Genomic DNA, 72089 nt, shown 5'->3' with positions numbered 1-72089 from the left:
CAGAACTTATTCCAAAACAGACACGAAAACAATCAATGTAACAAACAGATAGTTGCATAAAATCATGTGCTTGTCCAAGCACAGGTACATCTTCTTAGTAATATTAAATTACTCCAAACAGACCTAAAATCAAAGGTCTTTCTCTTCACACAGAGACTCCATTAGCCTGCATTCCAGCCCGAGGCTGTTTTCTCCAACAGAAACTCATTTGCACACCTTTCTTCTATGGTGTCTGAGAACAAAGACAACTCCCTCAGAATGAAGATTTGGAACTGAAAACCCCTCCCACTTGATCTAAGTTAAACACCACCTGAGAGAGCAGACTAGCGAAACATCCTAAATTAATTAGTAACCCATTAGGTACTCAGAAAGTTCTTCTTCTGGAATTTCCCCTATGTTTCTTTACCAATAGAGTCATTTTCCATCTCAATGTACAATTAAAAACTTATACTTAATAGCAGCTCCCATCAGCCCTAGCCAGCATTACAAATGATCAGGGATAATGGGACTTGTAATCCAGTAACATTCTGGGCAGGATGAACAAGTGGTCTGATATGGAAGAAGGCCATTTCTTACGTTCCTAACTGTATTATTATGAGGGTATGCTAAGAAATGGAGAGGCCATTGCTCTGCTCCCTATGTTTCTGACCATTTATATTAGGGATTGCAATTACCCAACGAGCCGCTCCTTATGTAACTTAAAAATTGAACTGTTGCATAACTCCTTGAGTAGCAATGCAATATAGCACTTTATTATTCCCAGCTTTCCCCTCCACGGGAAAGCAGATAAACTAATAGCAAATAATAGCCCCAATTTCATGACTGCTTGTGTCTGCCAGCTCTTTTTGACAGTTAAATTCAAGCACACAGTGCTTGACACACACAAAAAATCCAGTCAAAACAGTAAATGAAATTGACCAAATACCCTTGTCAGATTAAAAGTATTCATGGGAGCTTTGGTCTCAATAGCAGTGTTGAAGGCAGGGTCAATTTTCATCAGAATCTCAGTCAGGAAAAAGGGCTAAGCCACCCTCCATGCTAACTACTGTAACGATCTTGGTTACAGGGGCATGAGGCAGCCATTTCATTTAAAAGCATGAATGTTAATTGCAGAAACACATTTATTGTCATGTCTAGTTTGGTGCATAGTGGTGACGTAACGATTTTGCATAAAAACTTGGCAATGATTTAGCAATGGCCCTAAAGTTTTAAAAGACCTGGAAGAAGGACATACAAATACTGAGAATGTTTCCAGAATTACAGACTTCCGGGGACTCCATTACCTAAGTTATGTTTTCCTCCCACACTTGGTATTATTGCCTTTAATGGAACAGACACACATTCTTTTTGCAAACCATAGATTTGTTTTCTGAACTCTGCAGAATTAATGGGTCTTAATGCAGATTCCATTTATCTTTGGATCAGGATATGAAAGAGTCCTACAAAAACATTTCCCAACAGTTAAATGCTAGAAGAAAAGAGAAGATTGACACAGGGGTGGAGGAAGGGGTGTGTGATAGATGCGGACCGCCCCAGATGTCACCACTGAGGGGGGTGACAAAATGCCAGGCAGCACTCACCGCCGGGCCTGCAGCACGCCCAAGCCACGCGTCTTTCCTGGGAGAGACACGTTGGCTTGGGTGTGCACAGACTCAGCGCTGCCCAAATGGTCCACCCCCTGCCTCCTCCCCCCAGCTGTAGGGTGGCTGAGTGGGAGGAGGCAGGCAGACTCCGGAGGCCCCACCCTCACCCCACCCCTATGGGCAGCTCGTCCTGCCCCTGGGCGCGCCGCCCCAGGTGCCCGAGTAGCTTCCTCCACCACTGGATGGACCACATTTAATCTGGAAAGTGAATTGCCAGTCCCATGGCTAGAGGAATATACAACTGGAATCTGAGAGTCAGATTCAACTGCATGGTTCCATTAGCAGAAACCAGTGCATGGACTCCTGCTAGTGCAACAGGACATCCTCACCTCTCCAGAGTTCCCTCGGAAGAGGGATTGATGGTTAACCTACTCTAAGAATTGTAGCTGTGGGATGCAAGAGGGATCTTCTAACCTGTATGGGGGAAAGGCAGGGTATAAATGAATAAACAACAACAACAACAACACTCAGTACCCTTAACAAACTACAACTCCCATAATTATCTGGGGGAAGCCATGACTGTTTAAAGTGGTACCATAGCACTTTAAATGTATGGTGTGAATATACCCTAAGAGGAATGTCTCGAGGATTGCAGTGGAGGATAAAGAGAGATGGAGGTTCCTAGCATATGCACAGCACTTCATACTTTAGCTGTCACTTACTCTAGTTGCTGGCTTCACTGTGTGAGCCTGGCTAGAATACGAAGTATAGTAAGACTGTCCCTGGTGGGGAAAACATCCTACTAGAAAGCATTTCAGTGTTGTTCAGCAATATATTTTTTCACCTCATTTAGCCCCATCTTCTCCAAATAATAGCTGGCGACTTGGAGCTCTTCTGCTGCTCTTACACCCAGACGGCACACTGCGTCCAGCCATTGTTTCCAGTCATCAGGACTGTTTCATACACACCCTGACAGCTGCAGAAGTTTTCAGCAAAAACAATAATTTGACTTTTCCTTTCCATCCACTTGCAAATGGTTTAAGCCTGATCTATCAAAGGAGATAGCCAGCGGTTTTGCAGAAAGGAGACGGGGAACAGCGTGGGGATTCCTGCTGTGGTAAAATTTTAGCACCACTGGTTTCCTATTTTTAAAAATGGGACACTTGTGGCTCTTTCAGGAGGGTTTGTGTCATTGTGGAACATAGTGAAGCCACATAGCACTTCATTGCCTGCATTTTCCTTTAAGAGTTCTTCATGCTGTCCTTTCAACCAGAGGAAGAATCATCAGAAGTGCCTGAATTTGGCATTGCTGGAATCTTTAGGATTGTGACCGTGAAGCCACTTGCCCAGTGGCATAGAGTGGGTTGTCAGCAAGGCAAGTACTTTGCACCCCCTAACCCGTGGATTTGCGCCCCCTAACCCGTGGATTTGTGCCCCCTAACCCTAACCCCCAGATGTTGCGCCCGGTGCGGCCGGCCCCCCCTGCACCCCTCACGCTACGCCACTGCACTTGCCATATAATTCTCCTTTGCTCACAGTCACTGAAATACAGTGTAGGGTGAAAAAAAGGAACTACAAAGAGGCTTAATGTGAGGGTTGTATTGTACCTGCCTGAACTACTTGACTGAGATATAAAAGTCCAATTAAACAGACTGCATTTTGCAACACTGCCATCTTGCATACATTGCTAAACAAGTTTGACAATGAAACCACAAGGCCATAGATTATGAAAAATTACCATTGTGTTGGACATACCCAGAGAACGACAACCCAATCATGGGGGCATAAGCCATGAGGCAGGTAATTAAATAAACTTGGTGGGGTGTGTAGGATGTTTTGATTTAGTTTTTTTAAAAAAAACAGAATGGTCTTTTAGATTATTTTTCTTAATGCTGGTTTTAATGTAAGTTTTTGTTATTTATAATAATTGTTGCCATGGGGTACCATAGTGAAAAAGTGACCCAAAAAATATAATAATAAAAAACTTAAAGAAGGGTTAGCTCTAAGTTTGAGGGAGCTCTCATCAAGGTGACCCAACATCTGCTGTTCTGCTGGAGTCATGGGCTTACCTGGAAGCATGTATGGGTGTGGGAAGCTACTTGTCATGCTAAATTTCTCACAATTCCCCACAGTATCCAAGTAGCAACATAGGGAATGTGCAAATATGCTCTTTCTCCTTTGTCGGAGGCTGTATGCTTTTGAATTCCAGTTGCTGGAAACTGCAGTAGTCCTTCTCGTTTCCTCCAGGCATCTGGTTGGCCACTGTGAGAACAAGATGCTGGGCCACTGACCTGATACAGCAGGTTCTTCTTTTGTTCCTGCATAGGCAAGAGGACCAGGCACATTAGCATTGATGGGCAGCTACCAAAAACTGCCAGGTGCATTGCTTGCCCAGGTAGATGTTCCACACATATCCTGTTCTATGCAAATGTTCTTATCTTGTGGGTCGGTTGACTTGAATGTGATACATGGAGACAGCCTTCCCCAAATTGGTTGCCTCCATGGGACTACAGCTCCCATGATCTCTGACCACTGGCCACACTGCCTGGACTGATGGGAGTTGTAGTCTAAAGCATCTGAAGAAGCCTGACATGAGGAATTAGCAAGCCAGTGACTGGTGCACCACCAGAAGACTGTGCATGGGACAGCTTATGTGATAAGTGCATTTATATGCAATGGAACACCACATGAGAGTATTACATGAGCATGTTCCATGTTTCTTGGCTGCTGTCAATGTGTTTTGGCTCCAACTCTGGCTCCTGAGAGAGCACAGCTGTGATGAACCCCTGCATCTGCTCTGTTGCTCTAATTCTTCTCTGAGGAAACCAGGCACAGGCTGATTAGGCTCTGATGTATAGGAGCTAGTAGGACAATTACTATTATTATTACTATTACTATTATTATTATTATTATTATTATTATTATTATTATTATTAGTCAACTCAATTTCTCTTCTGATCAATTGTCACAATACATTCAATCAGTGCATTGAGTACAAGAGATGTGAAAATAGGAATCATTCAATTTTAGAACTACTCGTTTAAAGAATTACAAGACTAAGGAAAGTTGTTGTGTATGCAGGAATTCATGCATGTGACAGAACTATCATGCATGTAAGAAAGTCAGACTGGGCTGCTGAGAGGTGGCACTTTGGCTTCTGTAGAAGGTCGGCTCTCTTACACTTTACAAGCTTCTCCTGTGCTTCCAAAATGGAGAATTGCTCCAGAAATAAAAAGGTCTCTCTGTTACATATGGGGATTTGCATCATTTAACCTGTTTTGAGAAGGCAGGTTCTGTTTTACAAGCATGCTCCATCCTGCTTCCAGGGCAAAGCTGCTGTGCCATCATCTGTCAAGCTAAGTGTCTGCCTGTTTTGCAGGGAAACCAGTGGAGAATTACGCAAGCCCTTCTCTTGTCGACTGAGAGAACATCCCACAGCTGTTAGCCTTGTTTTGCATGTTTTGCATATTTACATACCCCAAATATTTCCAAACATCCCATCCCAGTGTTTATTTTAAAATCCATCACTAGCATGTCTGGCAATACAGGCCTTTGTGGATTACGTATTCCCAAGGTGAGATTTTCTGGAAATTGCTTTCTTTCTTTAAAAGAAAAGTAGTAGATTCAGCTTTGCTTCCAGTAAAGTCAAAGTCAAAACTAATGCTGGCATTATAAGGCAGTTTTACTCAGAAGAAACATGTTTGTACCAAAGAGGCTTTCCAAACCAGCCTCAGCAAAAGTGAAGATGCAATTATCTGTTCCAGTGATCAGGCTCCGTTCAGCTTCTATTCCTTATCGACTTCATTATCCCCTCTGATGGTACAAGTTGTAGCCTGCACATTCAAAGGGAAGGAAGGCAAAGAAACCACCCAACCAAGCCTTTCCTTTTTCTTCACTGTTGCCACCAAGTAGATACCTTTCTTTTTCTTTGGCTGTCTCCACTAAACAGCCCAACTCAGGCCTTCTGGACTTTCAGTAGCCCACCCTACTCCCAATAAGAGCCGAGTGGTATGGCACTTAAACATGGGGCGAGTGCAAGTTTCTGTAATTTATCCCAACACAAATTACACTATTTAGTAAGTACTTAGTAAGGCCAAATAATAAGCAGTTTTCCAGTAATTATTACATATTTGGGTAACTACTTTTTTCTAAAATAGTAACCCAAATAAAAATAAACAGATTTCAAGACATCCAGCTTTACTGATTCTAACCAAATCTATACTTACCCATTTGCATTCATCACTTCAGCTTCTGGGTCCTTTTGTGGTCCTCTTCTGGTTCCATCAGCTTCAGTTTCTGACTTCTCAACCTTCTAACTTCCCCACCACTATCCTATATAAGTCTAGCTTGACTTATATACAAATATTTTCCTGAGCAAAACATTTTATTGTATTTTTAACCTTCCTGTAAATGTTTGACCCACTTAGGCAAGACAGCCTTTGAAGCAAAAGCAACCAGTTGACAAGCCAAATTTGACAATGGAAAATTCAACACCCACACGCCCGGCAATGTTCAAAGTCATGACTCTTCTGAGGATTGCTTCTTCTTTTTTTAATGAACAGAGACATAAGAGGCAGAAATCAGCAGGCAAAGTTTTCCCTGCCATAGAGGTGCCATGATGAAGAAGTTCATTTCCTGGTTCCTGCCTGTTATGTAGTCACTGTTAGGCACAGAAGTGATATCCCTATCCTCATCTCAGCATGAGGAGATAAGAGGGCTATTCAAAGAGGCTTTGGTGGGTGGGAGTTGCTTAGACTTGGTGACTAAATTGATACAGTATTTCAAAATCCATATTGAGACAGTACTTTTCTTAGGCCTACCAAAATATCACAAAACAGTGTGCATGATCTCAAGGCCTGCTAGAAACAAGAAGCATGGGATCAGCCATCGCTTTGCTTCTTGTTCCCAGCACATCTAAACAGCCTTATTTGAAGGTCTGCTAGCTCCTCCTTCATTCCACCAGAAGACTGCAACCAGATGCAGGTTTCTGTTGGCTGTTTGGAGTATGGTAACGCTGCAGAGAGCTTGCTGGGGAGACCATGCATCAAAAAGAAAGGACTCAAAAATAACTTAAACAAGGTTTTAATAAGAAAAACAAAAACTCCTTTTACACTAAATACATTAACAACCAAACCAGACCCAACCACCAACCCATCCCCCAGGGTAATGGGAGAGCCAGGTGCTGCTCCTTATATACTACACCCAAATGCTGACACACCTTAATCAAATACAACTCAGCAGCACCTGCTACGTTTCACAGCTGTAAAGCTGGGTCTCGTTATCTTACTCTGGCCCTTGCTCTGGCCCCTTAAAGACATACACATCGGGTGCAACAATGATGAACCTTTACATTTAAATAAACCATTCAACATTTCCCCTGCGGTTCATCATTGTGGAACAAAAACATAAAGCATATTTTGTACATGTCTTTCATGTGTAACCTTTGGAAGTGCTTTAGTAAAAATGTCCGCAATTTGATTGTCACCTGGAACATATTCAAATACAATCATTTCGTCAGCAATTAGTTTCTTTACAAACTGTAAACGTAACCTTAAGACTCTAGTGCGCTGCGTATTAGTCTCTGAACACAGGATAGCAAGTCCGCTCTGGGAATCAAAGTAAACTTTTACTGGTAGTGTTACTTGCATCTGTAGGTCTGCAAATACTTGCAGATACCATTCTACATCACGAGTGGCCTGAGCGCATGCACATAATTCACTCTCTGTTGTGGAGAGACAAATAATGGTTTGTGTCTGGGACTTCCATTCAAATGGACAACCGTTATAACAAAACACCATACCAGACACACCCCTGCAATTATTTTGTTCCACTGCATGAGATGCATCACAGAAAATTTCAAAACCTTGGTCAATACATGTTGTAAACTGCAACCTATAATGTTTGGTGTGTTTAAGGTAATTTCTGAACATCATTGTAGCTTTTTGGCTCAAAAACTGCCTTATTGACATACACAGTATTAAAATGTTCATCTGCAAAACGTTGTGGCTTCTGTCTCTTTCTATCTGAACGTCTCAGTCCGGAAGGAGAGTCAGACTCCTCAGACTTAATGGGACCAAGTGAACCACTAGTTTCAGGTTGTAAATCATTGTCAGATTGAAGAGATGCCTGTAGGCTAAGCTCACGGTCAGAAAACTCAAGAGAATCTAACCTCCCCTCGGGTGCCTTTGACTTTAAATCATCAAACAAATCAGATTCAACAGACTTTTTGTCTTTTTCCATTAATTCAGAAGCACCATTTCCTGCTGCTGCTGCTTCTTCCTCTTCTTCCTCAGTATTATCTGTACCATCAGTATCTTGGAAGACAGCAACTCCATTCCAATTTACAGTTTGTATCATGCTTCTGGTAATATGAAATTTGCCAGTTGCTGGTATGTAAATTCTGTACGCCCCCTGCTGGTAGCCCATTAATTTTCCCTGGACACTACGTTCACCCAATTTCTGCTTAGCGGGATAATGCATAATTACATCTGAACCCCAAATGCGTAGGTATTTCAGATTAGGGCGTTTTTTAAACAGCTTCTCATAGGGGGTGACATCTAAACCAGAATGATAACTGCGATTTCTAACATAACAAAACGCATTAAGCGCTTCAGCCCAAAAGTCTTTGGGCAGATTAGCATCGTGCAGATACGTTTTAACCCCTGCCTGTAGGTCACGCTGCACAACTTCAACAAGCCCATTTTGCCAGGGACTTCGGGGGCAAGATAACTCATGAGTAGTCCCCTGCACTTCCAGGAATTTCTCAAAATCCTCAGAAACAAATTCCCCACCCCGGTCAGAAAACAGGTTCTTAATTGGTTTGTTAAAGTGCGTTTTTACCCAGTTGCAAAAAACTTTGTACTTCTCAAATGCTTGGGACTTCTCAGCTATTGCATAAGTCCAACAATATCTACTATACTGGTCTATCAGAGTAAGCCAGTACCTAGAACCTCCTAATGATGGTGGGAGTGGCCCAACTAAATCACAATGTACACACTCAAATGGCTCAGTTACTTTCCTATCTGAGCACCTACCCTTGCGTGCAACCTTAATCTTATTCTTGCAACAGGATAGACATTGCATAAAGAATTTACATGGTTTTAAGTTGAGGCCATTAACAATATTCTTTGTCTTAATTACGTCAGCAAAATTCAGGTGTCCCAGAATTCTGTGTGCCTCATGGACACACCCGGAATGTGGCCTTACATTCCTCAACCCCTGGCTTGACTGTGCTGCTCTGCAATTTATAGGCGATTGGGAGTAGGTGCGAAAATACAGTCTATATAAACCATCAGATTCCCGGGCATATAACAGACGTTTGTTCCCATCGAAAAACTCACACATTGACTTTAAGAAACGCACAGTTATGCCTTGACGAGCAAAGCACCTTACTGATAATAAATTGTCCACTGACGGGCAGTAAATGCAGTTCGCTATCGTAATGTTTAAAGAGTCAAGTTTAACAGTACCCCTGCCAAGCGACTGCAAGACTTGTGAATTGGCTAAATGTACATTACCAATTTCCTCTTCGAAAGAAATAAACAAGCTTCGATCGTTGCAAATATGCTGAGATGCTCCTGAGTCCACAACAAAAGACTTCCACTTGGCACGTTTAATTCTTTTACGATCTGTTGTCCTAGCATGGAAAACACGCGGCTCATTTCTGTCTCTACTATACGATGTCGGCTGCTGGGCTGACGACCGTGACTGACGAACAGAAACAGGCTTGGGAGTACTTTGCTTTCTTTTGGATCTGCAGTCCTTTGCAAAATGTCCTTGCTTATTGCAGAACCAACAACGCTTTGCAGCTTTAAATGCAGTTGTATCACCACAGGTTTGCATATGGCGTTCCTCATTCTTTCTGGAAATAGGAGTGCTTATGGCACAAGCCTCCCTTCTATCCAACTCGCCCATTAATCTTGCCGTTACCCCTTCCACAGTTAATTGTGCTGGTGGAACGGCAGATATCTGGCTAGCTATGCCATCAAAGTCCTCATTAAGGGAACAAAGAATGATAAAAACATACTGAATATCAGGTATCTCCATGTCCCTTCGAATTAATTCGCCGCGTATTGCCTCCAGACGTCTCAAGTGTGCTGCCAAATCACCACCAGGCTGCAACTTCGTCTGGTACAACTGCTTGAAAAACGTCAATGCAGATGCTGACTCTTTTCTAACATGCGCTGCTGCAAGACTGTCCCACATTTCTTTGGCAGTTTTCTTATTTCTTATATAGACTACTTGCTGGTCGCTGACTGCCAAATTAATTATCGCCCTGGCTTTTGCATCTCCTTTCGACCAAGCATTAGTTACAGGGTCAGGAGGGTCATCAGTTACATAGGTCCATACTTCTCTAGAGGTCAAAAGCGCCTCCACCCGAAAAGACCATAAACTATAGTTCTCATCTGTTAGCTGTGGGAAGACCAGAGCCTTCTCAGCTTCAGGAACCCGGTCAACCATTCTGGAACTCTTCCAGACCCACAGAACTACGCTAACAGGAGAAGGAGTTTTCAAACCTTTCTCAGAGTCCAAAAATATGCAGTCATCCACTCAGCAGCTGGGCCCATAACCAAAGATGTTGGCTGTTTGGAGTATGGTAACGCTGCAGAGAGCTTGCTGGGGAGACCATGCATCAAAAAGAAAGGACTCAAAAATAACTTAAACAAGGTTTTAATAAGAAAAACAAAAACTCCTTTTACACTAAATACATTAACAACCAAACCAGACCCAACCACCAACCCATCCCCCAGGGTAATGGGAGAGCCAGGTGCTGCTCCTTATATACTACACCCAAATGCTGACACACCTTAATCAAATACAACTCAGCAGCACCTGCTACGTTTCACAGCTGTAAAGCTGGGTCTCGTTATCTTACTCTGGCCCTTGCTCTGGCCCCTTAAAGACATACACATCGGGTGCAACAATGATGAACCTTTACATTTAAATAAACCATTCAACAGTTTCATGGTTTAAACATTACCCAATGTTTTTTCTCCCCCTGCCTCCATTGCTCTATTTATCATTTAGCGTGATGAAGAATACTGGAGATCTCAAAAGCTGGCATGCTATTTTGTGACATTTTGGTTGGCGTAGTGAAATTATTGCCCTAATATTGACTTGATTTTTTTTTTCTTATTCGCCAACATGGCTACTTTTACATTTTAGATAAACAATGTGTTTTACCTTGGGCCCAAATCTCCAGAGTCTCAGACATCTTTCTCCTGACTGCAGGGGGGAAGGGAGGAATCAACAAATGTCTTTAACTTTTTAATTGGGGGGGGCAGACTTGGAAAAAGAAATTACATACCCTCCAATATTTCTCCGATGAAAATAGGGCCATCCCGTTCCATAATGATAATTTTACTATTTATACCCCACACATCTTACTGGGTTGCCCCAGCTACTCTGCCACAGTTACAACATATATAAAAACATAACAAAACTTTAAACTTTTTTTTTTAAAAAAAACCCTTTCCTATACAGGAATGCCTTCAGATGGCTCAGGGGTCAGATGACTTCATACCCTCCAACATTTCTCCAATGAAAATAGGGACATCCTAAGGAAAAGTGGGACATTCTGGGATCAAATCAGAAACCAGGATAGCTTCTCTTAATCAGGGATGTCCCTGGAAAATAGGGACACTTGGAGGGTCTGAAATTGCCCATTACAGTTTTCAAACACATAAATGAAAAGGTTCTTATACTACATGCCTTTAAAGTTTAAGAATTTTTATCTATGTTTGATGCAAATCCTTGTGGTTTTATGAGACATTTGCATAAATATGATGTATAGCATAGATGTGCTCCAAGATAAATTTCAGAAGAATAGGCTCAGGGGTCAAGGAGCTGTAAATATTTTGTTAAGTACATTAGCTTTTTTAAAGTAATTATTTTATTTTCTGGTCAATCTGCACCTACGTAGCAAGAAGTGCAAAGTTGACTATGTTCTTTCAGGGAATGCCTGAGCCTAACCACAGAGAAGAATCCCAAACAAACACAGTTCAGATGTTGGTGAGATGTGAAGGAGAGCATCTCAAAAATAAACATGTTTGAGAAATAGAGCACAAGAAAAGAAAAGAAAAGAAAAGAAAAGAGAGGGAAGCACTTCAAATGAACAAAATGAAAAGGGGGACAGACTCCATGACTCAGTGATGCAAAATACAGTGGTACCTCTAGTTACGAACTTAATTCATTCTGGAGGTCTGTTCTTAACCTGAAACTGTTCTTAACTAGAGGCATGCTTTCGCTAATGGGGGCCTCTTGCTGCCGCTGCGCCGCCGGCACACAATTTCCATTCTCATCCTGGGGCAAAGTTCTCAAGGTAACTCTTCCAGGTTAGCGGAATTTGTAACCTGAAGCGTTTGTAACCTGAGGCGTTTGTAACTCAAGGTACCACTGTACTACAGTTGCATCAGTGAGCAACTGAGCCTGCTCTCCATTTTGTTTTGCTTGATTCAGTTTTTCCCTGCTAGCACAAAATAACAAAACCAGTTTCAGATGTACAGATATTGGGTACAATCCAGCATACATTTGAGCATATGCAGGTCCTGTTGAAATCCATGGATTCAAAGTGCACGCCCATTATCAAGGGCAGAAGCTTTCTATCACAGATCCTATGTAAACAACTGATTATTTGAATCTCATGCCGTCTTTGAAAATTCAGAACATACAGGATGGCTATATATTCCAAAGCAACAAATCAAAATATTCCCCAAAGAAAACACAATTGGACTGGGACGAATTCTTACCAGATGTCTTGGTCTCAATTTAGCATACTGTTTTAGCAAGTTAAAGGCAAAATGGTGTTTAAATTATGGACTATAACCCTAAAAAGAATAATTCATATCTTAGGCCATTAAAGAACCTTTTAATGAGGGTGAAAGAGGAGAGCGCAAAATATGGTCTGAAGCTCAACATCAAAAAAACTAAAATCATGGCCACTGGGCCCATCACCTCCTGGCAAATAGAAGGGGAAGAAATGGAGGCAGTGAGAGATTTTACTTTCTTGGGCTCCATGATCACTGCAGATGGTGACAGCAGCCATGAAATTAAAAGACGCCTGCTTCTTGGGAGAAAAGCAATGACAAACCTAGACAGCGTCTTAAAAAGCAGAGACATCACCTTGCCAACAAAGGTCCATATAGTTAAAGCCATGGTTTTCCCAGTAGTGATGTATGGAAGTGAGAGCTGGACCATAAAGAAGGCTGATCGCCAAAGAATTGAAGCTTTTGAATTATGGTGCTGGAGGAGACACTTGAGAGTCCCATGGACTGCAAGAAGATCAAACCTATCCATTCTTAAGGAAATCAGCCCTGAGTGCTCACTGGAAGGACAGATCGTGAAGCTGAGGCTCCAATACTTTGGCCACCTCATGAGGAGAGAAGACTCCCTAGAAAAGACCCTGATGTTGGGAAACATTGAGGGCACAAGGAGAAGGGGACAACAGAGGATGAGATGGTTGGACAGTGTTCTCGAAGCTACCAGCATGAGTTTGACCAAACTGTGGGAGGCAGTGGAAGACAGGAGTGCCTGGCGTGCTCTGGTCCATGGGGTCACGAAGAGTCGGACACGACTAAACAACAACAACAAAAGGCCATTGGGATCACAGGGAGAAGAGATGTCTCTGATGTCTCTGATGTCTCTGAGAGCCTAACAGCTTCTGAAGCTTCAAGATAAAACTGCATAATTGGGAAATTTAACCCTTTTTGGGGGGGGAACATAGTTTCCGAGCTGGCATAGCCCAGTCCCCAGTTTGGGAGTATGCCAGGATAGTAGGAAGGTGTTAGATCTTTTGGATCTAAGCCTTTTCTGGTCTGCATTGGCACATCCCAATAAGGTCCGTGCCACTGGAATTCCCTGCAATCTCATCCACTCATATTATGCATCTCTTTATGTCTGAGATGGTGATGGGACATGAATGAGTTGAAATTCAATTAATTCCACAATGGCATCTCTGGGTAGTAATTGTATTTTAGTCTGTTCCTAGAAATAAATGATGAGCATTAAGGAGACACCTTCATGTACATGGTGCAGAACATGTCACACATATAAAGAGCAGCAGCAGCAGCAGCAGCAGCAGCAGCAACAGCATAAGGTGGGATTCAGATAATTAGTTCCACTATCAGAAGCCCACACAAGGACTTCTGCTTTCCCCTTTATCCAAGCAGGGAGGCATGTTACTTGTGAGGACATTGGGGGCAAACTGCTACCCACACTTTGGCCAGTTACGTGTTCAGTCAAACACCTGATGTCACTGTAGCAGTATTATCTGCTAAAGAGACAAGTGGCTTCGAAAACAACAGATATTTGTGTCGTTGGCAGTGGGAGCTTCTGTGGCAAAGATCTCCAGCATGATATGTGCATGAGATTCTATGGCATTTGATTGTTGCGGTTTTCAGACAGCCCTATTTCCATTAATAGAAATGTCAAGTGGGCTTTGAAACAGATCTACCAATGCTGCTAATGGCACATCAAGCTATGCTAAATTAGAGACCTAATTTTTATGTGGAAATAAAATCAGTACTTTTTCTCCCTCCACTTGTGAGTCATGGAACAACATGGATTAACGTGTGTAGTGTTTATCACAACCTTTATACCAGGAGGTTAGAACATCAGTCAAAAAGGATTACTGGCTCTTTGCATCTTGATTTCTAGGGCTGATCTGAATATGACATGTCAAAACCATGAACATTTGTCAATAATATGGCAACAACTACTGTCAGAAATTCGCAGGCTTACTGTTTCCACTAACCACTCAGTGTTTCCTTTTGCAATATTCTGAATTTTACATGTATCAAAAGCTTCACAAGGCCAACAGAAGAGCATTTGTTAGTGAATTTATTTGCAAATATCCTTATTTCACAAATTAATGTATTTGGAATGAATGAATTCACAATTAATGAATTGTGTCCACTACAGTGATGATACGGATGATCACAAATGCAAGCCTGCATTGTTAATGTGAACTTTGGATTAATATTTGTATCAGCTCTAGTCATCTTTTTATGCTGGTGCCTTAAATGTTTCAAGAGAACATTCTGCTCTCTAAATAATGAATACCAATCCCACATCTGTGTTTAATTAGTACTTTTGCACCATTCATTTTGAGATACTAACAGAAGTATAAGCACACAACTAATTATTGCCCTTTTGAGTTTTCATGATTTAAATCAGGGATGTTGAGGAATCTGTGGTCCTCATCATGATATTGGACTACAATTCCTATCATCATTAATCCATTGCCCATTATCTCTGGAGCAGATAAGAGTTAGATTTGAACATCTGGAGGCTCACAGGTTCTCCATCCTTGATTTTAAAAACTGGAGGAAGCTATTAGTGCAGCTTTGATTTATTTTTCCAGCTCCATTATTAGGAAAAGGATCAGTGCAAGTGCTGTTTAAGAATCTGATCCTATGTATGTTTACTCAAGACTTATGATCCACTGAGCCCTAAAGGTCTTATGCCTTGGTAAGTGTTCATAGTGTTGTAGCCTAAATCGCGTTTAACAGGAAGATATCTCCATTTCACTTTCATTTTGTAGGCCCTTTAATGTTTATAGTCAGCAGTAAGTTTACATTGGGAGTGTGTCATACTGACATAGTAGAATCTGCTGTTTACCTAGCAGAAAAACATGTCAAGTGTGCCACACTTTAAGTGGGACATAGACTAATTGGAATCAGTTCAAAGGATGGCAAAGGAAATGGTCCGGAGTATGAGGTTTATGAGAAAAGGTTGAAGGGACAGGTATGCTTATCTTGGAGAACCTGAGTTAGGGACATGATTGCACATCAAAAACTTGAAGGACCGTCACACAGATGAAGACAAGGATTTGTTCTTTGCTGTCCCAGAGAGCAGGGCTAGATATAATGATTTAAAGTTGAAAAAGTGTAGATTTGTGTTGAACATTACTTATTAACACTAAGAGCAGTTCAGTTGCCTAGGATGGTTCTCTCACTGGGATGCTTTGGATTTGAAGTTCCTGCTTCCTGCATCCATCAGAACCATGTCCTACACCCCTGTAACTATGATTTGGTGAACCCCTGATAAAGGCAGAGGAGGAGATGATTATATATCCTCTGGCTGTGTCTGTTTACTAACAATCCAGAAATGGAGTTCTGTGACTCTGCATGCAGAGTGCCTTCCCTTCATCGCTTGACTAATCCTGCAACCTTTTCTTCACAGTTGGGGAAATGGTAGGGTACTTATTTATGCTTGTGTTTATTCATTTTCACAACCCTGAAGCAGGGGTCCCACTTGCATAGACAGCCCCACAGACATGCACTGATGCATGTATGGAGCTGAAGTAAAAATGCATAAGTTCCTATACGCACACAAAACTCACTACTCCTGTGAGGAATCGTGACAAAAGCAGAAGCGGTGCTTATCATGTACTGAATCGCTGTCTGCCATTCCACTGTTGACTGACTGCAAGTAGTTATCCATACTTGGCTCCAGAATGAGGTTTGTACCTCCATCAAAGCATGTGGAACCCCCATGACTCTGTATATTATGTATGATGTATAGCAATGTCTTAAATTGCTGATGTCTCGTACTGAAGTTTACAAGCCACCTATATCACCTATTACATGTCCTCCACTGGGACATCTATTTCCTCCCCCCTCCCCCCACCAGCCAATGCAAAACATTTTAGTATTTTGAAAGCCAGATGTAAGACAGTTAAAGTGTGCTGGTTTATGTAGGGGAGGAGATGCTTTTTAGGCTGTTGAAAAATGTATTGTCTAATATTAATCATTCCAAACCTCTTTGTCAGGGTATATCAGTAGAATTTTTGGAATGGGTATTTGGTTTGCTTTCACCACAATGCTACAGATGAATTGTTCCCTTAATGCAAAACAGCCTGCTTGAGAAAGTACTTCAGTACTGTACTGCAAGGGATTCCAGTGCATTGAGATTGATGCAATCCAGATCGGCTTTGGAGGTGATCCTACTCGCGGGTGATTCAGAGCTCCAATCTCCTCAGAGATCTGACACAGGCTCCTTTGTGACCTTTATGTACCACTGGAAAAACAGTGACTTGGCAGATATTTCCAGATGCATAGCGATAAAAGCTGAAGTGAACAAAGCTCTAAAATAAACTTTTCTAAAATAATAACAATAGATTAGTACTCTGGTAGTCATTTTCCTTGTGATATTTCAGTGATTCTCTTCCTAGGCCCAGTCAGATTCTATACTTTTGACATTTGCAGAAAATCAAAACCAGAAACTTCATTTGTTCTCTTGACAGTATGCAATGTTTCTTGAACACTGCTCAGAGGCTTCTATTAAAAAATGAACCCCTGCCTATCCCAGCCACAACCCCATACACACCCATGCTGCAGTTGGCACCAATGTAAGCTTTTTCCTTGAGACTAATTGCTGCATGGAGAAATATTTGTTGGGCTCAGTCCTGGGGTGGAAAGGATTAAACCTCTCTTTCCAGGGGCCCCTAAACCTGTAATCAAAGAAAGGGGAAACCAACCAAAGTAGTACCTAGTTTTGCACTAACTTCAGCAAGTCGGCAGCATCAATTTTGCAATTTTGAGTATCAGCACTGGGGCAGCAGAGATTTTTACTGCTAGTGTAGGCACAAAGGGACACCACCTATCATGTGTCTGAGCTACAAACCACCATTATGATAACAGCAAGTTTAATCTTGACAGGGATTTTTATCAATGCCTTTGGAGGTTCACTGAAACAGACCTGACCTTCTTTCTTGGTATAGGCACAACTGTGTGATGCAAGTAGAGAGGTTTGCAGGTGTTTGCAGAAGCAAGTGGGATAGATTGTGTAACTCCACTGTGCCTGGACAAAATAGGGTACTGTTTCATAAGTTATGGTATAAACTTTTGTTAATGATATCCCAGTTCAATGGTGTGATATGTCTGAATTACCTGGCAGAAAATTGCAAACAAGAAGCAACTGGTGAGTAGTGGAGATTCACATTTAAGATGTACTAACTAGGAGTTGCCAACGTGGTGCCTTTGGGCACAGTACTGTAGTGCCTTTGAAATATTTTCCTGGTGCTAATGAAGCCTTTAAGCTCACTGTCCTTGATTAGGAAATGGCAATGGCGGTTAACCTTTTATCCCTTTAAAAGATGAAGGTAGAAGTTGGAAGCACGATGATCTGTTGGATTTCCTTTCAGCCCTGTGTGTTTTTCAAGGTTCAGGTTAATTATATTGGACCAAACTTTTATCAGCTTCTTGAAAAAGCAAATTGTGTGTGCCTACACTGTCTGTCCCTGTGATGTGGGGAGACACTGATCTGGAAGAGGAGGAGGAGGAGAAGTGGTCAGGAGGTGCACACCCCATAATACTCACTCAGAAATCCTAATGCACCCATAGGCACAAATCCTGTTAAAATAAAAAAGGCTGGCAACTCCTGCAGTACACATACTTGAAATGAGCAGAATGTAATTTTATTTTTTGTAATAACCATCATCCCAAGGAAATTGAAGAAAAAGACTGCACACAACAAGGAGCTTTTGTTTTATTTTTTCCAATCAGGAGGAACATTCCCTGCATTGGAATTTCCTTCAAGTTGAAGCAGCAGTTTGTAGCACTTAGGGCTCATCCAGAATTCCTTTTGTGCTGTGCTTTCCAGATACAGTTATGTGCTTTAAAGCTCTGTGTCCAGTGGGTGTGTCCCCCCCCCCGCTCTTTCTCTGAGAAAACCCACATTTTACTGCCGAATTGGAGTAAATGGTAATCTGTGGAAAACCCAATTGCTGTTGGCTCTGATTCAGCGGTATAATGTGGGTTTTCACGGGGAAAGCACCAGGTCAAAAAACAATGAAACAAAACCAATGTTCAGACACAGAAATTTAAAGGCTGGAGCCGGGCCTAGAAATGTGGCACAAGTCTAGACGAGCCCTAATGTCATGTTTGCATGCATGCTGCTTCATGTACCTGCTTTAGACCTCAGACTACTGAAGAATCTCACCATAGGTTTAACTTTAGCACATATTCTAGAAATGTCTTGCTGATTATGGATCCATGGGCAAATTCGGTTTAGCCAATGACTTCCTAATTTAATTGTATTGAAGAGTATTGAAGGCGGCACTCAATGGACTGCCAGCTGACACCAGATTGTGGAAAATGAGTAGCTTTATTCCAGGATTTGAAAATACTGAGCTTTTTGGAATATACAAAGTTTCTGCACCAAAAAGGGGCCGATTCAGAATGCAAAAGCCATTGGTGGAAAGGTCCCCCCACGACCTATCAATACTTGCAAAATATGCTTCAGACTCTATAATTCCTGTTAGATTTTTTTCCTCATCACAAGAATGGTTCATTGGAAATATCATTCCCCCCTCCAAAAAAACCCCCCAGCCCAATAATAGTATGTTTGGTTATAAGCTAGGTAATTAATAGTCTTGATACCTATTTGTGTGCCCCATTGATATTCAGTGATTTTTTTTCAGTGAAGATCCTGTTTCTATGAACAGCACAGCAGCTAACAGGCCTGTGCTACAAGGTGCTATCCCCAGAACTGTGGCACCAGCGGAAGCTTACTGTGCTGTGTTCATGCTTGTACTCAGACAACTGTACTAGTGTCTTTGTGCAAGGCATTTAATATGCTCCATAGACCAGTGCAATTCTTGGCTAGCTCTGGTCTGGATCCAAAGAATGGTATGGCTAGGGAAAGATCTTCTAAATCAGTCTCCCCTTCAAGAGGAAAACAGTGATAAATTAAATGGTGCACACAGTCCCTTGAAGACACCTAAACTTGCTCTTGGAATCCCACTCTATGTTCTAGCAGGTTACAGGTGGAGGTTGGCAGAAAAGTAGGGTATGTACCTCAAGCAACAAGGTGCTGCATCTCTATTCAGCTACTGTCATGTTAACACTGCAGCTGAGATTAATTTAAAGGCTCAAGGCTACCCATCTGTTTAGGATTTCAGTTAAAAGCGTCTGTACTTCATTGTTTCAGCAACATATTCTTATCAGGTACCCAGTTCAAAGTTGTCATCAGAAGCAGCAAAGCAAATAGTCATTTTTCAACGAAAGAGCACTGCCGTAGACACTATTTTACATTTGAACAATTGCTTAAGCGAAAGGCAAAGTACATTCAAGATCTTGTGGGGTTGTTATATGGGGGATTGAACCGTTTGATCATGACAAGATACTTCAGGTCACAACAACAAAATCTCATACAACCACATCAGACATTTAAAAACCTATGCATTTCAAAAGATTTGCCAGTGCGTCTCTGAGAGCAAGTTCTTTAAAACAGAACTTAAAATTTTCAAAACTTTAAATTTTAAAAAATACATTGTTCTAAAATAGCCCACCAGTGCTGATGCAAACTTTCTGTATTTCTACAAAAATAGATGCATAAAGAACTACAAAAACTGCATTCCTGAAGGAGGACTCTAGGTCAAAGCTAGGTCTCTCCTGACAGTCAAGGGTATGCATTAGTATATAGACAATGGCACACATCTAAGCAAAACACTGTTAAAAGGAGCATAGAGAAGTTAGATTGGAGAAATGCTTCAGCAGGCTCAGATGACAAATGATATACAAAAGAAAGGTTTTCTATTTTTTTCTTAATGTCCTGGGACTTTAAAATGACCTTCTGGAGGTAAAGGCTCCATCCAAAAAACATATGGCTGGTTTGCTCATCATCTGCTTAGTATAATGTTTATTGCCACTGTAAAGAAACAGTAAAAAACAATAATACTGTAGTATCTCCTTCACAAGATGGGAACTCTTTTAACACTGGTTACTGGTAAAATCCATTTTTTGGTACTTCAGAACCATGATGTCTCCTTACTTTTGTCCTGATGTTGGATGCCTATTTTGAAAGGGAAGAGGAAATAAGTTTAAACTTGCATTGTTTGAGTGGCTTAATTTGATCAATCAGTCATCATCTTACATCCCACCTTTCTCTCACCATGGAACCTAAGGCAACATACACGTCGTTCCCAGGTGGTCACCCATCCAGGCATCGCCCATACCTGCTTAGCTTCAGTTGGGTGGTGGCCTCAGGTACCATCAGATCATACTCTGGGACAAAAGTTAATTACACCTGTGATAGACTGTACAGTAGTTTACTCCCCGTCCCCCGTCCAATTTCAATAAGTAGTACTAGACTCAAAACATATTGATTTAAATCATCTGACATAAACATCCGTTTGATTTCATTAAGAAATGACATTTATGTGCCTGAGATGCATCATAATTTTCAGTTTAAAGTAGTCTGAAAGAAGAAGAACTGCATGTACATCCATCCCACTTTTGCTTCTGGTACACACATTTAGCAGATTTTTGCATTATTTCTGAAACCTGCACTGCCTGCTTGACCAGAGGTGAGAGCTGGCCAACCAACTGACCATTAGGCTAAGTGAAGTGGCCACCTCAGATCCTGAGGGACAAGGACAGAATAGAGATGCACTGGCCACACATCCTCCACAGGACCTGCTTTTCTACATGGAATGAAGAGAGGCTTCAACATGTCTTTCACCTCAAGGAGCAAAATGTATTTGCACAGCCCTAATAAGAGAAGAACCCCATCAGTAATGTGCCTTTCAAACCACTTTTGCCTCCCCGCCCCCATTATTTTTAGTTGTTACAAACATAAAAACATAAAGAATAAAATGTAATATAAAAGGCTGCCCAATGCAATAAAAAATTGAAAGAGCCAATGAAAAACAAGCAACTTCCTAAATGCATTAAAAAAATAAAAATAGCTTCCCCATAAACTTTACCAAAAAGATGAATCCACTAACAATCACTGTAAATTTTAAGCAAAGAGACAACTGAAAGAGCCAAGACAATTATCTATTCCATCTTAATAAATTAAACATAAATATTTCTGTGATATTATTAGGGGGGAAATGGGTACCTTTTTGTAATGTTTCGGAAGTTCCTTGATAATGTCCAACCTTATACTGATCTCAACCTGCTGTAACAATATTTCTTTATGACCTTTATCTTTGGTCTATTTTGCCTTTTAATAAAATAAGTTATTAAAAACATTTACGTGAAATTAAAGATTATGCTGAAGTTCCTGCACTAAAGGGGGTGGGGTGGGAACACTCTTGAAATTACTTACTGTTGAATCATTTCCTTAGCTTTTGTGGAACTGGCCCAGATTACTTTATGTGTAGTTTTGTAATCTTTTAACATCAACAAGGCTATGTAAGGGTATTCATATCTGGTCTGCTGCATCCTCAGTTAATGAATATGTCCTTCTCAGGAGCTAGGAGTAATCTAGCCAGTGATTCTTGAGAGCAAATTCGTAGTCTTAAAAGACACAATTTACTTTCCCCCCTCATTAATGCTCAGTGAGATAGATAGATAGATAGATAGATAGATAGATAGATAGACAGACAGACAGACAGACAGATAGATATAGATAGATGATAGATGATAGATAGATAGATAGATAGATAGATAGATAGATAGATAGATAGATGATAGATAGATGATAGATAGATAGATAGATAGATAGATAGATAGATAGATAGATGATAGATAGATAGATGATAGATAGATGATAGATAGAGATATATGCACAGAATCTTGTCCCTGACAATGTTAGTTTTCATTTTCAATCATTATGGATGTAGGTAAATAGAGATTTTGCTGTATTGATGCAGACTCAAAAGAAAACTTTGCCACTTGTGAATGTTGGGTGTGGGGAGATGAGTCTGGAGCAGCTGCTTCAGTCAGAAATGTGTGTGTGAATTCTCCCTGAGCCCCAGTGTTTATTCAATGGTTACAGATCTTTTGTGTAGACTGTGGAAATCCCTTCCCCCAGGCAGTGTTCCATGAGTGGACATAACATTTCAAAGCTCTCTATGAGTCATCACAATTGCATATAACATCTACATGCAAGCTCTGTTGGGATTAGGGCAATGAACACGGTAAGGAGCACTTAAACACCACAAGCCCCAGTCCAATGGGCAGGGGTGGTAGAACTTTTAGTTCAACGTCTAAAGAGCCACAAGTTCCTCTTCTTCCACCATCTTTCCATCCCTAAAGGATTAATAAAAAGGAACTTGTCACTGTTTTACATATGTGGGAAAAGCCTACCAGCCTACCCTGAGTTCAAATAAATGCAAGCTAATTGATTAATATACGGCATGCTATAATATGGTCATTATCATTTATGTTTGTGTTCAGGTAAACCTGAAGTCAGTACTGCATGCATAATTAAATGTTACGCATGCAGTTATGGACTGGATCCATCATTGACGATGCATCCTCAGTTTTGACCCCTGTACCCAAGCTCTGAAACGGAAAAGCTGGACCAGGCCATTGGCATTCTATTCTTATAACAATAAAATTAGAGCCATCCCTCCCTCAATCCCCATCCCAAAATATTAATTCATTTCCTTCCTACTTTCACTTACCCATGAACAAAATGCAGTCCCTTTCAGGGTTTTTGAGCATTTCCTTTTTAAAAATAAATCTTAAATAAAAAATAAGATTCCTTATTCAGCCTTGGACAGACAATCCAATTGTCTAGACAGCAAGGAATACTGGAATTGCTATCAGATGCACCTTTATGTTGCCTTCTATGACAAGAGTCACAGACAGCTGAAATTTGCTCATAAATACACCTTGCCAAAAGGCAGACCCCATGAAGGGGCTAACAATTGCTCCTAGTCATAGCAGACGATCACTTTACAACCTGGAGCATGAAATTTAATTACTCTTGTGTCATCTGTACAGCTGCAAACATAATTAATGGCCATAAAATTGCCCAGATCTTTTAAGGATTTGGTTGTGCTGTTTTTTCTTAATTTCCCGAGGCAGCAAAAGCAGCGCTGTTTTACTCTCTCCCCGATAAAGGAGAATGTGAGAATGAAGCTTGCTAGGTTGTAGCAGTTAGTACAAGAATGCGAGACAGGGCATTTGCACTGCCCCATTCTCTGAAACTCAAATCCAAAGAACCTTCTAAAAGAAACGGACTATCATCTAATGCTATGTGAATGGTACAACTTTTATATGATGTATACTTGTGAGAGCCATCTACTGTACTATTTCCCATATAAACTCTTATATTAAACCTGCAAACAGTAATGTCAGACTTGTATGGAAAAAACCGGGTGGGTTTCCTATCCTTGATGGCAAAAACTGCAGTCTGAAAATTGGAACAACAGTTTTATTTTTAAGTATAGGAAAATCAATTTAAGATGTAGCATTGCTTGCTAAGGTCTGTAGTCTGCTACTCTATATTAACAGGCAAAGGCAAACAAGAATTACACATTATATATGAGCCTCGATCTTTTGGCCAATCTACCCTTGGCTTAAGCATCACTTGAACTACGTCCTAACCCAGTAAGTTTAGCCTGAGGTTCTGCCACTTCTCCACACCAGATCTGGGAGAAGTAGAATAAGCAACTTTTTTCAGATCCATGGCTGGCAGGTCTCACTGTAGTTGAATGAGCTATGCAGTTGTATGGGCCAGTACTATAGAGTTATTTCATGGGACATGTGCCCCTTTTCCCCCAATTCACTTTTCAGGTCAGCAATGACTGCTTTGCCCTTTGATACAGTTGAGTTATACTAGTGTTCTCCGCTAGATGTGTAAAAAGACAGGCACAAGTGCTCAAACACTCTGGGAGATGTACAAGGTTCTTTGGATGCCACCCTCTGGACCTCCCATGGAGGGGGCACATGGAGATGATGATCACAGGATCTGAGGTGGTTTGTGTGAGGAGAGGTGAGCCTTGAGCATATTGGGCTCCTGAGATGCATAAAGCTTTGCAAGTCAAAACCAGCTGCAACCTCACCTGTCACATATCATAACTTAGTGATAACTAAGTAAATGAAATGTCTCAACTCAAAGGCAGTATGATGCTGAATACCAGCTGCTGGGAGACAAACAGCAGGACGGGCCTTTACCCCTTCTATCAATAAGGAGTGATTTAGAGATTACTGCCTACGCCAAGTAAGGCCTTTGATTTAACCTGACTGCTTGGGATCTTCAGATTTTTTGTGGTAATGACATCTCCCTTGAAGACAAAGATATCTGAATGAAAGTTGGTACACATTCAAGACACGGCTCCAGCGTGACTCTAAATCCATTTTAGGATGGCTGTGTATCATACTTTATAGAGGATGGCTCTGTTTGAAGGGCTGCCAGAGGTCAGTCCTCATGAAGGAGTCCTCTATTTAATGTGTGAGGAACTTCTGGCCCTCTAAATGTTGCTGAACTACAACTGGGGCTGATGAGTTGTAGTTCAGCAACACCAGGAGGACCAAAGGTTCCCCATTCCTGCTCCATTTGAAGGGCTGTCTGTCTATTCATGTCACATTTAAAGGTAAAGAACCAATAGATTGGTAACTTATTTCTCATCAACAGTTAGCATCCAGACAGGAGACTGAGCAGGCAAAATGATCACCTGGCCACAGTCTTTCCCAGATGTATTATATTTCTATTATTTGTATTTATACATAAAACCAGTATAGGTAAAGGTAAATGTGGTGGTGCTGTGGTCTAAACCACTGAGCCTCTTGGGCTTGCTGATCAGGTCAGCAGTTCAAATCCACACAACGGGGTGAGCGCTGATTACTCTGTTCAAACTTCTGCCAACCTAGCAGTTCAAAAGCATACCAGTGCATGTAGGTAAATAGGTACTGCTGCAGTGGGAAGGTAAACAGCATTTCCATACGCTCTGGTTTCCGTCATGGTGTTCCACTGTGCCAGAAGTGGTTTAGTCATGCTGGCCACATGACCCAGAAAGCTGTCTGTGAACAAATGCCGGCTCCCTTGGCCTGAAGCAAGATGAGCCCCATTGTCACCTTTGACTGGACATAACTGTCCAGGGATCCTTTACCTTTTTTTACCCAAAGCCAGTAAATGCAAATCTGTGTCGTCTTTTTTGGTGATGCATAGCTTCTTTTTTTAGCAATACACAAGTGGCCACTTTAATCTATTTTCAAGGGACCATGAAACATAATGCATGAGAGAGAGAATGAATATTGAATTACCACAAGGTAACGTGATATGTATACTTAATATGCAATTCTTTGTGCTTCAAATGCTAGCTAGACCTGCTGGGATGTCTGCAGCAGAGTAATGAATGAGACCAGATGTCATTCCAATGGTACAAAGTTTCTGGGTCCTGAGTATGGAGCTCACAGGGAAAAACTTTTGTCTTCCAATTCAGAGAGCATCTCAAAGCACTGAAATTAGATTGCATAGGTGCGGCAGAGCCGCATCTATAAAAGTAATTTGAGAAAAAGTGTTTTGTGCTTGGAATAAATTTATTTGGAAGACTGCCCCGTAGAATGACAGCTTTCTTTTATGCTGGGTTGTTTTGGGGAAGTTTTATACATAACATTTGGGTTGGATTTTGAAAAACACTTTATGATTTCTTGGGTCCACATTGTGTGAATTCAGAACATCTCATTCTCGAACAGGATTGAGTAAGAAACCAGATTCATCGCAGGCTTACAGAAAGAAGAATCCTAAGTTTGTCTAATTTGAAAAAAGGAACAAGGAAGGGTATGTAGAACTGGAAAACAAGAAAGCCAGTATCTGGTTCCTACTGACTTTATATAATAACAGGATGTTTGTGGTTAAATTTTTGCTACAAACAATAGAGCTCTGAACCTTGGGATTGTTTGCCTGTATTAAGTGTGTTATATATTTTGTCTGCTTTATGATTTCAGTGGAAGTAAAGAACTAATTCTTCAAGATCATCATTGCAAATCTTAGCATTCTTGCAACTTCAACCCTTTCTAACTACATCAGGGATTCATATCTAACAGATCAGGTGAAAGAATCAGGGTGGGGAGCTTGTGACCCCCTCAGTTGGTCTTGGACTATAACTCACCATGGTGGCTGATGGGAGATGGGGGCCCAGCAACATCTGCAGTGCCACAGTCCCCGCCCCCCCCCCGAATTAGTGGAGGTCTTGAGAATTTGCTTGGTTACGACATATGTTTCCTAAAATATGAACCACGTAAAAGAGAAAGCTGCAGCTTACCTGCGTCAAACCCAAAAGTTGGCACAATGTCAACTGTTCCATGGAAGGCTCCTGCCCATGCTGAGGTAGCACTGGTGACAGCAGTAGGATCTGTCTTTGTTGCATCACACTGTGGTGGAGGAATCTTGCCTGCGCATACTGAAGGCATCAGCAAAGATCTGTACCGTGGGTCAAGGTGCGAAGTCGGGTGGTGATGATGATGCATGTGTGCATGAGGATGGTGGCGGTGCATGTATACATCATGCATGTGTCCATATGAAGGGCTCACCTGAGATGCTAATGGATAATGCCAAGATTCTGGCATACTCGGCGGAGGAGGTGGAGCAGTCTGATGCAGAGTATGTCCTGGCCAGCTGCTGGGATCTGCTGCTGAGAAGGTGCCTGGTGCAGTAACAGGAAAGTCATGATGAACTCCACTTAAGCATGGTGGAGGTGGAGTTTGATAAGAGCTGGTCCAAAACGAAGCTGGGAAACCACTCCTCTGGCTTGCGATTGTTGCATTCTCTTTTAAAAGAAACATCAAAATGATGATAAATTCTTCCATGGATCTTGAATAATAAACAGCTTTGCTAACATGAATAAAGAAACAAACGTAAGTTCCATAGACAACTATTTAAAAATGTTAATGAAAGCACAAGCAGCTGGACCCTGCCAGAAACCCTTCTTCGTGTGCCTTCTCAATCTAAAGCTTAGAGGACAACTATGAGAAAGAAAGCCTTTTTGGTGGTGGCCCCCTGACTATGGAATGCTCTCCCTAGGGAAGCTCACATGGTTAAAACTTTTATGTTCTTCCAGGCCTTTTTAAGATATATGTTTAATTCACAGTGGCAGTCGTCATATATGCATTTAAGGGCTATTTAAGTTCTTTCCCATACAGCAGTTTGTTGTTTTGGTTTCATTGTGCTGCTTTTCTTTTGGGGTTTCTGTGTTGTTCGTCTCTTAAGTTTATTGTGGATTTATTGTGTATGGTTTTTTTCTATTTTATTAAAATTCTTTTTAGACCCTAGGGATCACCAAAAAGGGCGTAAGGAACTGGCCACTTTAGTGTCTAATCAGCAAATTTTTAAATGTGTTTGGAAATATAACAACACAGCTGATTTTAGAACTAAGCAGATTGCAATTCAAGCACAGCTCAAGTCCAATGCCATTATATTATGAAATCACATACTTTAAATCCCATCTTTCTAAGGAGTGGTAAATGATCCTACTATGTAATGATAGTGCTGGCAGAGATACTACTAGTATTCTTGCCCAAACCTTGGTTTGAAATAAAGTAGAAAGGAAGATGCTTTGGGGGAAATAAGGGAAGCTAGAGATGTTGCCATGGAAGAAGATGCCTATAGCTGATGGTGAGGAAATAAAGTCACAGAAATATCACAAAAATAAGAACATTTCAGTGGGGTGTTTATCAGACCCACCCATGTCTATCTGTCTGTCTATCTATCTGGCAATTGCAAAGGTTTATTTGTTTTATTAAGCTAAAGAGCTTTCATATCTAATAAATTACAATTTTCAATGGATTTCCTCGTTAACCTTTTATTTTTATTTTTTAAAAAATAAGACTTCAATTTTAACAAAAGTTAATTAACTGTACATCAGAAAATATGCATGTGCCCCACTGAGGCCCTTGCTGTATGTATCCCAGTAGAGAGCTGTGCAGGGACCAACTTAAGCATTCTACTCAGAACCTATCACACCTGAGTTCAACTCCAAGATGCCCTGAAGAAAAACCTTATCTAGCCCAGTGTACTTTCTGATGAGGATGGCTCAGCAGAAGACGAAGGCTTTGGAAGGAGAACCGCAGAAAGGGAAGCAACACAGTCAAATCCATTTCTCCCATCCTTCGGGAACTCTGGAGACCTTAAGTTTGCCTTCGCATATAACTGATGGGAAATGGTTTCAGTGTCCAAGAGACAAAAGTGCACTCCTCTGTTCTGTGCTAAATGTGCATGGGGAATGTTAGGTCTGTAGAGCTTTAAAATAACATTCTTGAATATTTGTGAAATGTCATCATGCTTCCACACCCAATTCATAAACATTTCACCTCTTGCACAACTAAATTCTTGGAGACAACTTCTTAATCTCTTTTGGTTGTTGTTTTTAAACAAAAAACCACAGAAAAAACAATTTTGACGCTTCCTAACTGGTGAGGTGATCTCTTGGCATTTTTACATATATATTTTTTTAATTTCTCAGAAATCATCTCCTCTCTGGTGAGAGTCACCTGAGAATTGCATTAGGATGGCTAGTTAAGATGCTAAAGCAGAGGTGGCAGTAGGTAAATCTGCATCTACCAGTAGATCTCTATGTAACTGCAGTAAATCGTTAAGCAGTAGCAGCAACAAAATGGCACACTCATTGTACTGCCAATATGAAAAATATGGGATAGCTAGGAGCAGAGTTTTGTATGGAAGGATTGTGAGTTCTGTTCAGTTCCTTTACTCAGTAGCAGACAACATGGCCAGGCTGCATGGCTTATCTGACGTCCCTTCTGGACAGCGGCTGCGGAAGATGGCGGAAAAACTGAGGTTTTTACACAGAGGCTGGATGACCATCTGTCAGGAATTCTTTATTGCATGGGATTGGACTAGATGACCCTTGGCGTCCCCTTTCAGCTCAACAATTCTGTGCTGTGTACTGAGATGAGAAGGGGTGAGGCAGCAGAAAGACTGGCAGATTAGCTCCTCTGGCACATTTGCACCCTGCCAACCTCACTCCTGCTCTCCAGCCCAGGATGCAGCAGGGTCTTGGCTGGGTGGGGCGAGGTCAGGTATGCAGTGTAGCCCCATCATGCCATCCGCTGTTGCCCATCCTCATATTATCTGTCACCAAGGTCAGAATTCTTCCATTCTAAGCATAAAGAACTTAAGGGTGGATCATGGGGTTTTAGTAAACAAAAAACAAACAAACCCCTAAATGGATTCAATATGCCTGCAATCTGCCCACACTTGCACTAAAGATAGCCAAATGAGTGCAATTCCTTCTCAAAGCTATTCGGCAATGTAATAGTTCAGCTGTAAATGCAGGACACAATCATTTCAGGCATTAAGTGTTCATATGTTCTTTGATTTAGGTTTTGAGATTTCAATAAAGTACTTAAGTGTCTTGATAATATTGATACTGTTTATACCCATTTTGGTAGTATTCAGTTGCTTGGAGAAAACCAAATACATCCCATTTCATTTTCCAGTTTTCATTAACTTTGTAAAACTAAGCAATCCCATCTGTCTGGAACGGCCAGCTCTTTCCGAAGTCATGATGCTTATCCACCCACCAAACTATATAGCATGATGATAAGACAGCAATTCCTGCATTGTCACACTATAATATCTTGCAGGAAAGTGACATTTTAAAGGTGTGAATATTAAAGAATTTTCCACATGGCAACCTCCCATTCTCTGAGACTAATTCTGTAACGTGAGAGTCACACTCAATGCAACACATAAAATCCACAAGCATAGGATCTCCCTGTAGGTTTTATTATTACCAGTTGGGACACCCATATTTCTGCTCTGAAGATTTGAAAAGTGGAGCTGGACAAAGTGGGGCAGTTAACATGTCTGGTACCTGCATGGTTTCCCCATTGCTCTAGTTACAGTTGGGAGGGGCAATTCAGAAAGGTAAAAAAGCATCGGAGAAGTGGGTTTTGCACTCTCTCCAAGTACTATTTCTCTAGTTATCAAAGCCACTGCACGAGGCTGCTAGTTAAGAAAAAGAACAGAAGAAAATGCTAGTTACAGATTTCCTGCATCACATCTCTTTTCATGGTGAAAGGTAGGAGCTGGTTTCAAGCAGACAGTTCCACTAGTGGGAGCCAATGCAAGACGTCAGAATAGCATTCAGGAGGAGAGTGCAAAGGGGTTCCCCACCCCCACTGGCTCTAGAAGGGTTAGGACAGGCATATCCAAAGTCTGTTAATTTGGCCCCCTGGCCAGTTTTATCTGGCCCCTGTGGCAGTTCATTTATTGGGGTCAAATCCTAAATAAAGCTCAACAAATTCGATTCTTAAAAAAGCTCAATAACTTTGGTTGGCCCTCACACATGTTCACTTCATCAAATCCGGCCCTCTTTGAAAAAAGTTTGGGGACCCCTGGGTTAGGAGAATCGCTATAACAGCATGCAGGAGGAGAGGGGAGATTGTTCCACTAGTGTAAGGAAAAACGCTTACACTAGTCACTAGTGGAACAACCATAATAGTGTGATGTTGAATTCCTCTCCTAATTTTCCCCAGGAATTTCCAAATTTTGCATGTGGCTAATCAGACTGCATGGGTAACACAGGTTTTACAGGTCAGATTTTTGTGTATCTGTGTCCTGCAGTCCAGGTGTTGTATGGCAACCTAATCTTTAAAAAGAATGTATACCTGATGGCGTATATAAAACCCAACGTGTGTGCTCAGAAAACCAAAGGAATAAAGTAAATGAGATGTAACCAAGTTTTGCTTATAAACCTTACCTCTCCGTAGCCCTGACTTGCTTTTTGAAATGGCAGTCTCTGGGCTGAAGCGACTAGCTTGGTTTAAAGCTCTTGAGAAGTGTTCATCCACTACTGACCCAATATCACCCTGAAAGTAAGTGAAAAGGACGCAGCGAGAGTTAAGGTACTCCATATCAGTAGGCTGGTCTTTCTCATCTTCCTCTTGTTTATTAGGAAGGGTCACTTCCAGAGATTCCTGCATCTTGCTGTATACAGCTAGCTTACTCTGGTATAAGGGGGAAAAAAACAGAAAGAAAGAGAGTAAGATAACTTCAAGTACAGACCACAGAAACAAACACGCATTTAACGTATGGCAATGGAGATACATTTTATATTACTACAGTGGTACCTCGGGTTACATACGCTTCAGGTTACAGACTCCGCTAACCCAGAAATAGTGCTTCAGGTTAAGAACTTAGCTTCAGGATGAGAACAGAAATCGTGCTCCGGCGGCGCGCCGGCAGCAAGAGGCCCCATTAGCTAAAGTGGTGCTTCAGGTTAAGAACTGATTCAGGTTAAGGACGGACCTCCAGAACGAATTAAGTACTTAACCCGAGGTACCACTGTATACATTTACTTGTAGCCAGCCCTATCTATTCTGTAACTGCCTGCCACAGAGAATGGCCATCCATATTGCGTCATATAGGGATGAAGATAAGTAGAAATGCAGACAAATGAAATTATCTGACCTAACAAACACCACCAAGATTAATGCACAAATCAAAACATAACCCCTTCCATTATTCAGTGGCCAGTGAGGCGTCCTCCAGATATCCATAGAATCATAAACTGTCAGGTTAGAAGGCACCCTTGGGGTCATCTAGTCCAAACCCCTGCAATGCAGGAATCTCAATATGTTTTTGGGGACAATTCCCATAATGCCTCAGCACTGGCCATTCTGGCCAAGCTAATGGGAGTTGTAGTCTAACTAAAACTTGATGGCTCAGCATTGACTATGCTTGCATTTTACCAACAGAGTTGTGCTGCTTCTTGTTTTAAATGACTCAAGTGGCTCAAGTTCATGCTGTTATGGTGCAGGCCTATGCACACCTATCTGGCAGCTTTGTATTGAACTCAGCAAAAATTCCTCGTGATAACCATGCTTTTAATGGTATTGCACTGTTCCTCAATCAGCCATCTGATGAATTATTACTCTTGTTCAAGTGATGGATTTTCCCAACCCTAACTTATGAGCGAAAAACGTTATAAAATATTCCAGCTTTATAATTCAGTTTCTGGCATTCTTCACTATCCTCCACTTGTCATAGTTTTCCTGGGCTTAGTTATCATTTGTGGAGGAGGAGGATGCTACACATAGATGTGGGTAGCAGAATCGAGCCATTTGTGAGCGGGGAGAGGGAGAATCTAAGCATTGCCAAAGATACAAAACAAATCTGTGCTCTTCCCTCATTCAAGCAAATGCTGCATTTTTTTACATAACACCAACTTATAAAAACATGGCATATAAAAGATGATTAAATGTGATGAGATTGCTGTGAGATAAACAAACCCTTTTAAAGTTCATAAGGGGGGGAAAAAAGAAACATAATTAAAACCAATGTTGGATGATGAAAGCCTCTGCGTATCTCTCCACAATTTTTCTGTCAAATCAAACGAAAATGTCAAAATAAATTAAGTGTGAAGATCAATTTTACATGGAACATATTTTTCAGATGTTCCATGTTACGAATGTTTTCCAAGAAGCCCAGATCCACACCCCTCTGGCAGTGAGCATCCCTTTGTGCCCAGCATGGGGGAGAGAAGGGAACGGGTGTGATTGTTGGCTGCATGGCCAGTGGCTGTTCATCTTAGGGTACAATTGCCAGCCATGCCACCTGCTATGGAGGCCTCAGCATTTGGCTGACTTGCTCATGCAGAGCTAGTTGGCTGGGGGACCAGGATACATACACCAAAGTAGAGGCTCCTCTGCTTTGGTCTCCACCTGATTCTTGTCTTACCTCCTCTCCCAACTCTGGTATCATATGTCAATTATCCAGGGCTATTAGTTCCCCTTTCTCATATGAACTTGTTGTGCATATATTTTGGTTCATGACAGTTTGTGCTTTTGTTTCTTAACTGCTACAACTGGCACTTGAGCATTAGACACAGACCATAGTTTGGGAAGTAAGGGGCTTCCAGGAACTGGCAGACAGATGAATCCCCCTCCTTGGTGGTGGCAGGCAGCAGGAATGGCTCACATGGTATGTTTGTCCTAAGTCACTCCATCCCGCCCCCCAGTAATTTCCACGTTATTTGCAGGAGTTGTTGTTATTAGCATCAGATTGTCCCTGCTTGCATTACACCATCCTCAGGCACGCTGCAATCAAAAAGGTTGCAGGTTTTTAACTCAGCTCTCTGTGGGCTTATTATCCACACTTACCTTTCATCCACTGGTACAGCCTGTGCTTTAAAGCTCAGGGTCCGAGCACTCTTTTCCCCTCTGGAGCTTCCCCCTTGAAAATCTACTCTTTAATGCTCAATCGGAGCAAATGTTAGTCCGTGCAAATACCAAACCAACATTAGCTCTGATTGAGCAGGTTTTCACAGGAAAAGCTCTGGAGCAAAATAGGGGGGGTGGGACACGGAGCTTTAAGGTGCCGACCTGTGCCTGGAAAGAGTGGGGCAAAAGGTATGTATGGATAAGCCCTTAGTGTTTCCCATTCTTCCCCTTCATCCTCTGTGCAGCACAATGTTTGCCACCATTCTTAGGCTCTCAAAGAAGTAGTCTGTTAAATAGCATTTTAGCCTGACCCAGGCTTTTCCAACCTAGTGCTGCCCAGATGTTTTGGGCTGCAAACTGCCATAGGACCTAGTCAGCACATCATGCTGCCTGCAACTGATGGGACTTGTAGTATATTGGCGCATGAGCAGCTGGGAAGATGCATATGAGGATGTGAGAGAGTATGCAAAAGAGGAAGAGTCCAGCGTTTTATAACTTTCACTTGTTTCATTTCCTTCAGCTCAGCAGCATCAAGTTAGTATTTTCAGTTTCTTAGAAATAACACATTGTTACTCACATCACAAAAGAACAGGGTGAGCAACCACAGCCCTGGGGGCAAAATGTAGCTCTTCCTCCAGGCCCCTTGGTACTCACACCCCACCCCACCCCCCAGTTTACACACCCTCTTACATGGCAAACTGTGTCATATATTAGCAAAAAACAACAGGAAGAAAATTGCATTGCAGTGTTCACTGTCATACGTTATCATCTCTATTTTTCATCATGGGCCAGTTTGGGCATCATCACACTCCCTGCAAATGTAGCAGTTTGACTCTGCCCTTTGCAGATTTCATTTTATTGTTATTGATTTTAGCTTATTGAGATCATTTTCAAATGGCGAACCAGGAAAATTTACATGTGAAGGGTAGGCCAAGGGGACAATGTGGAAACTTGTTCCTGGGATCCAGATGCTACTGCCTGGAAGTCTGCTAGCGTTTGTATATAGTAGGTGGAATTCAGGAAATTAAAACTCATATCCAGAGCTGCTGCTCTGTGCAGGAATGCTCTTCGTTTCATGGTCAAGGCTCTCTCACCGCATTTGCATTTCAATCTTTCCTGTTTCTCATCCCAAGAGTTATTGCTGAAAGTTATTTTGGTTAATTTTAGAAAATGAAGCTGAATCTTTGATATTCCTATTTTATCCTGAGATGCTAACACTTTACCAGCCTAGTGGCAAACTTTCTCTACATACCTAGAATGTTTGTTTCAACAACAGGGTAATACTTGATATACATTTTCAAGCAACGGAAACCAAATGAATTCCCCCCCCCCCTTAAAGTTTTCACAGTAGGACAATTCCTAAGACATCTCTTTGAGCCTCAACATTGTTCATGTTATGAAGTTAGATTTTCATTGGCAGTCTTCAAGAGATGGGGGGATCCTAGCCATAAAATTAAACTTTACTAACACTTTTAAAGCAAATTATTCCTTATGGTTCTCTTCCAAAGCACCTTGATGTGAGTACATACTAAGGCTTCTCCATTCATTTCAATGAATAAATTGACTAAAATGAATGGAGAAGCCTTTGCACACATGAGAGTTCTGAGAGTGCATTTCAGAGGATGGCTGCTATTGCAACCCGTGCCATTTGACCAGTATTAACAGATGACCCTTTGTCAGCAAAGTGGCAACAATACTGCGGAGTCAACATTGCTGTAAGCATAACCATGCATCATCTGTGGCATGAACCATAATAGCAGCAGGGCACGCCATGTTGCATAGCAGAAATAAGCAAAGCCATCTTGCAAAGATGCCACAGAGCAACACCAGGAATTATTCCCCCATAGGTCTCTCTGCCATCACTAAACACACCCTCACTGGTACAATGCCTTACAAAAACAGACCAAAGATCTATCTAGCCTGCCAGGCAATAATCAACGCCTGTTCTGGTTCCTCACTGACTCCAAACCTCGAGGTATATAGGCATCATGACTGGTAGCAAGTGACAGCCCAATTCTCCATGAATTTGTCTAATTCCCTTTCAAAACCATCAAAGTTGGTGACCATCACAATGCTTGTGGTAACAGATTCCATAATTTAACTGTGTGTATTTGACTACTCAGCTTCATTGGAAGACCCCATGTTTTGATATTGTGGAGGGCCCATTTTCTCTACACCATATATACCTCTTAACATGGTCTCTATTACTCATCTTTTTTCTAAACTATAAAGGACCAAGCTATGTTATTTCCTCTTGCAGAAGAGTAGCTCATAGAATTGCACAGTTGGAAAGGATCCCGGGGGTCATCTAGTCCAACCGCCTTCAATGCAGCTATTTCCTGGCACCTGCTACATTATTCTTTTAAACTGGAGACTGAAACTGGCACCTTCTACATGCAAAACATGCCCAGTGTAGAGCCAGTGTGGTGTAGTGGTTAAGAGCGGTAGTCTCGTAATCTGGGGAACCGGGTTCGCGTCTCCGCTCCTCCACATGCAGCTGCTGGGTGACCTTGGGCCAGTCACACTTCTTTGAAGTCTTTCAGCCCCACTCACCTCACAGAGTGTTTGTTGTGGGGGAGGAAGGGAAAGGAGAATGTTAGCCGCTTTGAGACTCCTTAAAGGGAGTGAAAGGCGGGATATCAAATCCAAACTCTTCTTCTTCTTCTTCTTCTTCTTCTTCTTCGTGCACTGAGATACAGTCTATCCCCATATTATAAAGATATCCTGGAGCTTTTGCAAACAGATCCCCATAAGCTTTAAGGCCTTTCCAGCGATGAAAAATAGGACAAGATCAATTTGCAGCCCCAATAAAATGAACTGAATAATAAAAGGACAAGAACGTGTGTGTGTGTGTGTGTGTGTGTGTGTGTGTGTGTGTGTGTGTAAACAGAAAGACATTTACAAATAGTGATGTACAAATTGCATGTTGAATGCAATCACCCTGAAAATTCCTAAGTCAATGCATTCACATAACTTACAGAACTGAGAATTTTAAACTACAACCTTTTTATAAACTGTGTGACATATTTCAGTGCTTTTCCCCTTTATTTTTTAATGGCATCGTATTTGGAAACAAAAAATACAGGTTTTAGCCTATTGTGGTTCTCAGCTCTTGGAAGGCTCTTAAACCTAGCAGAAGTTTCCATGAACTGAGGGGGGAGCAGTATTTGATGATTTGCCTTCCCTTTTGCAGCCCACTGTGCCCACCAGAAATCTGCTCCAGAATGTTGGAAGGCCCTCTGGAGCACTGCAGGAGGCGACCGGGGTGGGGGCAGTTATAAAAGAAAGGTGTGATTTGCAAAAACTCTCTTCCTCCCACCTCCCATTTACGGAAGCCTCCACTAAAGGAAAGACCCTTCTAAGAGCAGACATACATACCGTATTTTTCGCTCTATAACACGCACCCGACCATAACACGCACGTAGTTTTAAGAGGACGAAAATTCGTAGGCATGCCACCCGTAGGCATTCCCTCCATAACACGCACAGACATTTCCCCTTACTTTTTAGGAGGACAAAAGTGAGTGTTATGGTGCAAAAAATACGGTAACTGGATATAACCAACTGATGTTTTTGTTTACAGTTTCAGATTAGTCTCTTGGATCAATGCTTATAAAACTTCTTAGTGATGAGGTGAAGTGTCAGAAATTGTTGAAGGCATAACTGGATATCGGCAGCAAAGTTTAAAGCACACTTCCTGTGAGTGTTGATATGAATAAATTCGCATTGGTATGAAAAGGATGGTCAGGCCACAGGCCAAATGTGTCTGGTTCAGTGCTGATGTCCATCTGCTGGCAATTGCAAATGTTTGGCTCCCCTCTATCGTCTTTTCTCCTTCCTTTCTCCACCTACAGCAGCATGCCCCAACCCCCCATCCCCTTCCCACCAATTAAATGCAGCCTGTGTTTTTAAAATATCACCTGGTTAGCAGGCATGACAGGTAAGTAAATACGGGGATATGGAACAAGAGATTCTAACTACAGTACAGCATATGAAATAATCTAGTGCAGTTTAGTCACTGCCTATTTTCCAAAGGCAGCAATGGCCAACCCCGGTAAGTAGCAGGTAAGCAGTTGGGTTGGCCATTGCTGCCTATGGGAAATGAATGCCAGTTTCTTTCCAATCTATCATAAGAACCATCCTAATAAGCATGCAAAAGGAATTACCATCAACCCCACCCAGTATAGCTAATAGTCAAGGGTGATGGGTGTTATAGTCAAACAGCATTAAGAGGGGGGCCACAGGTTGTCCATCTAGGGCATGCTGCAGTCTAAAGGTGTACTCGTCTTCACCATACCAGTGGTTCAGTGGGAAAATATCTAAACATGTGCTGAAGCATCCCAATTGAAATCAGTGGGATCTGAAAGTTCACTTTGGCGTGATCAAGGCTAAAGTAGTGAGTAATCTATTGTACAATTTTAGTTCAGAAAACACCAGCTTGTTGCAATATTCATGATTAAATTATAATTAACAGAAAATGAATTTGGAATTCTTTTCCCATTGTATTTTGTCAACACCAAAAGCAGAACAGGCTAGACAGAGCCAAGGGAAAAGGGAAAAAATGAAACTGTCTAAATCTGTTGTTTATGTTAGGATTTATGTAAGCCATGGTTGGGATTATTAACATTTTATTTTATTTTTTATTTATAATTTTCATTTATATAAATTATAACAATTATTTAACCATAGTTTTAATATTTTAAAGTTTTGATTCCCTTTCCCCTCTTTCTGTGGTTCCTTGCATTTATTTTCATCCTTTCCTGCATACTTCAAATTGCTTTTAATCATCTGTTCTCATATATATATATCTCATAGGTAAAGGTAAAGGGACCCCTGACCATTAGGTCCAGTCGTGGCCAACTCTGGGGTTGTGGCACTCATCTCACTTTATTGGCCGAGGGAGCCGGTGTACAGCTTCCAGGTCATGTGGCCAGCATGACTAAGCCACTTCTGGCAAACCAGAGCAGCGCATGGAGACGCTGTTTACCTTCCCGCCGGAGCGGTACCTATTTATCTACTTGCACTTCGACATGCTTTCGAACTGCTAGGTTGGCAGGAGCAGGGACCGAGCAATGGGAGCTCACCCCATTGCGAGGATTCAAACCACCGACCTTCTGATCAGCAAGTCCTAGGCTCTGTGGTTTAACCCACAGAGCCACCCGCGTCCCATATATATCTCATATATATATTTAAAACTGCAGGTTTTCACAATACTGCCAATGTCTTGATCTGTTTACAGCTTGTTTGTAAATACTCAATAAACCACTTCCATTTCTTTCTAAAACGTTTGTTGTCTTGATTTCTTATTCTTCCAGTAAGTTTTGCTATTTCTGCATGCTCCACTAGTTTCTGTATCCAATCTTCTTTTGTTGGGACCTCTATATCCTTCCACTTTGGGGCAAATAACATTTTTGCTGCTATAGTCGCATACATAAATAAATTTCTATATTGTTTGGGTAGTTCTAATCCTATAATTCCCAAGAGAAAAGCTTCTGGCTTTTTTTTACTAATGTTATCTTAAACATCTTTTTCAATTCATTATATATCATCATTTCCCAGTAAGCTTTAACAAGACCACCACATGTGAAAAAGGTGCCTTCTTTTTCTTTACATTTCCAACACTTATTTGACTTTGATTTATACATTTTTGCCAATCTACTAGGTGTTAGGTACCATTTATATAGCATTTTCATATGATTTTGACTTAAACCATAACATGCTGTAAATTTTACATCTGTATTCTATAATCGTTCCCATGCTTCCATTTCTATATTATGCCTAATATCTATTGCCCAGTCTATCACTGAAGATTTCACTTGTTCATCCTTTGTCTCCCAACCCAAGAGCATCTTGTACATTTTAGACATCACTTAAACATTACAATTTAACATGTCTCTCTCTGTGATAGTTGTTCCCCAAACCCCCGCTTCATATCCTTTCTAAATATTTCATTCAAATGATATTGTTACCATTTTCTTACCATTCCTGGTAAATCCTTAAACTCTTTTAATTTAAATTCTCCACCCTCCTCTCTTAGCAAATTTCTATAAGTCGCCCAGCTTTCCGGCATATTTTTCTTTTTCACTGCTATGCCTTCAAAAGGTGAAAGCCAAAGTGGTGTTTTAGTTTCCAATAAAAAAACTGTATTTGTCCCATATTCTATACAAATTTTTCCTAATTATATGGTTTGTAAAACCTTTATGTACTTTCACCTTTTCATACCACAAATAAGCGTGCCAACCAAAAATATTATCGTGACCTTCCAAATCTGGGGTTGTTATTGTATTAGGGTTTGTTTGTTTGTTTTTTGCCTGCTACGGGCTTATAAAGTATTACATAGGCAAACAAATATTCCAGATCCCCTAAAATATGACTGGCAGTGTCTTCTGAATTTTATTGACTCCAAATGTTGCCATTCTAGAACCATCAAGTGTGCAAAGGAAGTGTGATTGTTTTTACAATTTTTAGTCTTAGACCAAAGATTCCCCAGACACATTTCCCTGCATGTCCACTTCCATTAAAATCTATCCACATGCACCTGTGAAACAGATGACCAGCACAGTTGGTGAAGCTCTGAGAGTGCCCGTCACCTGTTTGAGGGAAAGGCTAGATTTGGTCCTCTTCTCCCTAGAAGGAACCAGTGCTTTCAACCTCGCCATGCTGATGCCATCAGGGATGTATATTGGACTGAGTCAGAACATACCAGCATACAGCCATAGGTGCCATACACAGAAGATTTTTACGGTGTGTAGCAAAAGCTGCAAGGAATGTGACCCAGCAAAGAAAACAGTATGTGGAAGCTGCTCCAGGTACATTACCTCTGCTAGATAGCAGTGAGAGTTGGGGTTCTTATCAATGTTACGCAATATCATAGTTATTACCCTCAGGTTTTATTAAATCAGAAATCCATAAATACGTGAAAAGAGCAGAGTCATCACCTCTTTACAAACTTGCCAGCTTGGAAATATAAAAAAAGTGGGGGGAGAACATGCCAAACAGAAGTAAAGTGTTTCCTAAACTAAACTGTGTTCAGGCAATGAAGCATACCTGTGTTCAGGTTGTCAACTATTAAAGTTAATCACTGTTTTCTTATCACTTTTAAGATTCGTATAGGAAAAAAATGAAATAAAAACCCAAGGAGAAAAGATCAAGGCAGGAAAACATAGGGACAGTGGCATATAGAAGAAGCTAGATCTAACAATTTGCCAACAAAGAAATTTACTTGCTTAAATAAATGCTACGCTCTACGGACTCAGTAGTTTCCTAAAAAGAAAGCGACTTCTTAATTTTAAAAATACATAGATGAAAAAAAGATGCTCAAAACCTGGAACTGTAAAAAGAAAATGTAGAGATGAAGAAATTTAAGGTATATAAACCCTAATTTTTCCACTGCCACGCTGGACTTCCAAATATGATAGCAAACTAGAACATCTGTTCGTATTTGATCTCTTAGCAAATAATATTTGAAATTGTGGAATGCTTAAACAGTAAAACTACAAATCAGTAAAATGGTTTCAGTTGCAACTGTAATAACCCAGATTGCAAAATAAACTTCAGTATACTTCAATGATGATGGTGATGGGAAGACATCCCAAATTCTACATGCTCTTACTGTCCATGTATAATGGACCTGAAAAGGTTAGCCAAGCATTGCTCAAACTGCCTTGGCAATGAATAAAGAGGAAATAATAAACTTGAAAAAGGGATTTTGTATTTTAGCCCATATTTGTGTCTCCCAGGCAAGCTGGTATTAAGGGTCACTTCCCATGTACGGAGAAAACAATTTTTGTGGATAATAATGATAAAACCTTATGGAATGCAGCAACAACCAAAAAATGTATTCTCAGATGACTGCATTGGGGCCAAGTCAATATTAGTCCCACTTCACCCACGCACAAGCATAGTCTAAAAATGCTGTCAGCCTGATAAGAATTTCCTGATTTACTTTGTTACATCAGATTCTTAAGTTAAAGGGTAAAAACAGCCCTTGCCGCTTTACTAGAAGAACAAGATGTTTGACTATCTTTAAACAACAACAACCCTCTTCTCCTTTAGATCTGCAAAAGAACTTAGTACTTTAAAACAGCACTGTAACAAAAAACAGAGTATTGGGGCTTGTTTTATCAAGTGAGGTGTCCTGCACACCAATTAGACATCCTGTGCAACTTTGTGAATGTTTACTCAGAAGCAAGTTATACTGTGTTCAGTAGGACATGGTACATGTGTTCAGGATTGCAGCCATAGTAATAATATGCAGAACGTACAACTAGGCCATTGTTGTAGTTAATTACAATGAATTATGCTTGGTATAGAAGTAATACTGTTTACACCCACAAAGCAATGCCCTCAATTAAAAACCCAAATGAAGCAATTAAAACAGTAAAGGCAGTAAAGGTTGCAGTCCTATACAGACTTAATTCCCATTGAAGTTAATAGGGCTTACTTTTGAGTTGACCTGTGTAGGATTACTGAAAGGCTTGTGGCACCTCAATGTAACAGATTTGTTGCAGCATAAGTTTTTGTGTAGTAGAGCCCACTTTATCAGATACATCTGATGAAGAGGACTTTCTTCAGTTCACAAAAGTGTAAACCCAAATTAAGCTGCTAGTCGTAAAGTACCACAAAACTCTTCTGTTGTACCTTTTGCTTCAACATACAGACCCATTTAACTCACTGCAATTACGAAAATGACTTTCTGGCTATGCTCTTGAATGGGGCAACACCTACAACTGACCAGGATAGCAAGTTTAAGGAGCGCACATTTACTTGGAAGTAAACCCTTACATACCACAATCCCAAATTACATTGTATGGACAGAAAGATCTCCCTCCAAAGCAACTGTGTTCCGAGTATGTCTGTTAGAATCAACGAAACTAACTCGCAAACAAACAGATCTCGCAATCCATCCCATTGTACTTAGAAATAAGTTCCACTGAAAGCAATGGAGCTTGCTTTCGAAAGCATACCTTCAGAAGTCAGAGCACAAATTCAATCTTCCTTAAGTGCACCATCCCAGCATTAATTCAGAATTCGGGGGGCGGGAACCAGATGAGCAAAACGAAGGTGCGATGATCGAGCGCCCCAAACGTGTCTTCGCCCAGCGATCTCGTCAGGCGCCATGCCTAAGTAACGCGGACGAGCTCTCCTCCGCTTTCCCGTGGGCAACTTTGGCCAGGACTCAGCCCTGCGCGATCTTTTCTAGGAGCGGGGCCGAGCGCCGGGGCTGCCCTGGCCCTCAGGTGCCGGAGGATGGGCGCAGGCGGCCGAGGAGAAGCACTTCCTGCTTACCTGGCGAGGCTCTCGCAACCCGAGTGGCTGTCGAGAAAGCGAGCCCCGCAAGGGTCCGGCCACAGAGTCGGGGCAACCCGAGTCACTCGGCTGGAATCCAGAAAAGGACATACACTCCAGATCCTGGGGTCCAAAGCCGTCTCAAGTATATTCACACGCACGCCCAACTTTCCCCGCTCTCGCGCGCGCTTTTAAGACGCACAGACACGCGTCGTCGAGGTCCAGACGTTCACCTCTCTCATTGCCGCCTTTCCCCTCCCAGACCCACTTCCGCACAGTCACGAGCAAAGGAGGTAACTCGCCAGAGGGGGCAATCCTGCGGGCACCACTAAAGGACACCGTCCCATCCAAGAAGTCTGTTTCTGCTATCTGAGTTTCTGGAAAGCGCCAAGAAACTTCCGCGTCAGATCCTAAGGTGACTTGGAGCGCCTCTGCTGCTGCTTTCAGGGAGCGGGAGGTCGTGAAAACCCGCTCCGTCTAGGTCCCAGTCGCCGCCTATCTCTCTCCTGCCCCACACCCCTGACCCCCGGGTGTGCTCTCTGTCCGCCACCCCGCCCAGGTACACACACACACACGTGGTGGCAAACAGCCCCGATGCCTTGTCTGTCACAAGTAGTGACAGGCAGTGTGTGCCGCACCCAAGGGAATGTATGTGCCGGCGACGTGGGAGAGACAAAGCGGGCGTCTGTGCGAGAAAGAGCGGGTGACCGTGAAGAAAGACATAAACATTCCTAAGATACGAGGAGTGACGCACATCGACGTTTATGTCAACACTCGCTTAGAGGCACAAATACTCAAGGCACAGGTCGTCGCACGCGCTTAAGACATCGCGCACGCTGGAGCCTCGTTCACACGTGCATCACCCCCTGACCGCTGCATCCGTCACTCGCACATACCGGAATTAGGGCCATGAGCTGGCGACCTGGGTCAGGTTCATCACAAACACGTGTAAAACCAGCGGGAGAGTCGCTCGGAGAAGCGGCTCGCTTCATCCCAACTGAGCCGTCCCGTCTGATCTTCTCCCACCCCGCTCCTAGAATGGAGCCTGCCCAGCTCCTGCGCCCCCGGCGAGGGTCTCACCTGCTGGCTGTGCGCGAAGGGCGGCGCAGGAAAGGCGCCGGGGGCGGCGGTACCCGCTGCTACGGCGCCGGGCAGCTTGAGCTGGGGCGAGCAGCACGTCGCCTGCGGCTGGTGCCTCACCACGTCGGAGCAGCTCATGGCAGCCGCCGCGGGACCGGCTAATGCCAGCGTCCGGAGAAGTGGGAGCCGAGCCTTCCAGCCGCCGGTGCCGGTCGCCGCGCTGCCTTCTCCCGTCCGGGCTCGGGCGCGGAGCCTCGGGCTGCGGAGGCCAGTGGCGGAGGCGCCGTCATCTTCGGGAGTCTCGGGGAGCCGCCGCGGCGCTTAAATAGAAGCCGGGTTGCCTTGGGCGGAGGAGGCAGCGCAGCCCGGGGAGGCAGAGCAGGGGCAGCACGCCTCCGCCGCCCTGATTATCATAGACACAATGAGGGGCTGTCGCGCTCTGCCAATAGCTGCCCGGGCGCGGGGGAGCTGCGGCTCAACTTGGCAAACTCCGCCCCGTCGCCTTCCGATTGGCTCAAAGTTGGTATCCGGACAGAGCGGGCTGGGAAGGGGATTGGTCGAGAAAGAAGGCGCGGAGGGAAAAAAAGAAGGCGCGGACCCCGCCCCTTTTGCCGCGTGAGTTTCCCACGTCGCCCGGGAAAGCAGCGGCGCCTGGAGAGAACGAGGGAGGCGTTTGGGAAAGCGAGGCAACCGAGGCGCGGGAGAAGGGGAGGCGAGCTTGGCTACTGGGATCGTGCTGACAGAGCGACTTGGTCAGTGTAACTGCAGGTGAGGTGAAAGAAAGTGTTGGGGAAAGGAGGTAGGCAGGTCGCCAAAGACCCTTCACCTGAGTCCCTGTAATTAAGGGTTTTAACTAGACAATATGAGCCCTGCCACTGCTTTTTGTTTCTTAAAAAAATGTTTAGGGGTAACCTCATTTTGACTCAAGAAAATCACCATTTTTTTAGTTCAAATCCTGGAAAATAAATACAGAAAATAGACAAAAGTACAAAGATTCACAAAATGTGTATGGAGTATGTGTACCCCTGCGCCCCCCCATAAAAAAAGCCCTGGGTCCTGCTATCTCATGAAGCAGGGCAGGCCCAAGACATTTTGGCACCTAAGTTGAAGATCTGCATCAGGAACAAGGGTGGAAAGAGACCAGCAGCGCCTCCTGTTGGCCAAGCGCCTCCTATTGGCCAGCACGGCAGCAGCAGCAACAGGTGATGCATTCCTTGGAGCCAAATCTGTTGCCACAGTGGATCTTGCCACCTGAGGGGATTGCCTCGCCTTACCTCATGGGTGTGCTGGCCCTGTCATGAAGAATTCCAGAAAAGCTCTTCTTCTTCCTCATTTCTGCATAATGAGATATTTTGCATGGCATTTTTAGCATTCATTTACCCAAAGAACATCTTTCTTTCCTGTACAGGATTCCTGTTCCTCAGCTTGCAAACTTGCCTTTAAAAGAGGTAAGAGATGATACAGTATCTTCCCTTTAGTGTTTCACAGTAATTTCAAAAAGCAACATTGTTCTTCACTGAATGCAAGCAGAATATAAACTCTGAAGCCGCACTCGGAAGGAGCCTTATTTTGTATCCAAATTCAAGAACAAGTTTGCACATGCTAACCTAAAGCAGTGTTTAGCATGAACAAGCAAAAGTGGGTGAAGCAGCTTTCTCCCTCTCTGCCAGTCTGTTGCGATTGCACTACCAAGGGCTAAGCAACAGTCTGCCTTAGCATTATGTCAAACGCAGACTGTAGCTAAGGTTGGTTACTGGTTTACGCTAATCGTTCCTCTGTGAGCCCGGGTTCAGATGTAATACTTAGCCAAGTGTAACACAGCAGTAGCAGGACTGGGAGAAGGATGTTGGAGCCACGATCTTCACTCTGGGAGCCATCCTGTTTACATGTTCATGCTAAGGCAAACTTATACAGTATACAAAACTGAAATTCTGCATCATCTGTGCAATGCGATGAACCAAACTCGTAGCTTCCAAATTCAAGCTTTTTCACTGCTGCACACTTGTCAGAACTTCAGACTGAAGATTATGCTGATCTATAAGGACATAACATGAACAATTTAAACAAACCCTTTCCAGACAAAATTAAGATAATGTATGCTTCCTCTTTTCCAGATATGTCCCTTGTACGGCCATCTGAGCATTTTTGCTAAGGTTAAGTAACATTCCTCAAAACTGAAAGCGAATGGGAGTTCAGTAAGACTTAAGTGATTTAAGAAGGCTCAAACACTTCCCCATTTCTGTCAGGTGATGTTCTACTCTGTGCAGGGCAGCTGCAATCTTACAGGTCTTTTTATGTTGGTATTTTTATTTATTATAATTATAGGGTTAGAAATAAAGCGTTTTTAAAAAATTAAAAAGCATATAAGCTAATATTTTTTATTCTAGAACGTCAGAAATAAAATCAGTTTTCTCACAAAATTGTTGTTTGCCTCATTTGCTGCTTCTCTCACTTTTATGCAGTTTTATTACTGACATTTTTGCCCTGTTCAACTATGAAGCATGAATAGGATAGGGTGGCCTTTACTCACATGAAAGTTTCGTATTTAAAAGTCCCCGATCTTCCTGCACTGTATGGGGGAAAGTCCTTTGAGGACTTTTATCCATTGTCTCTTGAACATCAGGAGAAATCTCCACATGGTTGGGGACCCTGCTTTATTGGGGTCCCCAATTGCAAAGAGGCTTACTTTATTACTTATTTAGACTACACACAGACACACACACAAACATATGCAATGTACTGAAAACAAAAACAGCTACAGACAACTTAATAACAAATGCTACAAAAATACAGACAGTTCCTGTAAAAATGCTGCAGTCATACAAATTACTGATAAATATAGAATATCAATTCCTTCTGCTTCTAACACACACCCTGCATAATGCAGTGATAGGGCTAATATCTGGTACACTGCAGGGTTAAAGAAGGAAAGGACAGAATAGTTAGATAAGGAAAATGGGAGAAAGAAGGGTTTCTGTCCACCCAACCTTCTTAAAAAGAAAAAGGTCCTTCTCACACGACCACCCTCCTCTAACAAAGGACCATTTTGTCTTTGATCCTTTGCCCCCAAACTCCCAGAGTGTGTAACTTATGCCCACTGATTTCATTTTCCTTCTCTGGGGCCTGGCTTTGGGACTCTATGCCCAGACATTTTGCTGGCGCTGCATGTTGTCTTTGGGCACCAGGTAAACCCCTTTTCATTTCCCCATAAATGATTTATTTATATCACAGTATTTATATAGCTGCTGCATAACAGAAATTCTTGGGGTGGATCACAATGCAAAATAGGAAATAAAAAACAATGTAATATTACAACATAGTACAAAACTGTAACAAAAAAATAAATCGTTTTTAGAAAACAAAACACTAAACTGAGAGACTCAGACTGTGAAATACTTGCTGTTTTAAAGAGGTGGGTGAACAGAAAAGTTTTTGCCTGGTGCCAAAAGGAAAGCTCTTCAAAACTGGGGTCCCTCTGCCAAGAAAGTCACATGCTGCTGGTTATCGGTCTTATTTATTAGACAGAAGCACCTGGAGAAGGGTCCTCTCAAGAGGGTCTTGATGTTCAGGTTGAAAGAAGATGATCTTTCAGATAAGTTGGTCCCAAGCAGTTCAGGGCTTCAAATTGAGACTCAAAATTGCCTGGGAGCCACTGTAGCTGACAAAGCAGTAGCACTGGTGTAATATGGTCAAGCCATGCAGCTCCAGTTAATAATCTTGTAGCCCTATTCTAGACCAAATGCAGTTTTCAAATCATTTTCCAAGGCAGCTGTTCTGCTCTACTTTAATATAATTGATTTTTATGTCTTTTTTTAAAGGAATGTGCTGTTAAAAGAGCAGAGTATTAAAGTTACTAGTCGTAATAGAGTTAGTAATTTTCAAAGTAGACCCACAGAAATAAAGCAGCCTAAGTTAGTCATACTCGTTAATTTCAATGGTCCCGCTCTTGAGTATGTCTAACGTTAGCTACAACCCAATAGAAAGATGCTTGCTGTTGCTTTCACAATGAAAGATAATATAGACTTTTATATTGTATTTTATATCAATTGTACAACAATGCCAATCAGAGCACGTTTGAGCAAGGTGAGAAAATGTCTGGGACTGGGTGCTCTTTCTGCGCATGCACTGCTTATCTTTATTTTCTTATTTCCATTAGGCTGCAGCATAGATGGGGAGTCCATTAATGGAGAGATGAGAGAAGCCCTTGAGTTATTTGTAAATGGAATTGATGCAGGGAAACAGCAGCAAAAGAGCTTTCATATATCTCTGTATCTACTACAGTATTAAGAGTCTAGTTCTGGCTGCTAAAAGGGGGGGAATTTAGCATTCGGACTGGTTCTATCCCCTGTCACTAAGCACTAGCTTTTATCAAACATCTAGAGTTTATTTGAAGCCTGACATGTGAGGACTTGAACCTGCTTTTTAATAGAAGAATAAAGGCCAACATTCTAAACACACTTACTAGGGAATAAGCCCCATTGGGTGCAGCAGGTCTTGATTCTGAGCAGAAATGACTGGGCTGCCAAACAGAAAGTGCTTTTGAAGTTTTTCATGTACTTTTTTCTCACTGCAAAGCATCCAGAGACTTCTTTAGTCCTATGGTCCTATTTAAGGGGTCGAACTAGATGAGATCCAGGAGAGCGATGGTGTAGTTTCCTGATCTTTCCTTTGTTTGCTTATTAAGATTTACTAACCCACCTTCCGTGGGCGCTGTGGTCTAAACCACTGAACCTAGGGCTTGCAAATAAGAAGGTTGGCGGGTTGAATCCCCACGATGGGGTGAGCTCCCGTTGTTCTGTCCCAGCTCCTGCCCACCTAGCAATTCGAAAGCATGTCAAGTGCAAGTAGATAAATAGGTACCGCTCTGGCGAGAAGATAAGCGGGACTTCCGTGTGCTGCTCTGGTTCACCAGAAGTCATGCTGGCCACATGACCTAGAAACGGTCTGCGCACAAACACTGGCTCCCTCGGCCTATAGAGCGAGATGAGCAACCCCAGAGTCATCCGCCACTGGACCTAATGGTCAGGGGTACCTTTACCTTTAACCCACCTTCCAGGGCATAGCACTTCCAAGGCATTGTACAGAAAGATGAATAAAATCATACAAAATCGGCTTTGCCGCTTACTAAAACTGTCTCATGAATTAATGAGCCACAACAGTACACTCAGGAAGCAACACACCCACCAAATACAGAGTGAAAAGTGGGGGTGGGGCAGGGAGTCCTCAGGATCTTCTTAAAAGCAAATACTGGTGGGACCATGCATAGTTTCCTGGGAAAGGAATTCCAAAGCTGTGGGACCAACACCAAAAAGGACCTGTGTCTAGTATCCACAAAGCTAACAAACTAATGATGATCCAGAGAGCAGGGCAAATGAGGGTGATTTTAAAAGTTGCACAGGCACATACAGATGCAGCTGGTCCTTCAGATAGTTTGGTCTCCAAACATTCAGCAGGTTATTTGTACTTATTGTACTTATTAGGGCTGTGCATGTTCCCCAATTCAATTTGGGGTCCAATCTGAAATGGCCCTGATCTGACTTAAGATGGGTGTTTAATTATGGTAATGAGAATGGGGGAGAAGGCAAAACCTGATGTAAATCCCAGGTCAAACTAGAGCTCCTTATCTGAAGCTATGTGTTCTGGGCCCAAAGTCCTCTCTCACTTGAAAAAGCCTTTTTTCACTAGCATCTTCTAAGAAATGTGGTGTTCATGGCACCTACCACGCTATGTCTGTGAGGTGTACTTCACTCTCAGAAAGTGTGGAAATCTGACCTTTACTTTCTATTAAGAGCCTAGCTGTGAACAAAGTTTAATAAAATATTTGTCTCCCCCCTCCCTTCGGGCATTTCTCTCCCATTCAGTACTTGCTCTGAATACTTCTGTCACCCCCTGAAGTTTTTGTGAACACTCCTAGTCCTATACATGCTGACATATAAGTTCTGAAATGGGAAGCCCTTTCTTGTCATGAGAGGCCTGCTGTGATTTAGAACCCTGGAAGATCTGTGTGTCCTTTGCCAACCTCTCCACCCCCCCCCCCTACATTTACTCATGAGGAATTACTTGTGCAGCCTGGGTTGGGATAGGCTCAGGAAGAGCAGCAGTGTGTGTGTGTGTGGTTTGGGAGGGATGAACAGAGGTGGGCTTAAAAGGTATGGAAGGCTGATTGCTACAATCCTCCTCACCCACAAGCATCTTCCACTTGGGTGGGGGCACCTCAATATGCTTAATGTGCCTGCATAATATAAAGCTGGTACAGAGATGTTATGGCCGGTCTTGACTAATGTGATAACTGGTGAGCTAAACTATTATTTATATGAAACTAAATGGGACGCGGGTGGTGCTGTGGGTTAAAGCACAGAGCCTAGGACTTGCCGATCAGAAGGTCGGCGGTTCGAATCCCCACGACGTGGTGAACTCCCGTTGCTCGGTCCTTGCTCCTGCCAACCTAGCAGTTTGAAAGCATGTCAAAGTGCAAGTAGATAAATAGGTATCACTCCTCCGGGAAGGTAAACGGCGTTTCTGTGTGCTGCTCTGGTTCGCCAGAAGCGGCTCAGTCATGCTGGCCACATGACCCGGAAGCTGTACGCCAGCTCCCTCGGCCAATAAAGCAAGATGAGTGCCGCAACCCCAGAGTCAGTCACGACTGGACCTAATGGTCAGGGGTCCCTTTACCTTTTCTAAATGGTGGCAGTGAGATATTTTTTAAAAAAGGAAAGCAGGTACTTTTAATTAAAGTTGTGATCTAACACACACATACATGAAAAGCAAAAGGACAACTTGGTGATCCAAGAATGAGAGGTCGTACCTCATGCTGATCCATTTGCTCCTGCAAGTAGTGGTTGGATGAATAAATCAAAGTGTTCCACCCCACACCCCTTAACATGACCCACATAAAAATAAGGCATGATCCTTCAGCCAGTGGGAAAGGTGCAATAAATGGGTGCATTAATGGGAGAAAAAATGTACAAATCTCTCAGCTTGGCTTTGACTGCCAGGGCAGCTCAAAAGATTTTGCTGCTGGAGGCAAACAAGATGGTGTCCATTTCCCTCTTCCATGTGCAAAAGCCAACCACGCTTGCAGCTGAATCTTACACAGTGATGACAGGACAACCCATCTTAGTGCAGCAGGCTAGCTTTAGGGGCACAGAGCAGCCTACATGAACACCACTGTGCCCCCCAGCACCGTGCTGCTGCTGCCCGTTCCACCCTGAACCATTGCCATTTGAGACTGCTGCCTTACTTTACCCAATGGTAGGACTGGCCCTGTTGGGTGCTGCAAAATCAGGGACCTCTTTTGTTTCTTATGCAGGCATTGCCCCAATTAGCAAACCACTGTCACCACAGGCTACTACTTCTTCCCCTTCTGTCCCTATGGCACCTAAAACAGCATGTGCCACTGGGCTTGAACTGTCCCATCACTTCCAGAAACAAAGACGAACACAACCAGAAAAGTTCCCAGATCCTGGTTGGAAAATGAACAAACAGAAGTTTATGTATGCATGCATTAGTCTGCCACACAATGACCTACATACAAAGTTAACACAAGAAGATGCATTAGGAATATGGAGAACTATTAGATCCAGCTCTCCAGTTAAGAGCATATAGTGGGTGAGCACTCTTAAGAGAAGATGGCACTTTATGGCACAAGTGGGCATTTCAGGCTTTTACTGGATCTTTTTCTTACATAGCAAAAAAGGAGAAAGTAAAACAAGCCAAGCTAAGCAGCGGAAGGCTGCAGAAGAGGGCTCTGTCTAAGTGGAACAGCTCTGTGCACTCATAGGATGTTTCAGCTGAGTGAAACATACATGCCTAAGAACAGGAGGACAAATGGAAGCAGGTGCAGGAAAACCAGGGGCAGACTTTAGTAATATGGTGCCTTGAGCAAAGGCAAAATTTGGTGCTCATTCCTAAATATCTCTCCCCTCCCTCCGCCTTCTGTTCTGTGCATGCTCTCAAGTGCACTACATCATCCTTGCTGCAACTCAATTGCCTATCCTACCAGGGCCTAACTTTGAGTATGTGCCCGTATAAATATAGGTACAGTCATACCTCATGTTATGTTTACTTCATGTTGAGCATTTTCAGGTTGCATCCCACAGCAACCCAGAAGTACCGGAAAGGGTTACTTCTGGGTTTCACCGCTCGTGCATGTGCAGACACGCAAAATGACGTCATGTGCAGAAGCGGCAAATTGCGATCCGCAGACGCGGGTTGCGTTCTGCTCATGTTGCAAACGTGCCTCTGGAACGAATCCCGTTCGCAACCAGAGGTACCACTGTACAGTCAAACCTTGGCTCCCGAACGCCTCCATTTTGGAACGTTTCAGCTCCCGAACGCCAAAAACCGGAAGTAATCGTTCCGGTTTTCAAATGTTTTTTGGAAGCCAAGTGTCCGACGCGGCTTCCACTTGAGTGCAGGAAGCTCCTGCAACCAATCAGAAGCTGTGTCAAACATTTCGGAAGCCGAATGAGCTTCCGGAACGAATTACGTTTGACAACTGAGGTTTGACTGTAACAACAACAACAACAACAACAACAACAACAATAAATTGCACCCTGTCAGCTCGGCACCCTGTGCGGGGGAACTGCCCACACCTCCCTAAATCTGGCAATGTGGAGAACCATCTTGTGTCGATGGACAACAGCTGATCCACCCATTCTCATGTGGGAATCAAATGCTGTTAATGTGCCAGCTACGCCAGCTCTTTCTGAGGCAATAGAGAGACCCCAGGGGGTTCAGATGTCCCTCTGAGCTGTGGAGAATTCATATTTTTCAGTGCCAAGGCACAGCACCATGAAAAGGTTAGTGAGTCACCACAATAAAAAAAACCAAACCTTCCCATGTGCTCCCCAAAGTTATTAATATACCTAGAATCCTCCAGCAGATGTGTACATATTTGTGTGTGTGACTATTCAACAAAATATCCAAGGTCTTCTGCAACGGGCTCTTAGTTTAGAAATTAGAAACACTGGTTGAAATGCTGATGAAAACATTTTTTCTATGTTGATAACCACTGCAACTCAAAACCAGTTCCACTGACATAAATGCATTTTTACCCACAAATAATACCATAAAGGTCAGACCTAGGCACTTACCATCACCATGGTGCCTGGGCACTGACGCATCATGTTATGAAACAAGACCAGCTTCCAAAGTGGTTTGCAGGATGTTATTAAGTATAATGATATTCTATTCTAGGGGTCCTTATACTAAAAGCCTGAAAGATGCTGAAGTTTCCATTCTTACTAGTATGAGGAGAGGAGAAAGGAGAAAGGAGGAAATTAATGTGGAGTACCACCAGTACGTATTTCTGGAGCATATAGTGAACATTTTATGGTGCTCAGCAGCAGGTAAATCTGTATTCAGGGCTATTGATTCATTTCACAACTTGTACTGATTCCAAGTCGAGAGGAGACGAGACGAGACGTAAGAATACTTATTTGTATAGGAAGAAAAACAATCCTGATGATGATGCTGCTGATGATTTTGGGAGGTGGTAAATTAATGGTAAGGAAGCTGCACAAATATTCTCAACTCTTCCAAGTCATAAAGTGCACAAATGAACTGCCCCCCTCCATGGTGTGGAATAAACAGCCTTATATAACCAGCATGCTGAAGTCTAATTACTGCATGAAGGGGTTAATGCCATAGAGTAAACTGTTCTGCCAGGCTTAGCTAGGTCACTCCCCCCTCACCTTGGGAGGGAATCTATTGTTTCCCCAGTTTACCATGTGAACTCCAACATGTAAAGTGGTCTGGGCTGGTTACTCCAAACTCAAACCACTTAGCTTTTCTGCAAAGCCAGCTTTGTGTTTCTATACAAATAATTTAGAAACATTAACCACTTTGCAACCTAAGCTTTACTGCCTGTGTTTTCTGAAAGCTGTGTGGAAAAGCACATGAATCTGACCTTTGAAGAGTTTGTAAGCAAACCATTTTTAACTTACCAAATGTGTGGTCTCTTTCTATGCTAAAGGAAGAGGGGAACTTTGGAAACAACTTAGAAGGGCATATTTTAAAGGTTCAATAGCATATATTTCAAGGCTTTACTTTACTGTATATTTTGTGATTTTAAATCTCTGCTGGGGTTCTCTTACCAAGAGTACTTGCTCCAAACCTGGATCTTGTCATCCAGAAAACTCTCTTTTTAAAAATACCTACTATTTTAGTTTAAACCAAAACTTAATACTAACACATGAAATGCAGCCTCAAAATCATCTGTGGGACTCCAGACACTCTGAGACCATACAAGGAAATGTTTGATGAGCTCAAGAGACAATAGCAGCAGCTGGCAATCATCATATTCCTCACAAAGATACCACCAGCAGCAGCAGATGTGCCCAGGCAACCTACCTCTGGATCTGAACCACATCCAAACATTTCTTCTGGCTACAGGTCAAAACCCCTGGGCCTCATATAATCTGTACAGTGGTACCTCAGGTTAAGTACTTAATTCATTCCGGAGGTCTGTTCTTAACCTGAAACTCTTCTTAACCTGAAGCACCACTTTAGCTAATGGGGCCTCCTGCTGTTGCCGCGCTGCCGCCACACGATTTCTGTACTCATCCTGAAGCAAAGTTCTTAACCCAAGGTACTATTTCTGGGTTAGCGGAGTCTGTAACCTGAAGCGTATGTAACCTGAAGCGTGTGTAACCAGAGGTACCACAGCAGTAGCATCCAGCAAGGAGAAGGGGGAGGAAGATGAAGATGAAGACTGAAAGTCCCATTCCTCCTTCACTGGTAAGTGCACAATTTAAAAAAATGGTTTGTTAAGGTTTTCTAGGATTTTTATGATGATGATATAATAATAATAATAATAATAATAATAATAATAATAATAATAATAATTTATTATTTATACCACTCCCATCTGGCTGGGTTGCCCCGGCCACTGTGGGGAGCTTCCAACACATATAAAAACATAATATGGGGTGTTCTGGCTTTTATGAGATTTTGCATATACGCACGATGACCAGGAATGCAATGCCTGTGTACGATCTGAGTTACCTGTACATCATTGTGACATCAGGTAACTACAGATGAGCAGTCTCATCCACCTGTCAAATTTGGCCTGTGAGGCTAGATCCTGATAAGGAATCCGAATCACACCCTTTCCCCAGGTTAAATTCTCTGCGAAGTTTTAATTTGTCTCATTGGAGAAAACATACTGTTATCAATATATAGAACCTGTATGTTTTCCTCTGCAGATGTGACAGCAACTTTGGGGAGGGTTGGACAATTTGAACTGAGGAAATGGTGTTGGTGAATATGCTTAACCCTCCTTCCAAATATTGCAGCCCTGAATTAATTCAGCAGGCACTGTGGTTTTTTACCTTTTTAAAATCTTTAGGGAGATCTGCTCATACGCCATTTTCCAACATCACATCTGGTTTTATCCCCAGAGCATATTTCATTCAAAGTGAGTGTTCCTTTTCTACTCTCAAGCATACAACACAGTTCCTAGTCCTCTGAGATCACTGGATCTAGCAAGTTGTTTGTTGCTAATTGGATTGACTGCTTAAAATACTTTAATTGTATTCAGTTGCCAAAGGCTTTCTAGCACCTTGATGATGTTTCTATCAGAAATTATGCTCAGGGTGCTTAGATATGATGATGACATCCTTGAGTTATTGCATAGCTTAAAGAGCTGATCTCTGAGCATATGTTTGAAAGCTTCAAATTCCCATTTGATAACTTCAGAATTTATGGAGATAATTCCAAAGCTATAGAGGAAGACAAATGAATATGATGCTTGTGTTGACTGAGGCTGAATAATTACAACAAGGTTCTGGATCTAATGTTCCACTAGGCAACAAATTTGGCAGCTTAATGGAACTGGGGTAGACCTGGGGTAGCCAATGTGCTGTCAGCTAGGTGCTTTGGACACCAGCTCCCATAAGCCCTAGCCTGCATAGCCAGTGGTCAGGGATGGTGGGAGTTGTAGTCCAGCAAATATATGGATGACATCACTGAGCTAGATGTTACCATATGGCAGAATAAAGCTACTAAAACGTCAAGGGTGCCACTGTGGTACAAGCATTTTTTAACTCCAAGCTAGAGTGTGAGAGAGAAATAGAGAGATTGCTTTTGAGTCGGTTATCTTTCTGGAGCGGATTTCTAACTCGAAACTGTAGCAAATGATTATATATGACATTTAGAGACAAATGATCTAATTCTATAAAACTTATACGCACATAGGAGGGAAAGGATGTACATACATGGCTGAGCAAACAAGCCAGTTTTGAATTATGAAAAGCAGCTTTCCTGATAAGCTTTTCTCTTGGCAAAAGTCGCATCCACACATAGTTCTGCTCTTACCCAGCTGTTAAAGATAGAAGAGATTCGTCCTTCAATCCATCTAGTCACCTTTGTTCTCACAGAGAGAGAGATGAAGATGTATGAGAAGCATGAGGGACTCGGGCCAGGGCGATGACACACACTTTTCAGACAGGCTCACTGTTTCTAGGGCTACTGATTCTGCTGGGCATTGTCAGCACAACCTTGAATGTGGTGGGTCCAAACGTCAGCAAAAGATAGTGCACAACAGATGACTGGATGACTTTTTCTTTATCATAGAATATGTGATTCATTGCTGATAAAATGGTGTGGCTAATGTCATGTAAACTAATGTTATTTATTTATTTATTGCCTGAACTTTACAGTTCCTGTATTCTGAATCACTGACCTAATTGTTCTGTTCAGATGCATACTAAACTGCATTTATTTATACCAGCTCTTTTTCTCACATGTTGCCCACTTTGTGAAAGGTGAACACAAATGGGTTCATTCGGATCCGGCTACATTTCCAAGCACAATTCAAAGTGTTGGTGCTGACCTTTAAAGCCCTAAACTGCCTCAGTTCTGTATACCTGAAGGAGCGTCTCCACCCCCATCGTTCTGCCCGGACACTGAGGTCCAGTGCCAAGTGCCTTCTGGCGGTTCCCTCACTGTGAGAAGTGAGGTTACAGGGAACCAGGCAGAGGGCCTTCTCGGTTGTGGTGCCCACCCTGTGGAACGCCCTCCCATCAGATGTCAGGGAAATAAACAACTACAGTTATACCTCGGGTTACAGATGCTTCAGGTTGCATGTTTTCGGGATATGGATGCGCCGAAACCCGGAAGTGCAGGAACGGGTTACTTCCGGGTTTCAGCGCTCGTGCATGCGCAAAAGCACTAAATTGCGCTTTGCACATGCGCAGAAGCAATAAATCGCATTTTGCGCATGCGCAGATGCGGCACTGTGGGTTGTGGACACTGCGGGTTGCGACCATGCCTCCTGCACACATCACGTCTGCAACCTGAGTGTCCACTGTATCTGACTTTTAGAAGACATCTGAAGGCACCCCTGTTTAGGGAAGTTTTTAATGTCTGATCTTTTATTGTGTTTTTAATATCCTGTTGTAAGCCGCCCAGATTGGCTGGGGAGGCCCAGCCAGATAGGTGGGGTATAAGTAATAAATTATATTATTATTATTATTACTCATATGGAATGTCACAGTGTTAGAGAATGCTAACGCACACTGCTGCCTCTGTCCCCCTCAGTAAAGAGTTACCTACCACCACTAGACATCTCTTCCTCATCTGGGGAGTGGCAGGAATAGTTCTGTACACCATACATTCCATAGTCACCTTGGTGTATTTTGAGGTCTGCAACTGCTGTCCTTGCTCCTCTGGTCCAGAATCAGTGCCCAAGGTGAAGGCAGGGGATTGATTCTGCAACTCCAGTGACACAGCAGGGCTCCTGACAGTCCCGCCTCTGTGTGTCACGTCCCTCCAGGGGTTCATCTCTGGTAATGGGAGATCTTCCTCCTCCCTAGGGGCACCCACCTGTGTGGCTGTTCCAGGACAGTCCACTAGGCTTTATCAAGAAATTCTTCATCTTTCCCAGTAGCATAAAGCGTGGATAGTCTTGCCTCAAGTTGCAGCACCGTCTCTTGCAGCAAGGCAGCAGAACAAGCTTGCAATTGCTGCAGGTCTAGTTTTGCACTATCTCAGGCAGGAAGACAAACATGGCATGGGTTTTAGAGGTCACTGCAGCAGCTCCCTCACTGTCCATGTATCTTGGTCCAACATACACTGTGAGACAGCACACCTGGCCTCTTCCTCAAAATGCCCTCATGAACGCCTCTGATTACAAATCCTGGTCACAACCTCCTAGAGGCTGCAATGAATTTAAAAAGTGTTCTTCAGTTTCAGGGCTACTGTAGTTTCCTTCCTTCCAACCTTCCATCATGCTGCTGCTGACTACCACCAGTATGGGCAATCTACCTGGAAGATAAATTGTATTTCGAGGAATTAGTGATCTGACATGATTACTCTTCCTGCCTCTGTTCCTTCCCCCTCCCTGAGCACATTTAAGTTCTATGATGGCATGAGAACACCTTTAATGTCCTAATCAATTGGGAGGAACACCTTCTTTGATGTTGGACATTATTTTGAGAATGTAAGGCATTGGGGAGGTGTGGCCAATGAATGATCTGTATGTAGCCAGTCAGGCAAGCCACACAGGCTAGCTAACTATAAATCAGATGGTTGTGGGCAGAGTTTTTGAGAAGCTCGTGCATGGACTGACAGCCTTGAAAACTGAGGCTCCCTGGGGGCGTCACTTTGCCACTTCTTGAGGGCTTCCAAGTGGCAGATTGAAGTGCTTGCTTGGTATATATATTGCTTGCTGTTTAGAGCAAAACCTTTAATCTTTAATCTTCTCACTCGCTTGTGTTTTGTATTACTTCTGAATCTCAATTTAAAAGAACCGCCTTGCATTTGGCAAGACACCACCCAAGTCCCCACTCTGCCTTCAGGATGAAGATGGAGACTTGCCAAAATCAGCTCACCAGGACTGTGATAGGAATTCAGGAGTCATCATTCCTACTCACAGCAAAATATGGACTATTCTTGGTTCACCTCCACACCAGGATGGTCCAGTTGTCACAGTGACCAACACTACCTGCATCTGCTGTTTTGGATTCTCTACCTCCAGTTTGGCAGATCTGAAATGTTGCTGGATATTGATGCTGGCAAGTTTATTCATCTTTAAAAAATAAAATAAAATAAAATAAACAGGTTGGGTGTGCTAATGATGAAAAGCTCAACCTCCTACCTTAACTGTGCATCACCAATACAACCCCCGGAGAGCAGAAGAAAACAAGCAAAGGCATGAGTCACAAACTAACGTCATACTCCAGGCTGTGTATTACCCAGAATCATAAAAAACCCAACAGCAATAACTGGGAAACCATAAAGATTAAAGAAATGTGTGTGTGTGTATATACATATATCATATTCAGTTTTCAGAATCTTTCACATGGCAAATTCAAGCAGCTGAGATACCATAGCGAAAGTTGGAATTTAAATAGAAATAATTGTCTGATCATACTGATATTGTAAAAAAATTCCTATACAATAATGAATCATACTGAAGTTGCAAAATGTGTGGACATTTGGTTGTAGGTGGGCCTCCATTCATTTGGAATTCTGGACAGCCAAGATGGCTGAGTAGCACCCAGATGGTGGACAGCTTGAGAAACCCTGTCAAAAGGCGAATGCATTGGCAGAATAAAGTGAGAGGCCTATGCCAATCATTAACCATTTTATCTCATTTCAGCGCATAGGTGTGCCTAAATTCCCAGGGGATGTGTTTATGTATATATATTTCTTTATTAAAATCATTTAGATCTTACCTTTATAATTTAAACATGGAACCACGCAAGGCAAGTTGCAAAATTAGTTATACATCCCTGAATTTTCTGACTGAAATACAGTAACATTGCAGCAGCAGTAAAAACATCTTCAACAAAACTGCTGAAGAAATCTGAACAAGAGAGAACCTGCATAGCAAAAAATGAAACGAAACAAGCTTCTTATGTTCTCTCACCTGCAAATTTGCAGATGACAAATGTTAGTATGAAACCAGCCCACAGTTATCTTTGATTTACAGAACCAAGCAGAGAAGCATTATATCAGAAATAAGCTCAAAATTCTCAGACGAGTGAGGGGGCAACAATACCACCCCCCCACCCCCGGACACACACATGAAAAGTTATTTCACAAAAAAATCTTATATGGTGGGGTTTGGGGGAGCGGCCACAACTAGCAGGAGCTATGTGGCTTTTCTTCCTCATTTGACAGGAGGAACAGCATCATTTTGTATCCTCTCACAATGCCTCAGACTATGCAACTTCATCTGTCTCCTTGTGCACCCCCCATTGCCCACCCAAATCTGCTCCAGATAGTTGGAAGGAAATCCAGAACAGATTTTAGGGGACACACAGGAGAGGAGAGGAAGAATACATGCCACTGCGTAGGCAAAAGTCTTTGTGTTAATTGTACAACTTCATTGGATACAACTCTTAATGCCATTCAGCAGCATTGTGGGGAAAACTGGCAACCGCCACAGAATTACAATTATTTCCCATGATGCCCTGGGAAAATGCTACCTCTGTAGCATTGTATGGGATACAAAATGGCACCGGTCCACCAACACCTTTGTCATTGCTATCACTTGAGGTTGCGACAAAGAACCCCCCCCCCAAAAAAAAAAATCCCACTGGAGAATACAGTGGTACTTCTGGTTACGTACTTAATTCGTTCTGGAGGTCCATTCTTAACCTGAAACTGTTCTTAACCTGAAACACCACTTTAGCTAATGGGGCCTCCTGCTGCCGCCACATGTTCTCATCCTGAAGCTAAGTTCTTAACCCGAGGTACTATTTCTGGGTTAACGGAGTCTGCAACCTGAAGCATCTGTAACCTGAAGCATATGTAACCTGAGGTACCACTGTATTCAATTTAATATCCCATTCCAGTTTTTTACCACATGCAAATGGGGTGGTGAGAAGAGGACCATTTTTTGCTCTGCCCTTTGCCCTTGATGTAGGTGGTGCTGTGGTCTAAACCACAGAGCCTAGGGCTTGCCGATCAGAAGGTCAGCGGTTCGAATCCCCACGACGGGGTGAGCTCCCGTTGCTCGGTCCCAGCTCCTGCCCACCTAGCAGTTTGAAAGCATGTCAAAGTGCAAGTAGATAAATAGGTACCACTCTGGCGGGAAGGTAAACGGCGTTTCCATGCGCTGTTCTGATTCACCAGAAGCAGCTTAGTCATGCTGGCCACATGACTCGGAAGCTGTCTGCAGACAAAGGCCGGCTCCCTCGGCCAGTAAAGCGAGATGAGCGCCGCAACCCCAGAGTCGTCTGCAACTGGACCTAACAGTCAGGGGTACCTTTACCTTTACCTTGCCCTTGAACAATGGGAAAGGCAGAGCAAAAACGGTTTTTAAAAATAACAGAAACACAAATAAGCTCCATTGCACTCAGTGTCCTTTTAGACTATTTGGATATTGGGAGAACTGTGAAGGGTCCACTACAGGATCAACACGAGGCTTTAAGAAAAGGGATTTTGTTTTCAGACTTACTTCATTGTAATCCATTCAAGGATGCACCTGTTCTTGCCAATCTTCTGCTGTGTAGTTTTAACTTAACACCCTTGTTCACTCACTCAGCACTCAGCCTGTTACTAATCTGTACAATATGCATTGCATATATATTAATAATAAGCACATGGATGTTTGAAGAACTCAAAATAATTTTCAGCATTGATTTTCTGGGCCAAGAATGTATGTTTGGATAAAGAAAACAACAGGGCTCATGTATTTGCACATTTGCAGTTTATTAAAATCATTTTTTTTGAAGAAGCCTTTTTTTGTGTAAAAACAAATGCAAATTTCACTTCATTTCCTACTCTAATCGTACAGATGCAGCCAGTTAGATGTACAACAAGGAAATTCCTTATAAATGAGTATAAAAATGACAGATGCTAATGCCGACAAGCTTAAGAATGGAGCAGATAAAGCCACAAGTAGGCTTGTTTAAAACTACTCACAGAAATCCATGCTTAATTATATTCAGCACTTTGTTTGCGTGCTAAATGATCTCGTACATGGGACCAATATGCAAGGAAGTAGCAGGAAAGTAGCGAGGACAAAGAGCAATGTTGTGCTATGGAATTTGGTGATTCTGGATGCCAGTGGAGCCAAATGAATCCAATGTCGATGATTGGAGGCATGCAGCTTTCATTTATTCTGGAGCTGTGGCAGGTCCACACAAGGATAGTGGCAGTCTCTTGACTGTTTGCCAGATGGTGACTACCTGCTGTGGACAGGAAGTTTGTTGCCTGCAGTAGCCACCCATATGGTGAGATGTTTATCATGCCTCTGCTTCTCCAGATTTATGATTGGGGATGGAGTCTGGTAAAATTATTCTGACATATGGGAATATGCTATAGATAACTAGCAGTTTCCCATGTGGCTGTAGTATACCCCTCACAGAGCTATAACTCCAGCACCCTTAACAAACTACAGTTCCCAGGATTCTTTGCAGGAAGCTGTGTGCTTTAAATCTATGGAGCGGGTGTGACCTGTATCTATCAACAGACACAACAACATTTCTGTGTAACTGCAAAAAACAACAACACTTGTACCCGTCTAATGAGGCTTCATGTATGGTTCTGTATGAGGAAATCAAAAATTAATGCACAGATTGTGATATCGTGTGTGCTGACTATACTGACCCCTCCACTCTTTCTTATATTAAAGAGATGCAGGAAAGCAAACAATCCAAATGTTGGGTTGTATTCAATTAAGTATCACTCAAACTGGACCAATTGAAATTAATGGTGTTGAGTAGTCATGGTGCATTAATTGCAATGGGTCTATGCTGAGTAACACTTAGTTGAACACAACCCATTTTTTCTTGGGTTGCCTAAATGAAATCCCTTCCAAATCCAGAACTGAGACAATGAAAATTTAAAAAAAAACAAGAGGAGGAATATATTCCAATCTGGTATCCTCTATTTGCAAGTACCAACTGCGATAGTTGCTTTATCTACCCAGACTCATAATAAAATTAGGTATCGCTTCAATCTTCAAAACCTGATGCTTGCTCAAGTTAATGGTGTTGTGGCCCAACTGTTACATCCTACAAATTACATTTTACACCATGGAATGCCTCAATTGTGCATTTTAATTCTAGTACTTGAAGCTTGCTCTTCTGTTTATCGGCAGATCCATCACTTGCTTTTTCACAGATGTTTCCTGCCTTTATAACCCATATAAAAAGAATGGTTTGTGCTACCAAGTGATTAGATGGCTGCGTTCAAGAAGGCCGCCAAATAGACTTAGTAATGGGGATACAGGGGGCTTTGAGCTTTGCCACTGCCTCTGAGCCAGAGAAGCACCATTTACAGCACTGCACATCCTTGGAGCTGGCCAGTGCCCTGCCAGTTATAAATCCACACAGAATTCATACATGTACCCCCATTAATACTACTGGAGCGACACTGCTTGAAAATAAAATACACTTCTAGAAACAAGAAGGGCTGCAATAGAATATATTGGCAGAGAGAGATTGCAACAAGACTGTCAATGTGTAACAAGCTTATTAAGTACAGGTTTTTATATCAAAGATATAAATTTTATAGGTGCAAGCCTGCACAAGTTAAGGCTCTGTCAGAATTACTGTAAAGAAATAATAATAATAATAATCCCCAACCTGTAATAAAAGTGTGAGCAACAGTGATAGACAATGCCCAGAATGACTAGGCCACAGATTTATGACCAGAACAGGCAATAAAAACTAGCAAATACAATTTAATTCTGGCAGGAGGATGCCTAGAGCAATAAATTTACAGGAGGCTCCACTCACAAATATAGACACTTATAGAGTTTCAAGTAGTGTATGTAAATCATGAGGAGAAACACCTGATCGGATCTTGGCTGAAAAGACAAATTCTCAGTAGTTCAGGGCTCCAATCCATATATCCTTGTGTACAGCATCAGCTATTCACACTCTGCTGTGCACACAGATCTCTGCAGGTAAGCTCTTATGGTTCCTATCACCTGCCAGGGCAGAAGGAAAATAGGGCCCTGAATTCAGCATCCTCATCCTCCCAAACAGCTGACTCAGTCAAAGAGGACTTTAAGGGGTGCACACACTGACCCACTCCAAGAGCCCATACAGAATTCACAGGCTGGGGCAACCCTGTCACATGAGCGGGGTACAAAAAATGAAATTGTTATTATTACTCCAGATGGAATCATTTCCTGCACATACACCAAGGGGGCTTGCGTGCAAAACGTACTTGAGCACAGTGTGCCCTTTCTAAATTGGGAAGGAGGGCTTTACACTGAGACCGGATGTTCATATTAGTGATGGGTACAGTGGTCCTATCTTCCTCCCGCATTAATTGGGCATAGTCAGGACCACCCATGAGGCCGACTGAAGCAGCCATTATGGGCAGCAGAATCCCACAGGGATTCTGCCCATGCCAGGGTCATGTGACAGCGGTAAGTCGCCACAGCTGTGTAACCTCAGTAAACAAGGCTTGGGCCAGGAGGGGGTGGAACAGTACCTTCTTATTTTGCCTCAGGCTGCAAAATTGGCTGAGCTGGCCCTGTGCAATGTGAATATGCTGAATGAGCCCTCATGTGGCAAAAGCTGGTATTCACCACCCCTTTTGAGTAGGCTCTTTCCAGCACAGATGCATTCTGAGTCAGTCACAAAATGAGCTTCATGAGTTCAATACACAAGAAAACAATCAGTAGGTAGAGACTATAGACTTGAACTCTTGTATAGATGATTGATATCCACTTGTCTCATTTGTGGATAATGAAGCACTTCATTCTGATCAGACTGACTTAACTGTGTAGTGCCTTTTGTTTATGATTAAATTGCAAAACCACATTCCCCTGTAGTGATATACTGACCTTGTATTCTTCCTATCGTGTTTCTGTTCTCTTTTGTTAATTTCTTTTCTCAGAAAAATGCAGGAAAATATTTTCAGGAAAAGCATCATTTTTAAAAAGTGGCTGTTTGAATCAGCTCTTAGGACATGTCCACTCAAGGCCCGTTTGGGCTTATTAAGTGTATTTATCCAATCCATATAAGGCATGGTTCAGTCTTGTCCTAATTCTCCCCTCTGACTGGCCTGTGTAGTTGATGAATGCAGTTGTAGGGCAGCAACAAAGAATCAAGGATGTGCCAGTCTATACAGGGAGAGAATTCATGCACACATATATAAATACTTTTGTACCTTTCAAAAAGATTTCATCACATTTGTATTCTACCTTCCATAATGCTACCCAAAGACACATGTGCTTTATTCTGTGTAAAAGCAACCAGCTGTGACACGCACACACATACATTTAAGGCTGTTTGAAATGTGATGGCTTAACCATTATTTGTACTTACAGCATCTTGAATTTGAATGCAGGGCTTATGTTGGACAGAAACCTTCCTTTGAGTAACAACTGGCACTCTCCAGGTTTCTCTCCTATGCAGGATCCCATGTAGATAAGACATGAATATACCCCATGTGGATAAATGTAGCATAAGTAGGCTTAAAGTCACCTTTTTAATGTGGTGCCATTGTGAAAATGTTACAGGGGTTGCTTGTGTTTATCTAAAAATCCCAATGATTCAGAGGCCTTTAAAACATGATATAAAGAACTGAGAGTGCAGAAGCACAAGCCGGACAAAAATGAAGATTGGAAAGTTGTAACAAAAGATTAATGAGAAAAGAAGATACATAGCAAAGGGTTCTAGTGCAACTGCTGAACGGAGAATGTGTCTGGTAGGACAAAAAGGGGTATGATACTGCCATCTATCGGTCAATTTAAAATGGCCATAATTTAATGGTTGTAGGGAGGAGCTGCAGGTGATTGAAAGCTTCATTTATTTCCACTCATAGCATTTTAGCTTAGTGTCCTGTCAAACAGCTATTTGCTTTCCTGGTGAGTTTGGAATTTCATACAAGTAGGAGAGGCAATAAAACGTTGCAGTGTGTAGTGCTCCCATTTGCTGTTCCTGTTAGCCAGCCAAGCCCTTCTCTGCTAGACTTCATTTCATTCTTTTGTCTACCCTCTTACATTCTCTGGCCACTGACTATCCTTGGTCCGTGTTTCAGAACATAAGAAGTTGCCCTACACTGAGTCAGTCCATTGGTCCATCGAGGTCAGTACTGTTTAACACTGATTGGCCATGGCTCTCCAGGCTTTTGTGCAGGGAATCTTTCTCAGCCCTACTTGGAGATGCTGGAGACTGAACCTGGGAACTTCTACATGCAGGGAAGATGCTCTTACCACTGAGCTACAGCCTTTCCCCTGTTGATAAGCTTCTTGGTTTCCCCCCAAATGTTCTTTCCTGCTCTTTGACAAACCTCAGGGTTCCTCCAACCCTGCTGCCACCGTCCTCTTTTAGCTACATAAGTGACAGCACCAGAACATCAGAAATAGAGGGAATTATTTTCTACCTGTGAGTGAGACATGGGAATTTTTCAGCAGCTTATTCAAGGAACTGGGTCTGGATTGCAATTCTCGATGAGCCGTTGGAATCATAGAACAGCCCGAAGAAAATGGCCAGTTTTGAAATTCCTGTTTTGTCCAAACTATTCTGGAGTAGTTTAATCGGACTTAGTGAAGAATTTTTTAATGATTGAGGTTTCTTAATAAACCCAAGAGCCCAAATAGGTTGTTTTCATGCTCTAAAGCATACTGGAATAACTACAAATTAACTGCCGTGAAAAAAACTTTTTATTTCAAGTCTGATGTCCTGTGAACATAGGTGCTGTTCTTTTGAAGATTGCTTTGTAATTATTCTCTATGCATTCCACCTCCTAAAGTTTTTACAGCAAGTGTTGGGGTGACTCACTTAAAGGTCCACTACAAAAATATACCTTTATCTGTAAGTCCTGATGCAGCCACACTGATTTCTTTTCTTTCTTACTGGAATTGTCTGCCTTTGTGCTTCAATATTTCACCTTTAAGAAACTCACATCCATTTCAAACTCACATCTTGAACTTCCTGGTGGATGTTTACTCCCAATTCTGATTCACCACATCAATATGTGAACAAATCAGAAGTTAAGCTGAGTTGAGAGGCTGTTATGTCAGCATTTCAAAACATACAAAGAGACCCTCAGTATGAGATTTAAGGAGGAAAATAATGCCCACACACATTTTTTGTATTGTGTCCATTCTAGCAAGGAAATTTGTTTTTAGAGTGCTGCTATTTAAGCTACAGAGTACAGATTTCAATATGTTTCCAAGTCAGTGCAGAAGGGAATTATTACCTCCATGCTCTGCTTCAACGCTTGCCTGGCCATGGCTGGAAACAGGAAATGGAAACAGAATGATTAGATGGAGCCACAGATCGAACCAGTTTTGGGTTTCCAAATATTTGCAGTAAGCAAGAAGTAGAGGAATGTAGGAACACAGGAAGCTGTCTTTATGCTATGTCAGATCATTGGGCAGCCTAGCTCAGTATTCTTTACACCGACTGGTACAGTGGTACCTCAGGTTACATACGCTTCAGGTTACAGACTCTGCTAACCCAGAAATAGTACCTCAGGTTAAGAACTTTGATTCAGGATGAGAACAGAAATCGTGCTCCGGTGGTGCAGAAGCAGCAGGAGGCCCCATTAGCTAAAGTGGTGCTTCAGGTTAAGAACAGTTTCAGGTTAAGAACGGTCCTCCGGAATGAATTAAGTACTTAACCCGAGGTACCACTGTATTGGCTCTTCAGGGTTTCAGAGAGTTCTACCTGGAGATGCTGGGAAATTAACCTGGACCTTCTGTAAGCAAGCAAGATCATCTACTACTACTGACCTATAGTCTTCCCCTAAAGGTAATATAATTCTGCAAAGAGAGGGGAGCATGTGGTCTCACAAGCTTCAGTATCTACCACATCCAAAATAATGTCCATTGATGAATTAGTATTCACATAGCTGAGAAAGCTGTTTGGAGGGTGGTGTCCTTTTTTTCTTCACCAGTTCCACAGAGCCAGCTAACAACAATCCTGTTATCTATGCACATGAATTCATTAATTAGTTGAAAAGGGGAACAACAATTCTAACTCTTCCCTTCTTTGACCTACTTATGAAATTTCTGCTCTTATTTTGCCTCTGCGTTTCATATTCTAGGAGGATGCCATGAGAAAGCATCCTTCCCACAATCTATTTGTATTGTTCTTCATTCGTACTTGACTCTACAAGGGTGTACCACATCTCACCATATGTATATCAATAAATAAATATTCTGATCAGTAAAAATGGCAGAAATGTCACAAATGCTTTGAGGGCATGGGAACAGGAGTAAAAGTAAAATGGGCAGTGGTTTCCTCATTAAATTAAAACTCCACCTTAGACAATTCTAGGCAAAACACAAAGCCATGTCATTGAAATTCCCACAAAAGTGCAAAACAAACCTTATACAGCCACAGTGAAGACAAACGAATAGCAATCCAACAACCGCAGGGAACTTCAGTAAGAAATTTCTGTCCTTTGGGTTTCCAGTTCCTATCTGCCTTAATGAATGTAGCCCCCATGACATTGCGGGGATCGAAGGTGGAGAAAAACAAGAATGATAGAGAGTAAATCATTACAGTGGTACCTCAGGTTAAGAACTTAATTCGTTCTGGAGGTCCATTCTTAACCTGAAACTGTTCTTAACCTGAAGCACCACTTTAGCTAATGGGGCCTCCTGCTGCCGCTGCGCCACCACTACATGATTTCTGTTCTCATCCTGAAGCAAAGTTCTTAACCCGAGGTACTATTTCTGGGTTAATGGAGTCTGTAACCTGAAGCGTCTGTAACCTGAAGCATCTGTAACCCGAGGTACCACTGTATTGGAAATTCCTCCCAGGGAAGGGAGGAACAGGCTTCACTCACAGTCTGTCTCAGTACCTGGCTCTTGCTCCTGCAAGGAATGCAGGCGGCAGGGAGGCACTGAGTGCAAAAGCACTTCACCTCGCAAAAACCCTCCATTAAGAAGCAGAGGTTCTACTGTTAATTGGATTTTTAATTGGTTTTGAAGTCAGGCATGCTCTGAGAGATGTTGTCATCAGAACGGTAGAATTACCCAGCTGCATTGATCTGAGGTTTGGAACTCAGAAAAAGATTTTATCCGATGTGGGTAGTGGATGGCAGAAAGGGGAGCCTCCGCTTTCCTGTTGACTTTGAGTTTCTTTATTAATGATTCAGCAATCCTCTCCAGATGCAGCATTTTAAAGATACAAAATGAGGTTGGATTGCAGTGTGGAATAAAATTTGTGATAAAAGAACAGTTAGCTGTGTGTGGCTAAAAAAGAGGTGGGGGGGAGCTCTAATGTTGGAATGAATTATCTGGGGAAATTAGAGTGGATACCATCTCTACCCACCTTAAAAACAACAGAGAAGAAATACAACTTAAGTGGACTTTGGTCAAAATGCAGTCATAAAGATGAAAGGAATTTGGAGCTGTGGACAAGGGAGGCATGGAAACTTTGACGGCGATTAATTAAAATGAAAGTACTCCAAGATCCCTGGCGGCGGAAGCTGGATCCCTCTTTCCTGGGCTGTGGAAATTTTTAGATGTTGACCGAGTAGTGAAAAACAGTGGACTGTTGGGAGTATGTTGTTGTCCAGAAACACCAAGCAAGATGAGAGCACGATGGGAGGGAGCTAATGAGGATTATATCCAGGATTATAGCCCCATCCCAGCTACTCTGAGAGACAACAGCAATTGGAGGAATTTCAAGAATGGGACAGCAGACAAAGGCCAAGGACTTATAATTGGACATATTCAGACTGACACACGCAGAGAAAGGAAAATAATTAGAGCACCTAATTTGAAATCCTATGGAAAGTTAGATAAGGTATTAACATGAATAGTAATTGCTAAAAATGCAGCTGTTATCTTAATAATTAATATATCAACTGATATAAAAATATGAACCACAGCAATATAAGAACTGGACAAAAAAACATTGATCAAGGAGCGCGGGAAACAACTTTGATTAAATTGTATAAATTTAGGAATAACTGGAATTATTTTGATATTAATTGGAATCTGTATATTGGCAAAACTGTGGTAATATTGGATAAATATTAGAAAATTTATAAAAAATATTATATAGAAATTATTGTCTTTTCACATGTACATTATAACTATCAAATGAAATTTGCATTAGAAATAAAATCAAATACAAAAATGCAATAAATGTTCACACTTAAAGTAGTATAATTAACAGCAAAGCAAAACATTCTCTTGAACATCAAAAACAGTACTAGTAAAAGTAAAATACAGAAATACAATTAAAAAATCCACATATTAAAACATCATTGGCAGTTAGACAAAGTAACTTACTTAGTTACTTACTTACTTCTCACAAAATCATCTCCCAAACATATCCATAGCACTCTCCCACATACAACCTCACTCTTAGTCATTTCCACCAACCATGTCCATAACACAGCAAATACCCAGTCAACTATATGTCGTAAATACTGTTGCAAGTGCAAATAATAATAAAAAATGGATACAAATGGATCAGATGCTCACCATAGCTCCCCTCACAGGTAAGGGGCTTTGGATTTGTCGTTAACTCAGCTATGGTATAAATAAGTGGTTCTCAACCTGTGGGTCCCCAGATGTTGTTGGACTACAACTCCCATCATCCCTGAGCTCTGGCCCTGCTAGCTAGGGGTGATGGGAGTTGTAGTTCAACAACATCTGGGGAACCACAGGTTGAGAAAGGCTGGTATAAATAGTTACACATGTGAAAGTGTTTACCTGAATGCTGTTACCACTCCCAACTAAAGAAAGAAAATTGAGTGATATAACTGGTTGAAATTATGACGGTCTCTGTCCAAAGTACACTTCTTCACAGTCCATGCAGCTGGTTTTTGTCCAAGTTGTATCGAAGGCATAAGAAGGGTTAAGAAAAAATATATTAAAATATGCTGTTTTGGAGCAATCACTGGCACAACAGTGCTTCGGGCAATGACAATCTGTTAGCTCTTCCCTAAGTCTTTTTCCTGCATTTGTGATGCAAATGTTACAACATTCAGAAAATGGCATTATTTTTGTAATCATTCATCAGCAGCAGGAAATCATGTAGTCCTATCTCCCTTGTAGTGCAAGTTTATTCCCTACAGCTACTTCCCCCCTCCCAGAATTTTCTCTGGTTTGCTTGGAAGAGAGCTGCTTGTTTAATTTCTTTGAGGTGGGGCGAGTGAGGAAACTGGGTGCAGACAGAGCGTGCTTAGTGGTAGGTCTGCATCTACTATTTTATTATTATTATTATTATTATTTCACCATAGAGATATAGATATATTTGTGTTGCATATTTAAGACAACTTTTAACATAATGCTCCCAACACAAAGCTTTCAGCACTCATTCTTTGGAACAGGTTTCAATTCAAGCCCTGCCTAGTTCACCCCCTTGGCTCAGAACGCACAACACGCTTTATGCAGATTAAGATGACCACTTTAGGCAGCTGATTTTGGGTATCCTGGAATGGCAGAAAATTGTTAGTTATTTAATTCATCATGTTTGTATTTTTACTGCCAAGAACAAGAACAGGTGCCTGTGACATTTTTCTACCTCGGGGATCACACTAACTTGGTTGTCTTGGGTAATATGCTTTTTATGATGGTGAGATGCCATTTACTGCTCTACCTCAGGCAGAAAAATATATTGGGCCAGCTCTACTAGTGAACAATGGAATACAGTCATACCTCGGGTTACAGACACTTCAGGTTGCTCGTTTTCGGGTTATGGATGCACCGAAACCTGGAAGTACCGGAATGGATTACGTCCAGGTTTTGGTGCTCGTGCATGCAGAGAAGCGCTAAATCACGCTTTGCACATGTGCAGAAGCGCCAAATCTCATACCGCATGTGCGCAGACACGGCGCTGCGGGTTGCGAACGTGCCTCCCACACGGATCACGTTTGCAACCTGAGCATCCACTGTAACAACTCAGTGTTGTGGGAGAATGGAAAACCAGGAAGGGAGTATCCTGGGAAAGGCCATAGATGGATGGAATTCAAATGTGTGAAATTTCTGATACAGTTTTGCATTTGGTCATAATTAGGTCCATTTTGTGTATGATGCATGTAAGCCTGGATTACAACTGCCAGCTGCAAAGCCCAGTACTAAGATAGCAACTTTAGTACTGTTTGGGGAGATCTACGTGGATATCTTGGGGCATGTACACTTTAGCAGCTTAACACACAGTGAGGTCATTTGCTCCTTGGCATACTTCAAGTTGCATTTTACATCGCTGTAAGCATCATTACCTGATTTGCTTCCACTGCACTTGCAACTCCCTCAAACAGCTATTCAATCAAGTTGTCAGGAATCAAGAATGTCTAAAGTATACACACCTCAACTTAACTGTTTTCAAATCAGATGCATCAGACAGCAGTATTTCCCAATAAACTACAGGATACATATGAATGGTGGC

The 72089-nt window shown here is 42.2% G+C and overlaps 1 protein-coding gene across 2 annotated transcripts; it reads right to left on the bottom strand.

Moving 5' to 3' along the window:
- Positions 1 to 20058: 20058 nt before the first annotated feature.
- On the bottom strand, positions 20059 to 44462 carry VGLL3 (vestigial like family member 3). Of its 2 annotated transcripts, none has more exons than XM_053386457.1 (4): positions 43813 to 44462; positions 30985 to 31231; positions 26530 to 27033; positions 20059 to 20378 (listed from the first exon to the last, which is right to left on the bottom strand). In XM_053386457.1, the coding sequence occupies exons 1-4, from the start codon at positions 43948 to 43950 to the stop codon at positions 20335 to 20337; spliced, it is 933 nt and encodes a 310-aa protein (XP_053242432.1). In that variant the 5' UTR covers positions 43951 to 44462; the 3' UTR covers positions 20059 to 20334. The 2 variants fall into 2 exon arrangements, with proteins under 2 accessions (XP_053242432.1, XP_053242433.1); XM_053386458.1 differs by lacking the exon at positions 43813 to 44462 and adding an exon at positions 42411 to 43241.
- Between the last annotated feature and the right edge of the window lie 27627 nt (positions 44463 to 72089).

Source organism: Podarcis raffonei, chromosome 4 (genome assembly GCF_027172205.1).
Source record: "Podarcis raffonei isolate rPodRaf1 chromosome 4, rPodRaf1.pri, whole genome shotgun sequence".
In the NCBI taxonomy this organism is placed as follows: domain Eukaryota; kingdom Metazoa; phylum Chordata; class Lepidosauria; order Squamata; family Lacertidae; genus Podarcis; species Podarcis raffonei.
This window is presented reverse-complemented; position numbering and strand designations above follow the sequence as displayed.

Coding starts and splice junctions, on each gene's coding strand:
- VGLL3 (XM_053386457.1), bottom strand. CDS start 43,950: ATGAGCTGCTCCGACGTGGTGAGGCACCAGCCGCAGGCGACGTGCTGC. Junction 31,232..43,812: donor CCTTCGCGCACAGCCAGCAG/GTGAGACCCTCG, acceptor CCCTTATACCAG/AGTAAGCTAGCTGTATACAG. Junction 27,034..30,984: donor CAAGTCAGGGCTACGGAGAG/GTAAGGTTTATA, acceptor TTCTTTTAAAAG/AGAATGCAACAATCGCAAGC.